Source organism: Pecten maximus, chromosome 1 (assembly GCF_902652985.1).
Source record: "Pecten maximus chromosome 1, xPecMax1.1, whole genome shotgun sequence".
Taxonomy (NCBI): domain Eukaryota; kingdom Metazoa; phylum Mollusca; class Bivalvia; order Pectinida; family Pectinidae; genus Pecten; species Pecten maximus.
The window spans coordinates 8403486-8467162 of NC_047015.1; the positions used below are offsets into that span (position 1 = coordinate 8403486).

General features: G+C 37.9%; 2 protein-coding genes across 5 annotated transcripts; both read left to right on the top strand.

Moving 5' to 3' along the window:
• Window positions 1–2320: 2320 nt before the first annotated feature.
• LOC117323889 lies at window positions 2321–58835 on the top strand. Of its 4 annotated transcripts, XM_033879424.1 has the most exons (8): window positions 2321–2385; window positions 8571–8617; window positions 27292–27730; window positions 28082–28214; window positions 33105–33116; window positions 52291–52462; window positions 57720–57802; window positions 58654–58835. In XM_033879424.1, exons 3-7 carry the CDS (start codon window positions 27322–27324, stop codon window positions 57795–57797), a joined length of 804 nt encoding a protein of 267 aa, XP_033735315.1. In that variant the 5' UTR covers window positions 2321–2385; window positions 8571–8617; window positions 27292–27321; the 3' UTR covers window positions 57798–57802; window positions 58654–58835. The 4 variants fall into 4 exon arrangements, with proteins under 4 accessions (XP_033735315.1, XP_033735290.1, XP_033735308.1 ...); XM_033879399.1 differs by having other exon boundaries at window positions 27292–28214; XM_033879417.1 differs by lacking the exon at window positions 33105–33116 and having other exon boundaries at window positions 27292–28214.
• Window positions 13144–20281, top strand: LOC117323908 (zinc finger protein ZFPM2-like). Its single transcript, XM_033879436.1, has 2 exons — window positions 13144–13399; window positions 19331–20281. Exon 2 carries the CDS (start codon window positions 19334–19336, stop codon window positions 20174–20176), a length of 843 nt encoding a protein of 280 aa, XP_033735327.1. The 5' UTR covers window positions 13144–13399; window positions 19331–19333; the 3' UTR covers window positions 20177–20281.
• Window positions 58836–63677: the final 4842 nt, after the last annotated feature.

Here is a 63677-nt window from a genome sequence, read left to right on the forward strand (position 1 = left end):
CTAATATTCTCGATATTTTTCTTCACTACGGTCTTGCATGTACCTCTCCAACAGTCTGTGTTTCCTCGTTATGATTGTCACAGTTTCCTTGTTGAGTGGAATGGAGCCCTTGGTGTTTCTTGGCTGGCTTTTAGGAACATGTCTCTCTCCTGTGCTGATAAGAGTTTTTCTAAGAATATATCCCACATTCTCAAGGTGTCAATTCCTTTAAACTCACTCATCACTCAATGTCTAACTCCTCCCGCATTGAATCATAGTCTTCTTTGTAGTAATTAAATATTTCCAGATTGCTAGTTTCATAGTTCAAAGAACAGTTGTATTTAAATTCAATGACACTGTGATCACTGGATCCTAGTGGATCTAGGTAGTCAGTCGTAACAACATTGTTAATGTCATTTACCGACAACAGATCTAATAATGACGACTCTTGCCCGTGTCTAGTGTGTCTAGTGTCTAGTGTCTAGTGTGTCTAGTGTCTAGTGTCTAGTGTGTCTAGTGTCTAGTGTCGTGTCTAGTGTCTAGTGTCTAGTGTGTCTAGTGTCTAGTGTGTCTAGTGTCTAGTGTCTAGTGTCTAGTGTGTCTAGTGTCTAGTGTCTAGTGTCGTGTCTAGTGTCTAGTGTCTAGTGTGTCTAGTGTCTAGTGTCTAGTGTGTCTAGTGTCTAGTGTCTAGTGTCTAGTGTCGTGTCTAGTGTCTAGTGTGTCTAGTGTCTAGTGTGTCTAGTGTCTAGTGTCTAGTGTCTAGTGTCTACTGTCTAGTGTCTAGTGTCTAGTGTCTACAGTCTAGTGTCTAGTGTCTAGTGTCTAGTGTCTAGTGTCTAGTGTCTAGTGTCTAGTGTCTAGTGTGTCTAGTGTCTAGTGTGTCTAGTGTCTAGTGTCTAGTGTGTCTAGTGTCTAGTGTCTAGTGTCTAGTGTGTCTAGTGTCTAGTGTCTAGTGTGTCTAGTGTCTAGTGTCTAGTGTGTCTAGTGTCTAGTGTCTAGTGTCTAGTGTGTCTAGTGTCTAGTGTCTAGTGTGTCTAGTGTCTAGTGTTGTTATTAACAGCTTGTTAGCACAGTTCACTTCCTTTGTACTCCATGCACTCCAATCTATGTCTGGGAAGTCCTCAGTTATAATTGTATGTGTAAAGCTGCAAGCACAAACTTTATTCATAAGCTCGTTCAGGGCTTCTAAATTCTGTTCATTTGATGAGGGGCTTTTGTAAACATAAACAAATAATAGTGTATCATCCTTGTTGAGACTTATTTTTATCTATACACTTTCTTGGAAATCGGTCTCAAATTGTATTTCTACTGCACACAGTTTTTTTGCAACATAAACAATTACGCCTCTTTTACCTTTACCTGGGACAGAGACCTATATTATTTTAGTATATAGGTCTCTGACCTGGGATAGCACTAGGAAATAAGTCATAATAAGGTAGTTCCAGTTCCGCTTTATTTAAGGTGTACCGCATATTCTTTGCTAGAACTTCTGTGACTGCAATTATATCTGGTTCATTTTCTGTTAAAAATCTCTTCTTAGTTCGTCCATCTTGTTTAAGAAACTGTCAGCCTCTGTGCTGATACTATGGCGCGGGAAGGATGTCATAATGAAATATTTTTGCCTAGGCAGAAATATTTCTGCTGTTCTGCCTAAGCAAAAATAATTTGGCCTAGGCAAATTTCGATTCCTGAAATATTTTTGCTTAAGCAATATTCAATTTTTGCCTAGGCAAAAATATTTAATTATGACATGCTTCCCGCGCCATATGATACAGTGTCAATTTTGTTTTCTGTCATTATTATTCCTTACCAATTTCCGGGATGAATTTTTATAATGAACTACAACATTATTTAAACTTAACACATTATCCAACATATCTACATTATGTACAGTACTTAACACGTACTTTATTTGGATGGAAGTACTTTCACCACTTTTCTTGCCCAATGTGGGCCCCGAACCCTGAACCTGACTTCCCCCGATGACTCTGTTTCCCTCTTCCTGGCTTCCTCTCTCAGCTGCCTCTCTTGATCTCTCTCAGCTTTAGTTACTAATGTCGATCATTGGAAATCCGTATGTTCCGAAACCCGTCTACTGTATTTAAATGCCTGATTTTCTTGAACAGCTCTGCTTTTATTTCATATTTGTTGAAAGATACCAGTAACATGTTCATCATTACATACTTTTTGTATCATTACTGCTTTCATCCCCAGTTATCTTTCTTTTTTAAATAAAATACACTGAGTGCCAAGCAATCTTCCTACATTAGTCATTTGTCCACATGCAAAATAACCAAGTTTTTTGTGGTATGAGACCTAAAAATCTAAGTAATCTGAGTTATGCCCCTTTTGTCTATAGGTGTCGTTTTGAAGCAAGCTGAACTGGAAATCATGATTGATCGGCGGGTGAGTAAGAAGTTGTCAAGGCTATTTAATCAATGTTCGGGACTTGTTTATATTGACATCTGACGTATCTATGATGTATATATAGTTAGGTTTTGTTCGTTGTATTAGAGAATTGGATACACACTTCAGCTGGCATGTTGAAAACTAACAACGCCAGAAAACGTAGTCCCCTACTTTCGGTTGTTTTAATGATAGGTGTAACATCATGTGTAAATTTATATTCGGTATGATTTCCGCCAATACATAGAGAACCAATTTCCTACTAAAACGATAGTAACATACTGCAGTATTTGTCAGAAGAGTAATTTCTGACTATCCAACTGGCCCCCAGCAGCAGCCCATTTGGGCAGATTCTACCTGTTCAATGACTTGTCCCTGGAACAAATAATTAACTTTCCAATGAGACTAAACAACACTCTTTAATTGTTTTAACAAAAATGCCATATTTAGTAAATATATATGAGTCCCTACAATTCTATGTTGTTAAAATGGCACAAATTGTTTGAAAACTCAAGTTGGATTATAAAATGAATGGACTGATCTGTTTATGTGTGGTGACATGCATATGCATAAGCTTAACGTCTGTATGTCGAAAAATGATCAATGTTCCGAGATATGTGTTTTCTTTCCACTCGTTTGTAACAGATTAGAGTGCATGATTAATTAAATTTAAATCACTGCCTCCGCTAGGGATCGAAACCGTGATCTCTGGCTTACTATAGTCTTACGCTCAACCAATCGAACTAAAGAGAATCGAAGATCTCTAGCCGAGCAGTATATTGCGGTTAGAATTTACCAAGGTTACATACTCCCCCTCCAGTATTCCCCCCCCCCACCCCCCCACCCCGCGAGTCCCCACATGGGCGCCAATGTAACAGAGCGCATGATTAATTAAATTTAGATCAATGCCTCCGCTAGGGATCGAACCCGGGATCTCTGGCTTACTAGTCTTACGCTCAACTGATCGAGCTAAAGAGAAGATCTCTCTAGCCGAGCGGTATATTTTATATTGCGGCTAGTATTTACCAGGGTTACACGTTGGTATTGAATCGTTGAAAACATACACTGAAGTGCTGACCCCAGGCCGGGTTTACTTATATATTTATAATCCTCCATTTTCATTATGACAGGAGTTCTGATGTAAGTCAGTCTATAAAGGCTGATAGTATCAGACTCCTTCAGATTAGAATAACTACCTTGTCATGAGAGTAAATAATGTACATATATATTTTCTAGAGAATTTTACAAATTGATCCTATGATGGCTAATGGAACAAAACCCATAAGGTAACAAAATATACTTAATACATGCATGTGTAAAATTCGGTCAGCATATATATGTATTACTACATACAGTACATGGTTGCTGAAATAACAATTCCTTAAAAAAAAAAAATTTAAAAAAAAAAATTTAAAAAATTTGCTAATCAAAAAAATCATTCCAACAAAAAGAAAATCAATATGCAATATTGATTGATGCTATCTCAAATACCATTTATGCTGCAACTGGCATTCGCATTGTCGGAATACACCCACGTACCACATATATTTTTACTGCATTTTGGCAGTGACAGAAAACAGCTGTATTTTAGAATCTTGCACTTGCGTCAATTCACAATTGACCTTCTTTCAAGTGAAACAATGTTTAAAAAATGAACATATTTGGAAATATTATTGATACTGTTTCAATTTAAAATGCTTATTTGTTATGGCTGTTGCATGATAAATAGAATATATTGTTAGCGCCTTGAAATATAAAAATATATTTTGATTAAGACACTGATCATTGTACTTCCAATTTTCCAGAAAAAAATGTAATGAGTAAGTTTTGGGGTTGAATGTTGAAAATAGGTACAGTACAAGTTAATTGAGTTAAGTATATACCTATATATATATATCATTATATATATTTTAGCTTATTGGAACACGAAATCCAAACGAAAACAAGTCATGTGCACCATTTTGCCACAAAAACAACAGTGGAAATTTTGGTAGGCAACTATTGATGAATGGTACAAATCATGTTATAGTAGTATGAAAGCAAAATGTAAAAAAAAATTTAATCTGCAAATGTACATGTATTCGCCCTGAAACACGGAAGTAGAAATGCATTTAGTTTCACAAAAGGTGGCTTGTTTATAAGATTTAATATTGTTTCATAGCAATAAATTCCATGATATTAGTACAAACAATGTCCTTTTTAAATTGATTATATTTTTGGTCGAATTCCAATAAAAGAGAAAATTGCGACAATTTTAAAAGAAACCGAAAGTTCTGGTTTTGAAAGAAAAAACAAACATAATGAAGTATAAGTTTATTCGTTTGCACATGCACTTAATAGATTGTTGATAAACAGTATTTTATTACATTGCCTAAAATCTTGTTTTTGTGATACCGCTGCGGCCATCTTGGATTGTTACCGGAAGTAGGGCATTTTGGCGATGGGTCCATATCTGAAATGTTTTGTTAGGTCATAAACAATGTTCAGGCAAAGTTTCATGCTTTTACCATAAAATGCAGTATTCCTCAGAAAATCCGCTAGTTAGCTGCTGTACTACAGGTGCTATTGACCACTTCAGCTCATGGCTATCTAGGAGAATAAAGGCTTCATTGGAGTTTGATCTGGGGAGTTCAGAACACCTTTGAAAATAGGAGAATACTATATATACCTGGTATTTTTTGCCATTTACACCCTTTGAAGATAGGGTGAATTTAAGATGAAGGGGAAAATTTCAACCTGAATTGAAGGATTTATAAACCATAAGACATGTACATGGGCCAAGTGTAGGAGGATCAAAAACATACCCTCTTACTTTTCAACTGCGTTTTATTCTGTATAATCACAAGCAACACATTTACATTTACACTTAATTTATGAAAAAATATACCGTATGCATGTGAAATATAATCAAGATCTAAATCTAGGCTTAGTACATTTGAAATATCGCATTGATTTAAATCAAGAATATGAGCTAAAATCACATACTAATAGGTATAGGCTTAGTATTTTCAATTGAAAACAATACATACTAAATATAAGTAATTTTTAAAATCCAGTCATTTTTTTAGCCCACCATCATCAGATGGTGGGCTATTCAAATCGCCCTGCGTCCGTGGTCCGTCGTCCGTCCGTCCGTCCGTAAACAATTCTTGTTATCACTATTTCTCAGAAAGTACTGAAGGGATCTTTCTGAAATTTCATATATAGGTTCCCCTTGGTGCCTAGTTATGCATATCGCATTTTGAGACCTATCGGAAAACAACATGGCCGACAGGCAGCCATCTTGGATTTTGACAATTGAAGTTTGTTATCGCTATTTCTGAGAAAGTACTGAAGGGATCTTTCTCAAATTTCATATGTAGGTTCCCCTCGATGCCTAGTTATGCATATCGCATTTTGAGACCTATCGGAAAACAACATGGCCGACAGGCAGCCATCTTTGATTTTGACAATTGAAGTTTGTTATCGCTATTTCACAGAAAGTGCTGAAGGGATCTTTCTCGAATTTCATATGTAGGTTCCCCATGGCACCTTGTTATGCATATCACATTTTGAGACCTATCGGAAAACAACATGGCCGACAGGCAGCCATCTTGGATTTTGACAATTGAAGTTTGTTATCGCTATTTCACAGAAAGTACTGAAGGGATCTTTCTCAAATGTCATATGTAGGCTCCCCTTGGTGCCTAGTTATGCATATCGCATTTTGAGACCAATAGCAAAACAACATGGCCGACAGGCAGCCATCTTGGATTTTGACAATTGAAGTTTGTTATCGCTATTTCACAGAAAGTACTGAAGGGATCTTTCTCAAATTTCATATGTAGGTTCCCCATGGTGCCTTGTTATGCATATCGCATTTTGAGACCTATCGGAAAACAACATGGCCGACTGGCAGCCATCTTGGATTTTGACAATTGAAGTTTGTTATCGCTATTTCACAGAAAGTACTGAAGGGATCTTTCTCAAATGTCATACGTAGGCTCCCCTTGGTGCCTAGTTATGCATATCGCATTTTGAGACCAATAGCAAAACAACATGGCCGACAGGCAGCCATCTTGAATTTTGACAATTGTAGTTTGTTATCGCTATTTCGGAGAAAACAATGAAGGGATCTTTCTCAAATTTCATATGTAGGTTCCCCTCGATGCCTAGTTATGCATATTACATATTGAGACCAATCGGAAAACAACATGGCCGACAGGCAGCCATCTTGGATTTTGACAATTGAAGTTTGTTATCGCTATTTCTGAGAAAGTACTGAAGGGATCTTTCTGAAATGTCATATGTAGGTTCCCCTTGGTGCCTTGTTATGCATATCGCATTTTGAGACCAATCTGAAAACAACATGGCCGACAGGCAACCATCTTGGATTTTGACAATTGAAGTTTGTTATCGCTATTTCACAGAAAGTACTGAAGGGATCTTTCTCAAATGTCATATGTAGGCTCCCCTTGGTGCCTAGTTATGCATATCGCATTTTGAGACCAATAGCAAAATAACATGGCCGACAGGCAGCCATCTTGAATTTTGACAATTGAAGTTTGTTATCGCTATTTCTGAGAAAACAATGAAGGGATCTTTCTCAAATTTCATATGTAGGTTCCCCTCGATGCCTTGTTATGCATATTACATATTGAGACCAATCGGAATACAAACATGGCCGACAGGCAGCCATCTTGGATTTTGACAATTGAAGTTTGTTATCGCTATTTCTGAGAAAGTGCTGAAGGGATCTTTCTCAAATGTCATATGTAGGCTCCCCTTGGTGCCTAGTTATGCATATCGCATTTTGAGACCAATAGCAAAACAACATGGCCGACAGGCAGCCATCTTGGATTTTGACAATTGAAGTTTGTTATCGCTATTTCTGAGAAAGCAATGAAGGGATCTTTCTCAAATTTCTTATGTAGGTTCCCCTCGATGCCTTGTTATGCATATTACATATTGAGACCAATCGGAAAACAACATGGCCGACAGGCAGCCATCTTGGATTTTGACAATTTAAGTTTGTTATCGCTATTTCTCAGAAAGTACTGAAGGGATCTTTCTCAAACTTTTTTGTAAGTTCCCCTTGGTCTGTTGTTCTGCATGTTGCATCTTGGGACCAATAGGAAAACAACATGGCCGACTGGCAGCCATCTTGGATTTTGACAATTGAAGTGTGTTATAGCTATTTATCAGAAATTGCTGAAGGGATCTTTCTGAAATTTCATTTGTAGTTTGCCCTCTGTGCCTAGTTATGCATATTGGATTTTGAGACCAGTCAGAAAACAACCTGGCTGACAGGCAGCCATCTTGGATTTTGACAATTGAAGTTTGTTATCGCTATTTTACAGAAAGTACTGAAGGGATCTTTCTCAAATTTCATATGTAGGTTCCCCTTGGTCCCTGGTGTTGCATTTTGGGACCAATCCGAAAACAACATGGCCAACAGACAGCCATTATCGCTAAATCTTAAATTTCATATATAGGTTCCCCTTGTTTGAAAAGTACTAGAGGGCTGTTTCTGAATTTACACAGATTAGTAAGACTTAGAGGAAGGGAAAAGTAGAGAAAAGATCAATCTGACATGGAACCTATAAAGATCATTCAATGGTGGGCGCCAAGATCCCTCTGGGATCTCTTGTTTTAAATTATGATGAAAATGAAGCAAAGGGTGACATCAAATTCCTGCCATGGAGAAGACTAATTTTAATGAGTTCACTGTTGTTTGTGGCTTCCATATGCTTTCATGTACATGTGAACTAGAGAAAACACCGGTCAGTCATAAGTCACAACATGGTGAACTTGCAATTGATTGTGCTTAAAATCACCTATGCATACCCGATGCTACTTGAATCTATAGAGGCTGATTAAAGAATATCTGAGCCCCAGCTGGTAAGACAATAGGGGAACTCGATAATCTCAAGTGTTCCGAGTGCAACTGTACTGAGAATTCCAAACAGAATTTTCGGAATTAATAAAAGAGAAAAAGGACATTTCTTAAAAACAGTTTGAGGCATATTTAAAATGGGGCGAATATGTTTTGTGTGACCCAAGAGGGGCAAAAATTACGAGGTATATAGTATATACTGTGGGGGATGAATTTACATGGGATACCTTCTACCTGGGAAGGATGAAACCAAAAGTTGCCGAGAAGATAGTGTGAAAGCATACTCTGCAAAAACCCCTTTTTTTTTCAGGGTGATGTTGCAGAGATTTTCAAGCTGAAAGAAAAAAATTGATAAAGGTTAGTAATGGTTACTGTATACCGTATTTGACCTAATAAAGGTACCCCTACCTTTTTTCAAGGAAATAAATCTTTGACCGAGTGTCAAAATGGTGTTCAAAAGTAATAATTCATGTGAAATGTTTTGCTACTTTATGTGTTCAATTTTCTTCAGGAAATTAAGTAACTTTAACACAAGTTTTCGCCACATTTTGTCTATTCCTACTGATGACATGTCAGTGCAAAGAGCACCCGAAACTAAACACACATACAAATAATAATAATATTTGAAGATAAAGTAAAAGACTTCATTCTTGTTGATAAATACCTTTTGTTCAGAACAGAAAGCTAGTAAAAGACATCGTAAATCAATTATTAGGTCAAAGAAAACGATGTCTGATATGATCTGGGCAAACACCTGTGTCTATAAATAGAACACAAAAGAGTTCCATTTGAACATAAATGGTGGAACACACGTTCTCAGGTCTAAGATCAGCTGGCATGGTTTACAAGTTTACAGGAATATTCAAGTGATGTTTAAGCTTAATACATATGATAATGAATAGATATCTTCATCTGGAACATTTTTATGACTGAATATTGTACCGTTTCCACAGCCTTGGGTATTCTGCTATAAGGTATAGTCTGTTTCATAAAACTTCAGAATAACTAATCCTTATAAGGGCGCCCCCACTGTCAATTACTCACGCATGTGCCCTTATTAGGTCAAATACGGTATGTACAGCATACTCTTATACATTAATGGATGAAAGGCCTTCAGTTTTCAGTCTCAGGTTCTGTGTAGTCAACAGAAAAGTCTAGAGGATGACTATAAACCAGTCTCATGCAGGTTCTGTGTAAACAACAGAAAAGCCTAGAGGCTGACTACAGACCAGTTTCAGGTTCTTTGTGTAGTCAAAAGAAAAGTCTGGAGACTGATTCATATACACCAGTCTCAGGTTCATGTAATGTAATTATAAATCTGTGTAGGCTTTTCAGGGCAGCTATATGGAGGATATGACCAGTGTGACACTATAACATCAGACTAAAGACACTTGCATGTAGACCTGTATACTGTAGTCATTGGTGTTACAAGCAGTACGTTATATTGTACCTGTACAAACAATGCATCAAAAGTTATTGATTTTGTCTGATTACCAACACAGATTACAGCTTGGTACTAGGTGTAATTTGTCTGATGGGTTTTACTATACTGTATCACTGAAGACAGAGGCTCATGATGAGATAGTTAGGGTTGTCCGGAAGCTGAGTAGCTATATAGTGTTAGGTATATATCTTAGATCTTGGTTAATATAGAGTTGTCGTGGAATTCAGAGGTTTGACATTGGGGATTCTATGGGAATAGCTATGATAGGTATTATCTAGATATTGTGGATTCTATGGGAATAGCTATGATAGGTATTACCTAGACATTGGGGATTCTATGGGAATAGCTATGATAGGTATTATCTAGATATTTTCGATTCCATGGGAATAGTATATGTGTTTTCTAGATATTGTGGATTCTATGGGAATAGTATATGATAGGTGTTGTCTAGACATTGTACATGTGGATTCCATGGGAATAGCTATGATAGATGTTGTCTATAGGTATTGTGGATTCCATGGGAATAGTATATGATAGGTGTTGTCTAGACATTGTGGATTCCATGGGAATAGTATATGATAGGTGTTTTCTAGATATTGTACATGTGGATTCCATGGGAATAGCTATGATAGGTGTTGTCTAGATATTGTGGATTCTATGGGAATAGTATATGATAGGTGTTTTCTAGACTTTGTTCATGTGGATTCCATGGGAATAGCTATGATAGGTGTTGTCTAGACATTGTGGATTCCATGGGAATAGTATATGATAGGTGTTGTCTAGACATTGTGGATTCCATGGGAATAGTATATGATAGGTGTTTTCTAGACTTTGTACATGTGGATTCCATGGGAATAGCTATGATAGGTGTTGTCTAGACATTGTGGATTCCATGGGAATAGTATATGATAGGTGTTGTCTAGACATTGTGGATTCCATGGGAATAGTATATGATAGGTGTTTTCTAGACTTTGTACATGTGGATTCCATGGGAATAGCTGTGATAGGTATTGTCTAGACATTGTGGATTCCATGGGAATAGTATATGATAGGTGTTGTCTAGACATTGTACATGTGGATTCCATGGGAATAGCTATGATAGGTGTTGTCTATAGGTATTGTGGATTCCATGGGAATAGCTGTGATAGGTATTGTCTAGACATTGTGGATTCCATGGGAATAGTATATGATAGGTGTTTTCTAGACATTAGAGATGCTAGGAAGTTGTCATATGGGATCCTTATGATGAGCATTAGAGATTCCATGGGAATTCTAAGTGTAGTTGTTCTAGAACCACTTAAAATGAGTTTTATGGGATACTGAGACCATAATAAGTGTAGATGTAAGAACCAAAGATGTTGAATGAGATACTGAGGCTGGGCATTAGATATTCCATGGAAATTGTGTAGATGTTCTGTGTTGTATGGGATACTGAGGCTGGGCATTAGATATTCCATGGAAATTGTGTAGATGTTCTGTGTTGTATGGGATACTGTGGCTGGGCATTAGATATTCCATGGAAATTGTGTAGATGTTCTGTGTTGTATGGGATACTGAGGCTGGGCATTAGATATTCCATGGAAATTGTGTAGATGTTCTGTGTTGTATGGGATACTGAGGCTGGGCATTAGATATTCCATGGATATTGTGTAGATGTTCTGTGTTGTATGGGATACTGAGGCTGGGCATTAGATATTCCATGGAAATTGTGTAGATGTTCTGTGTTGTATGGGATACTGAGGCTGGGCATTAGATATTCCATGGAAATTGTGTAGATGTTCTGTGTTGTATGGGATACTGAGGCTGGGCATTAGATATTCCATGGAAATTGTGTAGATGTTCTGTGTTGTATGGGATACTGAGGCTGGGCATTAGATATTCCATGGAAATTGTGTAGATGTTCTGTGTTGTATGGGATACTGAGGCTGGGCATTAGATATTCCATGGAAATTGTGTAGATGTTCTGTGTTGTATGGGATACTGAGGCTGGGCATTAGATATTCCATGGAAATTGTGTAGATGTTCTGTGTTGTATGGGATACTGTGGCTGGGCATTACATATTCCATGGAAATTGTGTAGATGTTCTGTGTTGTATGGGATACTGTGGCTGGGCATTACATATTCCATGGATATTGTGTAGATGTTCTGTGTTGTATGGGATACTGAGGCTGGGCATTAGATATTCCATGGAAATTGTGTAGATGTTCGGTGTTGTATGGGATACTGAGGCTGGGCATTAGATATTCCATGGAAATTGTGTAGATGTTCTGTGTTGTATGGGATACTGAGGCTGGGCATTAGATATTCCATGGAAATTGTGTAGATGTTCTGTGTTGTATGGGATACTGAGGCTGGGCATTAGATATTCCATGGAAATTGTGTAGATGTTCTGTGTTGTATGGGATACTGAGGCTGGGCATTAGATATTCCATGGATATTGTGTAAGTGTAGATGTTAGAGCCAAATGTGTTATATATATGGGATACTAAGGCTGGGCATTAAGCATTCTGTCCCAGTGGTAATAGTCTACACATTAGACACACTTGTAATTATGTAAGATACTGAGGCTACAAATTAGAAAAGATTGATTTATTAATGTTGCTCTGTGGCCCCTGGACACTATATAGGTAGAATGATATTCGTGTTTCACAGGGTACCAAGTGTGGACACTGTTTTCCTTACAGCAGTCTGTATTGATCAATGACCAGTTATTGATGGAATAATTAAACTGGAGACAAAGTGTAAAACAGTGTCTTTGTTCTTCAGTACTATATACAGGCTGTCCTGTGTACCTTACATCAATATATACTGATTGATGGTTAACTGGTACGGTACAATGTAATTCAGGGTACCCGGTATTATCCTGGAAATCACCAAACATATTAGTATTGTAAGTACATGTATTTCTCTGGATCATACGTATATGGCTTAGATTTACAAATAGAGAGTCTTACACATGAGTGGCTATGTCATGTGGAATTTATTAAACAGGTTCAGTAATTTTATATGCATTAAGGTGAGTGGCATATCATTTAATTATATGACTAAGTAATTCCATATGACCAGTATAGGATTCTGTTTATCATATTTTTGAGAATATAAGAGAAAAATATAAGATTATTTTGTATGTAAGACTATGTCAATACACACAATGTTTTATTATATTGATAACACAGGTGTATTATTTGATAAAACAGTCCAGTAATGTGATAATTGGTTATTTTGATTAGTCTATATCTGAATATTTGCTATCATGATTATTGTTCTTCATTTTAATGGAAAGGTTAGATCATGCTCAATATTAAGCATGTACAGCTGTCAGAAAAATATGATGAGGATGGAGTGAAGCCATAGGGATCTGAGATATGGGAAAATAGTAGTAGTCAGATCTACAAATTGTCCCTCTTATATTATCAATTATGATATTTATAGTGATGAATAGTGTAATGAAAATAGATAACACATACCGATCAGGCATCGTTGTGTATTGTTTACATGTGTTCATCCGGGTCCTGAACTATTCTCGTGCATTCTCCCGCACGCTTGATTATGTAATCCTACCCTTGCATGTAAAACACTTGAATGACTCAGATGGTCTATATCGGAGGGTATAAAAGCCGGCTCTGACAGAACACAAGGACTCTGATTTCGGCATCCAAACTGTACAGACAGAAGCGGAGAGACCCTAAGAAAGGTAGCTAGTTATGGAAAGATAGATGTGACCACGGTCTTCTCCTTGATCCATCAACTAATCGTTTTAACACCGAGTGTTTGGCAGAGGCTGATAGGTTAGCGACTACAATTTAGTTGGCGACTACAAGCAGGTAGTCGACGGTCAAGTCAGCAACTACAAGGTAGTCGGCGGGCATGTCAGCGACCATACTATAAGTAGTGTTGGTGGTCAGCAGCAAACACCAGGGGTTAGGTGGCCGATGAAAATACATAGGAACAGTCAGAGCGTATAATCATGTTCGATTACACATATTGCTAGTCACTGAATCCCCGTAGCCGTATAGTCAGCGGTCACACACAGACCGGCGACCAGTAATTATAACTAGCCGTTGTGAGTGGTACGGGACGAGTTATAGTATTAAGATTAAGTGTCAGCGGTCAGACAGACCACTGTATATATAAAACTTATATTTTATGTGTTATATGTTCTCGTTAAATGTTAAAGGCTACCAAATAGTAGTAATATTTGTATATATTTGCATCTGTAGACTAGTCACTAACCAGGATCTATTAGAGGTAGTGACGAACCCATTTGTAAACGTCACAAATTTTGGTGGCAGCGGCGGGATCCTGGTTATTTGACAACTTGTTTGTGACATTTTAGTAGTCTACAGTTTATAAACTGTTGTTGATGTAATAATAATAATAATAAAAAAAATGTTTGTTACTTATATTCTCTCTGTGATTTAATATGGCAGAAGGCTATACCAGTGACCAGTCTGACAGGGAATCAGATAATGGTCTTGACTTTAACAACACAAGTCATATTCATTTTGATTTCTCAACCCCTATCACACAACCCAATATACCGATGCGGAAGCACGCAGTTGTCGACTCTGGGTTTGGAACCAAAGAAAAAGATACTCGTCTAAAACCGGAGAAGTTCTCTCCAGACTATAGTCTTGGATTAAGGGACGAAAGTATACAAAAGTTTGAACAAGAGATTAAAGAGCTCGGAGAACAAATGAAACAGATGCAGGCTAGCAGTCACAATCTATTGCCTCGCACTAAACCAATGACATCTGTACCGTGTCCGCTGGGTGTGGATAATGATCACAGACTAGATGGTCACAAATATGACAATGTAACCACCAGAAAAAAAAGAATGAGTAGAGTTGCCAGCAGGAGGGATGCTGAAGAAACAGATGATGAAGTCAGGGACATGTCGACAAAATATAAAAGTAAAATGGTTACCGTGAAAGCGGCAACATATGACGGCACATCTCCATGGGTTGACTTCAAATCACATTTTGATGCTTGTTCTCGAATAAACCGTTGGACTAATAATGAGAAAGGTCTCCACTTAGCAGTAGCATTGCGGGGCCAAGCTCAAGGGATACTGGGTGACCTTGACATTCCTAAGCAGCAGGATTATGAGTCGCTAGTCAAAGCCTTGGAGGAGAGGTTTGCTCCCCCAAACCAGACTGAGCTTTATAGGGTTCAGTTAATGGAGAGGCGTCAAAAAGCATCGGAAAGTTTACCAGAACTGGGACAAGCGATTAGACGGCTTGTGAACTTGGCATATCGCACAGTGCCAAATGATGTTAGGGAGACATTGGCTATGCAACAGTTCATTGAAGCACTTGCAGACTCCGAGATGCGCATAAGAATCAAACAGTCGAGGCCTAAGAATTTGACTGAGGCCATACAACTATCGGTTGAATTAGAGGCATACAACCGCTGTGAGAAGAAATCAAAGGAAGGCCAATCATATCTTAGAAATACTAATACTGAAACATCTGAGGGGTCAGAGATGTTAAAACTGCTCCAGGACATGCAGAAAAAGCTAGAGTCTCTGGAAAAGGACGTTGGAAAGATGAAGTCTAGAAGTAGGTCTAATGTGGTCAGGAACAAGAACTGCTTTAACTGTGGTGAGGAGGGACATTTTCGTAGAAATTGTCCCAAGCCTGACAAAAAGAATGACCCTAATAAAAGTCAGAAACAACCAGGGGCCCAGCAGGTGAACACCCATCGTCGACAGAGACAAAAGAAACCAAGAGCTGGCATTGGGTTGTCTACAGCCGTGCAGGAAGCAGGCATGTATATAACTGCCGAAGTTCATGGAACTAAAGTAAACCTATTGGTTGACACAGGGGCAACAGTCACCATCATATCAGAGCGAGTGTTTGATAAAATTACAGAATCGGCTAAACCTCGCCTGAGTAGAGTTCACCAAGATGTTTTAACAGCTAGTGGTGAGAAACTTGAGGTCAAGGGCAAAGGGAGTTTTGTCATCCGGCTTAATAAGACAAAAGACATTTATGTGGAAGCAATTATTGCTAAGATTAATACCGATGGTATTCTGGGTCTAGACATAATGCAGGAGAGAAATGGGTCTCTTGATTTCAAGAAAGGTGTTCTCACACTTGATGATGTAACGGTACCGACATTCTACGAGGGTGCTATGGGTTGCTACCGACTTTCACTTACAGAGAAGGTAACCATTCCTGCCAACAGTGAGGTCGTGGTCCAAGGGAAGGTATGTTTACCAGAAGGTGTAACAGCCAGCAAACTACTTCTAGTTGAGAAACCAGCGACTTTTCTTAAGACAGAGAGAGCATTAGTCGCTAGGGCACTTGTGCAGTATGATACTACGGTGCCTGTAAGATTAATGAATCTGGGCAACGAGAGTCAACAATTTTACCCAGGGACAACGATTGCTCAGGTCAGCACTATTGATGGTGTAATGGGAACCGTCGACGAACCGACACCTAACAAAGTAGCTGGACTTAGGGCAGATATCCAAACATTGTTGAATGACTCCAAAAATAATCTTACAACAGATCAATACAACGCTGGGTATGAATTGCTGCTAAAACATCAGAACCTGTTTGCCGTTACTGACGACGATCTGGGTAGAACAGACTTGATTCAACATAAGATCAACACTGGGGGTGCCAAACCCATAAAACAGCCAGTAAGAAGAGTGCCAGGCAATCTTGGTCCCGAGATTGATAGACAAGTAAAGGATATGCTTGACAGAGGGATCATACAGAAATCCTCCAGTCCATGGAGTTCTGGGATCGTCCTCGTGAAAAAGAAGGACGGGAGCTTACGATTTTGCGTGGATTATCGACAGCTGAATGCTGTTAGCATTCCGGATGCGTATCCACTTCCACGTATTGACGAGGCTCTTGATCAAATGTCAGGTTGCTCGTGGTTCTCAACACTCGACCTAAACTCCGGTTATTGGCAGGTTGATTTGGCTCCTGAAGATCGCCAGAAGACTGCATTTGCGACAAGAACAGGTCTTTATGAGTTCACGGTCATGCCTTTTGGTCTAGCGTCAGCTCCTGCGACATTCGAGAGACTGATGGAAACGGTACTAGCAGGTTTACAGTGGCAGACCTGTTTAATTTACCTAGACGATATAATCGTGACCGGGAAGACATTTGAAGACATGATTGAGAATCTGCAACAAGTGTTCAAACGCTTACAAGAAGCTGGATTAAAGCTAAAGGCGAGAAAATGTTGTCTGTTTGCCAAAGAAGTCATTTACCTTGGCCACAAGATCTCGGAGGAAGGTATCTCCACCGACCCAGATAAGGTGAAGAAAGTTGCGGAGTGGCCAGTCCCAGTCAACATCAAACAACTGCGGTCATTCCTGGGGTTCTGTAGTTATTACAGAAAGTTTGTCAGGAACTTTTCTGTGATTGCGAAATGCCTACACAAGCTGACAGAAAAGGGACGGAAATTTGATTGGACACCTCAGTGTCAGGAAGCGTATGAGATTCTGAAAAGAGAATTGACAAGTGCAAAAACTCTGGCCCACCCTGATTTTAGTAAAGAGTTCATACTCGACACCGATGCGAGTCATGAAGCTATTGGGGCTGCACTATCACAGGAAATTGATGGCATAGAGAGACCCATAGCATTTGCAGGACGAACATTGACCAAGGCAGAGAGGAAGTATTGCGTAACGCGTAAAGAGTTACTGGCTGTCGTCAATTTCACAAAATACTTCCGGCATTATCTGTATGGCAGAAAGTTTACTGTCAGAACAGACCACAGTTCGCTCAGATGGTTGCTGAATTTCAAAGACCCAGAGGGCCAGATGGCAAGATGGCTTCAGGTGTTAAGCTCATATGACATGCACATCATTCATCGACCAGGGAAGCAACATCAGAATGCCGATGGACTGAGCAGGATCCCTTGTCGTCAATGCAACTTTGACCCAGACTGGGAACTGAAGGCAGACAATCGAGCAACTGAATCTACAGCTCAGATAGTGAGGAGCATAGACACTTGTAAATCTGATGAAAAAGAAAAACGTGAGAAAACCCTGAGCGAAAAACAAGAGGAAGATGATGACTTAGGTCTGGTTATTGACTGGGTCAAGAAAGGGGAAAGACCTGGGTATAAGTCCATAGGTGGCAGAAACAAAACAGTGAAATCCCTATGGTCACAGTTTGAAATACTGTCCATTCAAGATGATCTATTGGTGAGAAAAACACAAAAAGGAGTAGTTCATATCATAGTTCCTAGAAACGAACGTCGCACAATCCTTGGTCATGCCCATGATAACAAGACAGCTGCTCATCTGGGAACAAGAAAGACTCTTGCCAAGATCCGCCAACAGTATTACTGGCCTGGGATACAAGATGATATCAAACGATATGTCACTGGTTGCACGATGTGTGCTAAGAGCAAGAACATGACAAAAACCAAGAGAGCACCTATGCAGATAACTGAATCGGGATACCCAATGGAGCGCATAGCTATGGACATTCTGTGCGAATTGCCGGAGACCGATGATGGCAACAGGCACATCTTGGTTATCTCCGACTACTACACAAAGTGGACAGAAAGTTTTCCAATGCAAAACATGAACGCAGAGACCGTAGCACGCATACTGGTAGAAGAAGTCGTCTGTCGATTCGGAGTCCCCAGTATTATCCATTCAGATCAGGGCTCTCAGTTTGAGAGTGCATTGTTTCGGGAAATGTGTCGTATACTGCAAATTCAAAAGACCCGTACCACTCCCTACCACCCGCAGTCAGATGGTATGGTTGAGCGGTTCAATAAGACACTGGTTACCATGTTGAGGGCATTTGTGAATGAGCGACACACTGACTGGGACAGACACTTGCCATATGTCATGATGGCATATCGGTCAACCGAACATGAGACCACTTCCAATTCCCCAAACTTCATGATGCTTGGAAGAGAAACTTCTACTCCACTAGATCTACAATACTCAATGCCACGAAATCTGAAAGCATTACCACAGAATACATGGGCGTGGGAGCTACAGGAAAAGATGGAAGACGCACATCAGTTAGTCAGAGAAAGTGTAAAGGGACGAATGCTTAGACAGAAGAAGCTTCATGATCAGAAACTCTCCTGGCAACCATTCAAAGCTGGTGATGATGTATTCGTTTTCTTTCCCAACGTCAAGACAGGACAAAGTTCAAAGCTAGCCTGTCGCTGGAAGGGTCCATTCCGAGTGATATCAAAACTCACTGACGTCACATATCGCGTACGCTGTGGGCGAAAAGGGAAGCTACAAGTAATTCATGTAGACCGCATGAAGCCAAAAAAAGTTCAGATGCTCAGGAATGAGAATGCAGAGGATTTTGCAAAAGTTAAAGAGCAACAGACTCAGGTTGACGAGAGTTGTTTCGAGAGCAAGCAAGTTGATGACAGTAGAAGTGATTGGTGTGAGGAGAGTGCTACTTTCAAAGAGAGTGAAAACGAGTCTGGGAGAGACCTTAAGAATATTAGTTCTAAGAATATAGAAACTAACCCAAAACAGGGTCGCAGACATAGGAAAGCACCTGCCAAACACTCTGACTATATTTTGTACTAGTCTATGTCTTGAGATGTTTTATCATAAAATACCTGTATCACATGAAGAAGATATACCACTAATCAAAGCTTTTGGTACTTTCAGAGAATGGTAAACACAAAGACGACCCCAATGAAGGCATGTCCTATGTGCAAGTTCAGAACCGCTGGAACAGAAGAGCTCAGGGAGCATCTTGTGATGTGTGGTCTGAAACACTCTGAAAAGAATGCATTTGCCTGTACGCATTGTAACTTCACGACTACAAAGCAAGTATACCTTACTCGTCATGAGAAAAGACATATCGAAGAGAAGGGTATGGACAAAAACAGCCAACCTGAGACCGTCCATGTGTCTAATCTACCAGAGGATAAGCAGACCGCAGGATCCAGTGACAGCTCAAGCAGCTCCAGTAGTGATAGTGACGATGGGTCGGATGATGATTCCTATCCTTCGCCTAAGGAAACAGAAGATTGGCAAAAGCAGGACCCTGGGAGCTTACTGTCCGAGGAGTCGGAGAAAGAAACTACTGAGCCAGTTGTCCCATCTGACAACAGACCTTCAACCTCAGCTACAGCAGTGGCCACAAATCCTGTACCCCCGGATGATTCTTTGATGGGTCGGGTGATCAGGAAATCAACAAAACCTACACTGCCATTTCATAAGAAGAGAATAGCAGAACAAAGTGGTGAACCAGGCAAAAGGCTACGTGCCACAGATCTGCGACATGTCATCCCGAAACCAGTAACTCTGGATCATCCCACGAAGCGACATACGAGTACGGTTAGTCGACGTTTTGTTAGTGTTGGAGTCCAGACGGAGCCCGCCATGAACAAAACTAAGCGGACAGTCACGACCACTTGTCGATATCATGAGGCAGGCAAGCAAGTGAAACAAACCACGGTAGATGAAACCTACTTTTATTTGGATACCTTCACTGGAAATAGAGAATAGGCTAGATGCCCACAACATTTGGACGGACCTCACTTAAACGAAGTGTCCGTACACTAGTGTTTCAACACTGCTGGATTAATAAAGAAAGTTTATTTGTTTTGTAAATAATTGTTTTCCTTTGGTTCTTTGATTTCGTTCTAACATAATTAAGAAGCATGGAAGCTTCAACCTCGAAGGCGTGGGTAGTGTAATGAAAATAGATAACACATTCCGATCAGGCATCGTTGTGTATTGTTTACATGTGTTCATCCGGGTCCTGAACTATTCTCGTGCATTCTCCCGCACGCTTGATTATGTAATCCTACCCTTGCATGTAAAACACTTGAATGACTCAGATGGTCTATATCGGAGGGTATAAAAGCCGGCTCTGACAGAACACAAACACTCTGATTTCGGCATCCAAACTGTACAGACAGAAGCGGAGAGACCCTAAGAAAGGTAGCTAGTTATGGAAAGATAGATGTGACCACGGTCTTCTCCTTGATCCATCAACTAATCGTTTTAACACAGAGTGTTTGGCAGAGGCTGATAGGTTAGCGACTACAATTTAGTTGGCGACTACAAGCAGGTAGTCGACGGTCAAGTCAGCAACTACAAGGTAGTCGGCGGGCATGTCAGCGACCATACTATAAGTAGTGTTGGTGGTCAGCAGCAAACACCAGGGGTTAGGTGGCCGATGAAAATACATAGGAACAGTCAGAGCGTATAATCATGTTCGATTACACATATTGCTAGTCACTGAATCCCCGTAGCCGTATAGTCAGCGGTCACACACAGACCGGCGACCAGTAATTATAACTAGCCGTTACGTTGTGAGTGGTACGGGACGAGTTATAGTATTAAGATTAAGTGTCAGCGGTCAGACAGACCACTGTATATATAAAACTTATATTTTATGTGTTATATGTTCTCGTTAAATGTTAAAGGCTACCAAATAGTAGTAATATTTGTATATATTTGCATCTGTAGACTAGTCACTAACCAGGATCTATTAGAGGTAGTGACGAACCCATTTGTAAACGTCACAATAGACAGAGAGGGGGTGCAATATTTCATCATATTTATCTTGGTGGTTATCGAGATTTGGATTCTACAGTAACTTAAAGTATCAAGCAATTTTACTGGCTCCAGTTCATGCAAGAAGACCAATTGTTTAAAAAGTTCAATTGAATGGTTCTGAGCAGTATCGGATTACAATTTGTCTTAAGCACCCGCCTTTTGTTTGATGAGATGAGCCTAAGCTGTTTGACCTCAACACTGGACTACCTCCTCTGACCCACAACACATACACTGATTACACACTTTGTTCCTGGTCTTTTCCTTGTCTGTTTTCCTAACCAGTAAATCCCCGTGGGAATTCTATCTCACTGCAATACTGATAAGGAAGCTGTACATGTAGACCCCAGTAACAAGTTGAAGCTAGATGTAAAGGCCTTGGTAGTTGTGGAATCATTTTTTTGTATCTATATCAATAAGAGTATATTTTGGTAAAACATCAGATGTTGGGTTGAATACAGTGGAGAAACAGCTGTTGGGACGAGGAGCTGGATAGACTTGGGGATATTGATCTGGTGTGGGGATACATGTATAAACACAACAGTTATACACGACAGGCTGCTGAGCAACTTCTCAAACAACCAACTTCATCAGGGTAGTGATTAACGTGTCTGCTACTGGCAAATTTCGTTTCCTCATTGGACTAATTATGGCTGGGTAGATTAATTTCCCAAAAGCTAAGTAGCTTTTAAAGTTGATACAAAACAGATGTGTGGGAGCCCAGTACCTATAGTTTGTGGCACACATACACGTGTTAGCTGTGTTGTCTGTGGTGTCTTGGCATTGTCAGGCTGTCATATATATACCTACAAGGACAGTAATGGAACCTAACAACATGGTGTGGACATCTCATCAGGTACAGTCTACCACTGTTTATCTCTTGTATATGTGTGATGACTTATATTGTCACCCTGACGTACCCAATGTTGTACACATGTGATGACTTATATTGTCACCCTGACGTACCTGTACATGTTGTATACATGTGATGACTTTATAGTGTCACCCTGACGTACCTGTACATGTTGTATACATGTGATGACTTATATTGTCACCCTGACGTACCTGTACATGTTGTATACATGTGATGACTTTATAGTGTCACCCTGACGTACCTGTACATGTTGTATACAGGTGATGACTTATATTGTCACCCTGACGTACCTGTACATGTTGTATACATGTGATGACTTATATTGTCACCCTGACGTACCTGTACATGTTGTATACAGGTGATGACTTATATTGTCACCCTGACGTACCTGTACATGTTGTATACATGTGATGACTTATATTGTCACCCTGACGTACCTGTACATGTTGTATACATGTGATGACTTATATTGTCACCCTGACGTACCTGTACATGTTGTATACAGGTGATGACTTATATTGTCACCCTGACGTACCTGTACATGTTGTATACATGTATTGACTTATATTGTCACCCTGACGTACCTGTACATGTTGTACACATGTAATGACTTATATTGTCACCCTGACGTACCTGTACATGTTGTATACATGTGATGACTTATATTGTCACCCTGACGTACCTGTACATGTTGTACACATGTGATGACTTATATTGTCACCCTGACGTACCTGTACATGTTGTACACATGTGATGACTTATATTGTCACCCTGACGTACCTGTACATGTTGTATACAGGTGATGACTTATATTGTCACCCTGACGTACCTGTACATGTTGTACACATGTAATGACTTATATTGTCACCCTGACGTACAGTACGCGTCAGGTGGTATGGTCCCCAATCACCGCCACAGTTGCGAGGTCTAATCCCTTCCACTCTCTCGGTCGGTTGCATGTCGGTTGAAACACCGGTTGACACCGGCTCAAAACCCGAGTGGTCACCTGTTTACTGACACCGCGCGACACGGTGTGGAAGAGTGTTGGGGATTAGTGTAACAAAGGTCCTGATTCATGATTGACAGGTACACTGCCTGATACCGTAATGTGTTTGTTGGAACATACGTTGTCGTACAGTACAGGTACTCTGTAGCTGGACTTACATTTTGTACTTACAGTATCCAGAAACGTGATATATCTGATATACACGTCTCTGCAGTATCCCAGCCCGGTGTTGAGAAAACGGAGATATTTTTGTATGTAATGAAATCACGATCTATACTAGCGATACTACAGATGTATTGTGTTGTAAATGTACGGTACATATACACTCCAAATTAGGTACGTTTTTAGTTTTTAAATCCTAGCTAGATGAGTACCACAAATGTTTACCGGGAAATCGAGAAAACAAAACACTGTAACATTTAACGATATTTTGCCGCCTTGGTGTTTGTGTTATTTATAGCAATATTGTGATTGGAGCGCGAGCGAGTAAATCCCGCTCGGCTTTCGATTGACTTTGAAGTAAGTCTTGAATGATTAATATAATAATAACTTAACTAAAAAAAAAAAAAAAGCATCTGACACTTCTGTCTGTTTATGTCCCCATTGAACACTATACACCTGGCCTATCGTAACACTACCATCACAAAGAATCCTGGATCTCGTAACAACTAAACTAGTATCATGAAATCTGATACGTATATATCCTGATATACACAAGTCTCTGATGAAATGCAACTAAACAGTTTGAACATCCTTTCGTAATATTCCGAGGTGGCATATTGAACAGAAAATATGTTATCGGTACTAGTGTATCGAGTGTGCTGACTTCACGTACATGTACACTTATAATTATGTATAAGAGCCACGATATAATTATTACAATTTGACAGTTTGAGTATGAGTAGAGTTTTAAAGTAATTTTTTTCCGAATGTTAAATAAACAAAGAGTTGTCATGGTATCATTATGAAAACTTGATGAAGCCATATATGCTCATGACCGCATTTTTACTGCCGGACGCTAATTATATAATTAGTATATTAACCCATGAATCCAGACACGACCGCGGCTCTATCACACGCCTCGGTTACTTCAATGTACAGGCAGATACAATGTACGTATATTGTATATTTACATAGATTCATATTAATTTCTGGTAAACTAAAAAAAAATATTTGGACGCATTACCAGAAACGCGTATTAGGGATAAATAAAATCGCTATTTACCCGTACAACTGGTGCATGGCTACTTTTATTCGTGACCAGTCAAGCATATCCCTTATCGAGAAGGCCTTGTCCCCTATACACACCCGAGCACAGGTAAATCGGTCTTTGCTCATGAGGGTATCACTTCGGGGCAAATAGAGAGCTACTTATCTCTGTTATATATGTTTCTGGTTTTACAAATTGTAGCACCTTTTCATTAAAATTTTTGATTTGTTCACAAGTTAAGGGAAATGTGTGCAATTAAAAAAAATTAAGAACACAAACGATACATTTTTGTTAGCGCGGCATGCATCAATAACTAGTTAAATATCGTCAGTGATCAAATGTTTAAAACATAATTATGGTTACACAATTCAAATCAATACCATTTGCTCATCCTTGAATCGATATACAAATTCTTTATTACATTTACATGTACATGTGTATAAAGGATTAGAGTTTGTACTGCAAGACGAGGTTCGGGCGTTTTGTGTGGCGTGATGCGATGGAGACGGGTACGAAAACTCTATGAGTTAGTGCTTGTTTTGAAAACACAAGAAATATTTTGTCTAAATTGATAATCATCCCACGTACTGATGCCTTACCAGGTATACTTGTGATAATTGACGTCCGTGAGAGTAATAGCAGCTAGGACACAAGTTCGTTGCCAATTAATAAAAATTACGTATGACTTCATGATCATTCAGCCAATCTACGGCTATACCATATTTTACGTTTTCTCAAAATCCGATCGAAGGAGCATGTAAATGAATTGTTACATGGTAAAACAATCAGTACAGGTAAAGGTGAAAGGTCGCAAAACTCTGACCACGACCACGTCTCCAGCTGTGAGTCTTCACACCTTTTCCTACGATCTTAATCCCCAACACTCGCCAGGCCCCGGCCGGTGGTGGCCGGTGGAAACACCCGAGTTGAAACACGGGGCGTACTTAATCCCCTACACTCGAGTGACACTCGTAACCCTGAGGGTGGAAGAGAACCATAACACCTGACGCGTACTGTACCTGTACATGTTGTATACAGGTGATGACTTATATTGTCACCCTGACGTTCCTGTACATGTTGTACATACATGATGATATACAGTATTTCCCTGACAATTATACCTGTATATGACAACATCACCCTGACGTACCTGAACATGTTGTACATACGTGATGATATACAATATTGCCTGGACAATATACCTATATAAGACAAAATCACCCTAATATACCTGTACATGTTATTGTTCATGCCATGGTTTCAATACACCATGAATAATGCATACTTTATAACATGTTCAGAGCAGCACTCGTGTTTCTGTTTATCAGTAGTCTGTGACATGGCTGCTGAAATGACATATACTTTGACACTTTCAATAGATATCAAGTTTGAAAGATGTTTTCTTGCTATAAAATTATTTACAGAAAAAGGAATGAAAGCATATTTTGATTTTGTCAATATGCACACATTCAAGTCCTTGTTAGTAAATTGTTGAAATCTGGATACATGTATATATGATACATTTTACTGTATAAGGATGTCTGTTAGTGAAGTAAGTCATGCTGTATAATCTCCAACATGATCCTCACAACAGTGGGACATGATGATCAACATGACACTCAACATTACACTCTTGATTCGTGTATTTTACTTTAACACAGTTACAGTTTGATTGTCAGAATTCTGGCCCTTAATTGGCTACAACTGTCTCTGACACTTTAAACTACACATGGTTAAATGAAACACCTGTAAAACAAGTGGACATAAGGAAAAGAAAACAAGTAAAACTTTTCATTTTCCTAATCATACACATCATTTATACTCTCTGACATCTTGTTTATGATCACATATATATCAGACAACACCCACATCTTATAATGAGGTAAACATCGATTCTATTGTACATTTAATCTACCAGCCAGTCTCTTCTCTGGTCGTAATAAATCATTGTGATGTCACTACATGGAGAGTTATTTTTTCATATTGAAATTATCAGAAGTAATGGATTATAAGTAATGAAGTTATTATGAATAATGGCTCAATAGTATAAATCATACTTGTCATATTCTGTATTATAAATAATGGCTCAATATATAGTATAAATCAGACTGGTCATGTTCTGTATTATAAATAATGGCTCAATAGTATAAATCATACTTGTCATGTTCTGTATTATAAATAATGACTCAATAGTATATAAATCATACTGGTCATGTTCTGTATTATAAATAATGACTCAATAGTATAAATCATACTGGTCATGTTCTGTATTATAAATAATGACTCAATAGTATATAAATCATACTGGTCATGTTCTGTATTATAAATAATGGCTCAATAGTATAAATCATACTGGTCATGTTCTGTATTATAAATAATGACTCAATAGTATAAATCATACTGGTCATGTTCTGTATTATAAATAATGGCTCAATAGTATAAATCATACTGGTCATGTTCTGTATTATAAATAATGACTCAATAGTATAAATCATACTGGTCATGTTCTGTATTATAAATAATGACTCAATAGTATAAATCATACTGGTCATGTTCTGTATTATAAATAATGACTCAATAGTATAAATCATACTGGTCATGTTCTGTATTATAAATAATGACTCAATAGTATAAATCATACTGGTCATGTTCTGTACAATAGATAAGGGGTCTGCATAGTTATGAAATCTCTTTCTTTTCCTGGCAAGATATTTCAAATGTCTCCAAAGATACTGCAGGCAAAAATGAAATAACAGTGCAGGATGAATCATGGAGGACTTTTTATTGGTATACATGTTGTATCATAAAAAACTGTTTCTGTGGAATAGACAGCATCAGATAAGGAGCACACAGCTCTGATACATATATTATACAGCAGACTTGGGAGTTTTAATGATAGTGTGTATATTGATCAGGCTGGCATATAGAATTAGGAACAAACACTCGTACCTGTTGTTTGTCTTTTTCAGATATAGATGAAGCTACAAACATCATTTTAAATGGGGGCCTGCTACTCCAAGTCAGGCCATGATGCTTTGGAAACTCCAAACCAGAAGCACCCGCACCCACGGCACCACAAGAATGGTGTGGCAGTGAAGATAGAGTATTCCTTACCTGCTGGCCAGGCCGAGGACATTCTCCCAGACAAATCTAATGGCGGTGTCACTGAAAACAAAGAGGAGGAAACAGAGGGGAAAAAAGCCCTGGTGAATTCCGGTGTGGGTGTGGCCCCATCAGACAGTGGTATAGAGAGTCTGTCCCCCAGTGAAGGGGAGGAACGCCTGGGGAACCACACCCCTAGTAGTGAGAGTAAAGACTGTGGTGATACAGACTTCTGTGAGAGAGTGAACCTCACCCATTGTGCCTGTGATCCTCCACAGGCCTGGCACAACGTCCACACCAGACATGGTGAGTGTAGAACTAGTCCGTCCAAACTGGCCAATAGAAAATCTGATATTGTAATTCTCAAACCAAGTTTAAAAAAAAAAGGTGAAAAGTCTGATAAAAAGTATAGGTTATCATGGAAATCAACAGACAGTTTAGACTGGACAGGAACTTTATTGACAAGCCTCGACCGCTGTCAAAGTGAGGCCTCGGAGTTCGGTGGGGATGATCTGAGTATCCGTGCCCCCTTAGCAGAGTTTGATTCCATTGATTTCTTGGGGAGCACTGAATTACTATCCAATAAAAAGAGAACAAGCAGTTTTGTTGATTATAATTCCGAAACATTTCAATTTCAATTTGATTTTTCTGGATTAGAATCCAACAGGAAGTACAAATCTTGTGACTCCGCACCAGTGACTCCACAAAGTGAGGAGCCTCCAACAGTCATTGGTGCGGAACATGTCACTGTGGATCTACCACATTCCAAGCGGTCCTCCCGCGACCTCAGGTAAGCTTCGACAGGTATACTTTTGTTTTCCTCGGCTTGCTTGTCTGATGTGGTGTACGTTCCTGTGGTGGTGGCGGCAACTTACTTCCTTGTCACCTTAGTTTCTGTTCTACATTGTAGATTCCCAATTTTTCATGATAATTTTAGCGAATTCTCTTTTTGCTGATTCACATTTTTATATTTTTCCAGCTTTCTTGACAGGGAGCCAAATATTCTCCTTGAAGCTTTGATGTAATATTAAGTTCATTGCAATAATAGCTGATAATGAGACAGCGTTCTTATTTTCAAATTAAGTACACACAGCAGGCGGTGTACAGAATCAGCTTGGCCGCGCTGGATGTTGTACTCCTGTGCTAACTAGTCCATTATTATGTACTGATGTCATAATTCCTGTGTATGTGTTCATTGTGTTGTGTACCATACAGTGCATATAAGTATCTTCTGTAATAAGATGAATTAAAAACAGTGTGTATTTCCAATTTAAAGTGCTAATTTGATGTTTTTGCTTATACTGTTTTGCTGATTTCTCTTGTACTGAACTGGGAAGATACACTTGGTTTATGGTTTTGCCTGTAAGTGTTAATTTACAGTTGACTGTCAGGTACATATAATAGTAAGTACCAGCCATAGATTGTATATAATAGTAAGAACCAGCCATAGATTGTATATAATAGTAAGTACCAACCATAGATTGTATATAATAGTACCAGCCATAGATTGTATATAATAGTAAGTACCAGCCATAGATTGTATATAATAGTAAGTACCAGCCATAGATTGTTTATAATAGTAAGTACCAGCCATAGATTGTATATAATAGTAAGTACCAGCCATAGATTGTATATAATAGTAAGTACCAGCCATAGATTGTATATAATAGTAAGTACCAGCCATAGATTGTATATAATAGTACCAGCCATAGATTGTATATAATAGTAAGTACCAGCCATAGATTGTATATAATAGTAAGTACCAGCCATAGATTGTATATAATAGTAAGTACCAGCCATAGATTGTATATAATAGTAAGTACCAGCCATAGATTGTATATAATAGTACCAGCCATAGATTGTATATAATAGTACCAGCCATAGATTGTATATAATAGTAAGTACCAGCCATAGATTGTATATAATAGTACCAGCCATAGATTGTATATAATAGTACCAGCCATAGATTGTATAAATAGTAAGTACCAGCCATAGATTGTATATAATAGTAAGTACCAGCCATAGATTGTATATAATAGTAAGTACCAGCCATAGATTGTATATAATAGTACCAGCCATAGATTGTATATAATAGTAAGTACCAGCCATAGATTGTATATAATAGTAAGTACCAGCCATAGATTGTATATAATAGTACCAGCCATAGATTGTATATAATAGTACCAGCCATAGATTGTATAAATAGTAAGTACCAGCCATAGATTGTATATAATAGTAAGTACCAGCCATAGATTGTATATAATAGTAAGTACCAGCCATAGATTGTATATAATAGTACCAGCCATAGATTGTATATAATAGTAAGTACCAGCCATAGATTGTATATAATAGTAAGTACCAGCCATAGATTGTATATAATAGTAAGTACCAGCCATAGATTGTATATATAGTAAGAACCAGCCATAGATTGTATATAATAGTAAGTACCAGCCATAGATTGTATATAACAGTAAGTACCAGCCATAGATTGTATATAATAGTAAGTACCAGCCATAGATTGTATATATAGTAAGAACCAGCCATAGATTGTATATAATAGTAAGTACCAGCCATATATTGTATATAATAGTAAGTACCAGCCATAGATTGTATATAATAGTACCAGCCATAGAATGTACATGTTATCAAGTTAAAACGTAATTCTCAGTCAATTTTAGAACTTTGACTTTGTTTCATTATAAGCTTATGAAGGTTGACCATTATATGTTACACTACAAACCTATTAGCTAACAACTAGTGGGTACATTGGGTTTTATTTTAATATAGGAATTAATAACTTAATAAGACTGCTTATTATGCTTACTGGTTTATAAAGATGTGTGGTATAAAGTGTGATGTTTGGTGTGTAAATGTGACAGCTGTGATATTCAGTCAATAGACACTTTATTGTGAAGTAATGATTTGGTGTGTATATGAGTGTAGTGGCAGCTGTTCTGCGATTCTAACTTGTATTTATAACTTTATGTTATCAATATATATATATACTATGTAGTAAAAATGCAAAATGTTCTGTATTAATCAACTGTGTCTATTTCCATCTTTACCAGTTTTGTTTCTGCTACAGTAAAGAGATACATGTATAATGATAAAGACATAAATATCAAAAGAAATTTTTGCATTTCTTTAAAAAGGCACTCTTTGTGTCAAGATTTGTTTCACATTTTATGTAGATATAGTTGGTATGGAGAGAAAATGTTTTTTCTAGTTTGCAGTTTTATCCAGCTTTGCTGCTACAGTCCTTCTCTTTAGCTATCACCTGTCCACAGTGACCAACTTATATTCCACCTGTCCATAATAGCCACTTGTATATTGGTTACTTATATAGTAAAGATTCCACCTGTTCACAATGACCACCTATATATTCCACCTGCGAACATTTGCTACCTATGTATTAGATATTTCACCCGCCCACAGTGGCCACCTGTATATTAGATATTTCACCCGTCCACAGGGGGCACCTCGAGCTCTATATCAGATATTTCACCCGCCCACAGTGGTCACCTGTATATTAGATATATTTCACCTGCCCACAGTGACCACCTGTATATTAGATATTTCACCCGCCCACAGTGGCCACCTGTATATTAGATATTTCACCCGCCCACAGTGGCCACCTGTATATTAGATATTTCACCCGCCAACAGTGGCCACCTGTATATTAGATATTTCACCCGCCCACAGTGGCCACCTGTATATTGGATATTTCACCTGCCCACAGTGGCCAACTCTATATTAGATATTTCACCCGCCCACAGTGGCCACCTGTATATTAGATATTTCACCCGCCCACAGTGGCCACCTGTATATTGGATATTTCACCCGCCCACAGTGGCCAACTCTATATTAAATATTTCACCCGCCCACAGTGGCCACCTGTATATTAGATATTTTACCTGCCCACAGTGGCCACCTGTATATTAAATATTTCACCCGCCCACAGTGGTCTTTTTTATATTAAGATTCAACCTGCCAACATATATACAGTGGATGCCTGTCCCCAATGGCACCTGTATATATCAACATTCCACCTGTCCAGTTACCACTCTGTATTATATACCATCTGTATTAAGAAAGCACATGGGTAAATTGACTAACTGTAGTGGTATTACTAACAATTATCTGTAACTATTTTTTAATTGGAATTTGGTTTGTAAATTATGTTCTTTAATCAATGAAGTTAAATATTCATGCATAGATCCAGATAAAAATGACTGCATTTACACCTCATTCTGGTAAAAAGATTGAAAACAGTAGACTGAGAGAGTGCATGAGTAGTGGAACATTGATACATGTAATGTATAATGTCAAGTGGTTGAATTCTGCTTAAATTAACATTTACATTGTGTTGATACTTTCAAGGTAAATTGTGAGTAAACTACTGTGAATGTACTGTATTAGGGAAAGTGGAATGATTAGTGTTGATAAGTAATGTTATTATAACTTTGTGTTGGAGCTGAACCAACTACTTATCAAACATAACAGATGGCAGGGCAGTCGAGTATTGGGCAGTGTGCTGATAGCCTCTAATGTTCCTATCTATTGGGTGATGATGAGGCTGTTATGTACCTGCCTAGTATCCTGTGAACAGAGTGTAATACTTTCTCCATTAGATTAACCCCACCAATCTAGTCCAATCTGTGGTCTGTAGAATTTTTAATTTACCACAGCGAAGTGGAATCAATATAACGATTGTCTACTTAGCAGAAGGCTTACATACTTTGTCACACTGTAAACCTGTGCTTGATGATTTTTAATTTCTTAAATATTGCATTTACAAATACATGTACATTAACAAAAAACACCAAATGTAAAACCAATCACATTATTGTTTGAATAATTTTTAATTATCTCTCTTGGAAATCAGACCTGGCTAATTATTGATTGTGCCATAAAACAACAAGCATTTTTACATTGCGACACAGTTATAGAAAAGAAACTCAATCAACCAGTTTAAGATATTTCCTATCAAAATTTCGCTTTTGGATTTTTTGATGCAGTAACAATTTTATGATTTTTATGAACATTGTGTGTAAGATTGTTTTTCAATTGTTTGCTACAATGAGTTTTGTCAAAGGTCAGTGGGAGGTGTCATAATTAGTTTTGGTCCCAAATAGGAATAGTACATGATGGGAACATAGTATTACAAATATGATACACCTAATTAATGGCAATATGATACACCTAATTAATGGCAATATGATACACATAATTAATGGCAATATGATACACCTAATTAATGGCAATATGATACACCTAATTAATGGCAATATGATACACCTAATTAATGGCAATATGATACACCTAATTGATGGCAATATGATGCACCTAATTAATGGCAATATGATGCACCTAATTAATGGCAATATGATACACCTAATTAATGGCAATATGATACACCTAATTAATGGCAATATGATACACCTAATTAATGGCCAAGGCCTTATGCCAGTTCTCAGAATGTATCTAATTTGCTGTTTTGCTAAAAAGCTAAAGCAATTAATTATATAGAGCAAAAAAAAAAAGGTGGGGGGGGGGGGGGGGGGGGGGGGGGGGGGAGAGATATTCAGGCTCTTCAGCCTGTTTATCATGTAAGAGTGTTGATAGGTAATTATTTTTATACAGTATGTATATTATATAAATTATGTGATGTCTGACACAGGTCCCTGAGAGTGTAAGTACATTACATTATTACTGCTACTCCTGTATATGACCATGCCACTTGAGAATGCTCTTGTATACTGTAAATTTCTTAATTTTCAACAGTATCTCCTTTTTAACACATTCACATGGGCTCAAATTTGTAAAAGGGGCATTATGTGGTACACTGTGTGTCCACTTTATAAATAAAACAACAAAAATTCAGATAAATTTTATGGCCTTGTGAATGAATTTAAATTTTACCTCATAACATTGAAGGTGTTTACAGTATATAAGTGAGTATGTGTTGCTAACCTTCCTATGTCCTATTGGAATGCTAAATTATCCTCTGAAGTTTGTACATGTAGCCAGTTAGCTCCTGTTGGAATGGTCCGCTGATGCTTGGACCCTGTTGAACAAAAAGGTTGCTGATCTCTCATTATTCTTCTGTTGAATCTTGCTATGATGATTATAATTACACTAGCATAAGATACTACCATACTCGACTGTCAATAATCCCTGGCTCGGAGACCCCTCTCCTATATCAAGTCTAGGAATTCCTACAACTAGAAGCCTAACAGGCACCATAGATAGATATACATTATACCAATACTGTCAGCAATAGCCTTGTATATTTTAGGTTTTTCCCATTGGAACCAGGCCATCATTCGGATATAAACCCCCTCCCTTCAGATTCTCTTAATTTTCCTACTAGGGTTGGGGGGGGGGGGGGGACTAATTGCCAGTCGAGTTTGGTAGGTACACTTCCGTAAGTGTTTTGGTATGTCTGGACAAGCTTTGACCATTAAAAACAGTGTTGACCGAGTGAATTGCATACCTGCCAGCCCTTGCTGCACAGTTTGGAGGGAAACTCCCTCTGTATAGACGCACCTTATCAGTAAAATTTTCACATTATCCTTATTTTCACAACTCCAATTAGCTTTTACCGTCCATTGTGAAGAGAAGTTTATAGTTAAAACAATATTTGGTTTAAAGAAATGTATTAATATGTTTGAATGTGCTCTATCTCCCTGGGGGAAATTTCAAAGAGCTGGCAAGTATGAAGTTGACTTCTAATAGTGGAGTTTGACTTTATTTTACTTGACAGATGTGTCCAGAACTTTTGAAATATATTGCTTATGTGAAGAAATACTGTCTGTTTGGAGTATTCAATATAACTGCTTGCCACCCTTGCTAATTATGAGAACCTTCTAGTATTAGCATACTGCTTCTGTTCCCAGCTAATCCTGCAACCAGATTAAGATAATTTGTCATAGAAAGGAATATTGTAATTGAAAGTTTGCACATTTTCTTTTTCAAAATTTCTGGTTGCCTGTTAAATAGAATAAATAGTTATTCTGCTGTTTTAATTTTGAAAAAAAAAAAGAAAAAAAAGAGGTAAGATCACTTAAACCATTCTTGAGATGCCTGCTGTTGGTGACAGAAAATTAATAGTTGGAGAGTCGCTGGCAAAGAAATCCAAATCCTGGCAGTAATGTTGAACCCATGGCATGGTTTTGGGTATTATGATGTTATATTCTTGGTAAACCTTGTTGTTTGATATCATTATCATAAAATGTTGGCAGTCTAGGCTTTTGATGATCTTGGTCTTGCATATTTTTTGTCTTTTAAAGCCCTATTGGTAAGCCATGGTTTTGGACATTCTTAATGTCAAAGCCTTAGTATACTTTGGTTTAAGACATTCTTGATGTCAAAGCCTTGGTTAGCCTTGGTTTTGGACATTCCTGATGTCAAAGCCTTAGTAGACTTTGGTTTTGGACATTCTTGATGTCAAAGCCTTAGTATACTTTGGTTTAAGACATTCTTGATGTCAAAGCCTTGGTTAGCCTTGGTTTTGGACATTCTTGATGTCAAAGCCTTGGTAGACTGTGGTTTAAGACAATCTTGATGTCAAAGCCTTGGTAGACTGTGGTTTAAGACAATCTTGATGTCAAAGCCTTGGTAGACTGTGGTTTAAGACATTCTTGATGTCAAAACCTTGGTAGACTGTGGTTTAAGACATTCTTGATGTCAAAACCTTGGTAGACTTTGGTTGTAGACATTCTTGATGTCAAAGCCTTGGTAGACTTTGGTTTAAGACAATCTTGATGTCAAAGCCTTGGTAGACTGTGGTTTAAGACATTCTTGATGTCAAAGCCTTGGTAGACTTTGGTTGTAGACATTCTTGATGTCAAAGCCTTGGTAGACTTTGGTTTTGGACATTCTTGATGTCAAAGCCTTGGTAGACTTTGGTTTAGGACATGTTTTCTAATGTTAACTTTTGATAAACGATATGATAGTGTTAAGTATTATTTGTTGTACTCTCCAGACAGTATAGCTATATAGTATCAATACATTTCCACTGAAACTGTATTGATGACATATAATGGTATTTGTTATGCTGTACTGTGTATTCTGCTGATAGTCTTGCTGTGACTTGTTTTAGTGGATCTATTATATATTTTGTATTTTATTAATAGTGAATGATTTGATGCATTATTTGAGGACTTGACCAATTTGGTATGGAATGAGAGGATTTGAGGGACATTGTTTTGTGTTGTTAGAATTGTTATTCATTGCTAGCTAGATTATCACTTGTGGTCATACATAGCATGACATTCCTATGATTGCTTTGTCTGACACAGACAAACATTATCCACTTTGAAAAACGATCACAAGACATATCAACAAGGTCAAAAGACTGACCTCTAGCAGTGGTGCCATCAGAAAAATGGCTGTGAATGTGGATGGTCGATACAGGAATCCCTCAAAGCTGTCTGTGATGTGTTCCAAGTTCCTACTTGAGACACATAAACATTATAAGTTTGGTTATTTGTAATCTACAGTAAACAGTCTTATTTGTTATGTCTACACGTGCTTCCCATCACCAATACATTTTATAACCAACAGAAAGTTTTACAGGAGAAACAAAAATATCTACCACTGTACAATATCACTTTGTAATGCTATAATATGTAGTTATGGTAGTAATAAACAGAATGTAAATGATATGAGAGGCTGGTAGTTTATGACATCCATGAGGGACTGGTAGTTTATGACATGAGGGACTGGTAGTTTATGATACGAAGGACTGGTAGTTTATGATATGAGGGGCTGGTAGTTTATGACATCCATGAGGGACTGGTAGTTTATGATATGAGGGGCTGGTAGTTTATGATATAAGGGACTGGTAGTTTATGATATGAGGGGCTGGTAGTTTATGATATGAGAGGCTGGTAGTTTATGATATGAGGGACTGGTAGTTATGATATGAGGGACTGGTAGTTTATGACATGAGGGACTGGTAGTTTATGATATGAGGGACTGGTAGTTTATGGTATGAGGGACTGGTAGTTTATGATATGAGGGACTGGTAGTTTATGGTATGAAGGACTAGTAGTTTATGATATGAGGGACTGGTAGTTTATGATATGAGGGACTGGTAGTTTATGATATGAGGGACTGGTAGTTTATGATATGAGGGACTGGTAGTTTATGATATGAGGGACTGGTAGTTTATGACATGAGGGACTGGTAGTTTATGATATGAGGGACTGGTAGTTTATGGTATGAAGGACTGGTAGTTTATAGTATGAAGGACTAGTAGTTTATGATATGAGGGACTGGTAGTTTATAGTATGAGGGCCCGGGACTGGTAGTTGACATGTGTTTGTTTAACTGCATCATTATACTGCATGCTGAGTGCAACATAACACATGGCCAACTACCAGCACTGAAGGGCAAGTGTTTTACCATGGGAAGTCAACAGATAATAGTTTCATTAACAGAATTGTTATGTGTGTATTATATATAACAGTCTTTTATAAACATTTTACTTTGTAATATTGATATTACTTGCAATTTATGGTGTTCAGGAAATTTTTTGCCATTTTGTACGTTTTAAAATCCTGAATTAACGAATTTCTGTGAGGTTCTACTGAAATATTGAAATAAATATGCTCCAGGTAAGTTATAAAGATACACTGTCAACATTTTAAGTCAGAAATTGGTACACAAAAATAACATTTTCTGGAAAATTTGTGTAGAATATCAAACTATTCATAACTGTGGTATATGATTAAATCAAATACTTTATATGCATGTGCAACTTTGTGGGATTTCATGGAATACTGGGCTGAATTATTTAATATGTAATAGTATACAATGATGTTAGGTAGTGAAGTCTACAATATTAGCCATCCCCATACAGTGGAAGCTGACACACATTCAGTCCTGATGTCTAGGCATCATGAATTTGCCCTATGATGGTGTCCTGATGATTCAGTTAGGACCAGACCTTTGGTCAGGTACATCTAATATTAACTTAGATCTATCCATCATTACCTAGGAATCACGCCTGATTAACTTGTGAATTGAGCTCACCTTCCCAAGTACAGTAGTTCTAGACTGCTGTCCTCCACTGGGAAGCTTCAGCAGCTGACATCTGTGACTCACTTAACACATCCATCTGTCAGAGATAGGGTAGGAAGTGTAGTCATTCATCCATAACGGATAGGGAAGGAAGTGTAGTCATTCATCCATAACTGACACTGTCTTACTGGTTTAGATTGTATTACAGACACTGTCTTACTGGTGTAGATTGTATTACAGACACTGTCTTACTGGTGTAGATTGTATTACAGACACTGTCTTACTGGTGTAGATTGTATTACAGACACTGTCTTACTGGTGTAGATTGTTTGACAGACTGTCTTACTGGTGTATATTCACCGGGTGATACCGGAAGTTACGAATCCGACGGGGAGTATATACAAATCCGACTGGGAGTATCTACCCGAAGGGCGTAATGACATGGCTGGGGTATGTTTTATAGTGATACATAGCATTTTAACATACTATTCGAAATATGATGATACCCACGGAATTCTACGCTATTTCCTTTATACATATCAGTAATGAGTTAATCTCATAACCTTGCCGTGTTTGATTGATGCTCAATATTATCCGGCTGCCCTACTGTCAAACGACGAATTTGCTATGATTTTTGTCAAAAATACCCAATAATCGCGATCAACACACCATGGACAGAGTTTTGGCATTAAACATTGACTGCAATAAACTATTAGTAATCAGCAATTTGTTTGCATTACAGCTATAAAGTACCTTAATTGGCTAATTATAATGGCACGAAAAATTCCGACGGGGAAAATCTCTCTCCAATATCTGAATCCGACGGGGAATATCAGTACACAAAGTCGCGACTATGTGATACTTAAGCATTGAGCTTCTTTCATTTGGAAGTTATAGGCTGATGAATGCCAACTGGACAAAGGCAAATTTAATGAAGTACGCTAGCGCTTCATGCTGCCTTTGTCCAGTTGGCATTCATCAGCCCATAACTTCCAAATGAAAGCAGTTCAATGCTTATACTTACATTTGACAACGATTTTTAAAGACTATATCCAGGAATTTTGCTCCTACGATGAATGAACAAATTATTATTGTCAAAGACGGAACCACCTTTTCAACAGCCATCTTTCGTTATCGCCGACGTGACAATTATGACGTCACTATAGTAATGACGTTATGGACTCGTAACCTTCAAGTGAGCTTGGTAAAGTTATAAAGTGGGGCTGCAGTGTAAATGTAAATATATACATGTACAAGTATGTCAAGCATCGTACAGTGTGTGTATTGCGCTACACGCGTGTTCAGGGCTCAGTTATCAAAATGTAATAAGTCTAACTGAAAACTGTATGGGTCCTGTTGCTTTCGATCTTATGAAGCTCAATTCCACTTATGATAGTGTCCAGAATTAGCGAAACTGCTAACAAACTAAGAAAAAAGAAAGAAAAAAAACTGTATACAACGATTTGATGAATAAAGCTCCACGGAGCATGTGCATCTAACAGAAAATGTTCGTTAGATGCATTGTTGCGCTGTTCTACTCCCAGGAGCTACTGCCTCTCTCGGACGCTTAAATATCGTATTATAGATTGCAAAACAATTCACTGTTAGATATTCTGTGAAACTTTGATTCAATCCTGTATGTAACGTATTACTGATATGTATGTACACGTGAAAATGTCCAATTGATTAATATCATATAAATGATAACAGGAATTGTACACCTCTGAGAAGCCAGAATTTTCCTGTATTAAACTTTTTTTTCCCGTATCTATTTTTGGAAATCGAATGTCATGCCATAGCAGAAAATGGCGAAAAATCATATGACAATGTGCTCGTTTTCGAACTATTGTTGATCAAATATAGAATATCAATTTATGTAACCCCTTACCCATCGGATTCAAATATTGGAGAGAGATTTTCCCCGTCGGAATTTTTTCGTGTCATTATAATTAGCCAATTAAGGTACTTTATAGCTGTAATTCAAACAAATTGTTGATTACTAATAGTTTATTGTAGTCAATGTTTAATGCCAAAACTCTGTCCATCGTGTTTTGATCGCGATTATTGGGTATTTTTGACAAAAATCATAGCAAATTCGTCGTTTGACAGTAGGGCAGCCGGACAATATTGAGCATCAATCAAACACGGCAAGGTTATGAGATTAACGAATTACTTATATGTATAAAGGAGATAGCGTAGAATTCTGTGGGCATCATCATATTTCTGATAGTATGTTAAAATGCCATGTATCACTATAAAACATACCCCAGCCATGTCATTACGCCCTTCGGGTAGATACTCCCCGTCGGATTTGTATATACTCCCTGTCGGATTCGTAACTTCCGGTATCACCCGGTGATATTGTATTACACTGCCTTACTGGTGTAGGTTGTACCCCATACCAGTGGGACATCCTGACCCAATACTAGTGGGGTATCTTGACCCAATACTAGTGGGACATCCTGTCCCCATACCAGTGGGACATCCTGACACCATACCAGTGGGACATCCTGACACCATACCAATGGGACATCCTGTCCCCATACCAGTGGGACATCCTGACACCATACCAGTGGGACGTCCTGTCCCCATACCAGTGGGACATCCTGACACCATACAAGTGGGACGTCCTGTCCCCATACCAATGGGACATCCTGTCCCCATACCAGTGGGATGTCCTGTCCCCATACCAGTGGGACATCCTGACACCATACCAGTGGGACGTCCTGTCCCCATACCAGTGGGACGTCCTGACACCATACAAGTGGGACGTCCTGTCCCCATACCAATGGGACATCCTGACCCCATACCAATGGGACATCCTGACACCATACCAGTGGAACGTCCTGACACCATACCAGTGGGGCGTCCTGTCCCCATTCCAGTGGGACGTCCTGTCCCCATACCAGTGGGACGTCCTGTCCCCATACCAGTGGGACATCCTGACACCATACCAGTGGAACATCCTGACACCATACCAGTGGGACGTCCTGTCCCCATACCAGTGGGACATCCTGTCCCCATACCAGTGATCCATCCTGACCCCATACCAGTGGGACATCCTGACACCATACCAGTGGAATGTCCTGACACCATACCAGTGGGACGTCCTGTCCCCATTCCAGTGGGACGTCCTGTCCCCATACCAGTGGGACGTCCTGTCCCCATACCAGTGGGACATCCTGACACCATACCAGTGGAACATCCTGACACCATACCAGTGGGACGTCCTGTCCCCATACCAGTGGGACATCCTGACCCCATACCAGTGGGACATCCTGTCCCCATACCAGTGGGACATCCTGACACCATACAAGTGGGACGTCCTGACCCCATACCAGTGGGACGTCCTGTCCCCATACCAATGGGACATCCTGACCCCATACCAGTGGAATGTTCTGACACCATGCCAATGGTACAACACTATATCAGTCAATTGTCCCTTACACTATTCAAGTGATCTGTCTTTGACGCTTCACCAATGCGACTTCTCTGATATCATATCAATGACTTGTTACTCTCGCTATCCCAGTTGGATGTCCCTGATGCCATACCACTGAGATGTCCCTGATGCCATACCACTGAGATGTCCCTGATGTCTTACCAGTGGGACGTCCCTGATGCAATACCACTGGGACGTCCCTGATGCCATACCAGTAAGATGTCCCTGATGCCATACCACTGGGACGTCCCTGATGCCATACCACTGAGATGTCCCTGATGCCATACCACTGAGATGTCCCTGATGTCATACCAGTGGGACGTCTCTGATGCCATACCACTGAGATGTCCCTGATGCCATACCACTGGGACGTCCCTGATGCCATAACACTGAGATGTCCCTGATGCCATACCACTGAGATATCCCTGATGCCATACTACTGAGATGTCCCTGATGCCATACCAGTGGGACGTCTCTGATGCCATACCACTGAGATGTCCCTGATGCCATACCACTGAGATATCCCTGATGTCTTACCACTGAGATGTCCCTGATGTCATACCACTGAGATGTCCCTGATGCCATACCACTGAGATATCCCTGATGTCTTACCAGTGAGATGTCCCTGATGCCATACCACTGAGATGTCCCTGATGTCATTCCACTGAGATGTCCCTGATGCCATACCAGTGGGATGTCCATGATACCATACCACTGAGACGTCCCTGATGTCTTACCAGTGGGACGTCCCTGATGCCATACAAGTGGGATGTCCCTGATGCCATACCAGTGGGATGTCCATGATACCATACCACTGAGACATCCCTGATGCCATACCACTGGGACGTCCCTGATGCCATACCACTGAGATGTCCCTGATGCCATACCACTGAGATGTCCCTGATGTCATACCACTGAGATGTCCCTGATGTCTTACCAGTGGGACGTCCCTGATGTAATACCACTGGGACGTCCCTGATGCCATACCAGTAAGATGTCCCTGATGCCATACCACTGGGACGTCCCTGATGCCATACCACTGAGATGTTCCTGATGTCATACCACTGGGACGTCCCTGATGCCATACCACTAAGATGTCCCTGATGTCATACCACTGAGATGTCCCTGATGTCATACCACTGGGACATCACTGATGCTTTACCAGTGGGACGTCCCTGACACAACAGTGGGGCTTCCTTGACATAATACCAGTGAGTTGTCCTTCACACTACACCAGTGTGATACTATAGTGTTTACATTATGAACACAACTACATTGCTGTATCATACTTGATCAAATGCCAGCCTGCATCCTTCCTTAAAATAGTTGGATTAACCAATAAAATCCATGTACCAGAAATGTTTGATGTATACATTTGAAAAATATTGATTCAGTTATTATTACTGATTAAGATTTTCTAAGCGTGCAACAGATATTGGAACAAATTGCATCCTGGAAACTTGATTGATGAAAACAGTAAATTGTGAAGTAAATTTTTGATGAAAAGCATGCCTGGGTGTAGAGCGGTGTACATGTATAGAATGTGTGTACCTGTATGATCAATGATCACGTTATTGCAGGTTCTGACATCATGGTGCTTTTAAGCCAACTGGTTATGAGTAACCATGAGCTAATTTATGCCTAGTGGCAGTATGAAAACCTTAACAGTTTTGGGGGTAAGCTGAACACCCAACACCCTTCTAACTTGGAAACAGGTACATTTTTAGCCCACCATCATCAGATGGTGGGCTATTCAAATCGCCCTGCGTCCGTGGTCCGTCGTCCGTCCCTCCGTCCGTCCCTCCGTCCGTCCGTCCGTCCGTCCGTCCGTCCGTAAACAATTCTTGTTATCGCTATTTCTCAGAAAGTACTGAAGGGATCTTTCTCAAATTTCATATGTAGGTTCCCCTTGATGCCTAGTTATGCATATCGCATTTTGAGACCTATCGGAAAACAACATGGCCGACAGGCAGCCATCTTGGATTTTGACAATTGAAGTTTGTTATCGCTATTTCTGATAAAGTGCTGAAGGGATCTTTCTCAAATTTCATATGTAGGTTCCCCTTGGTGCCTAGTTATGCATATTGCGTTTTGAGACCAATCGCAAAACAACATGGCCGATAGGTAGCCATCTTGGATTTTGACAATTGAAGTTTGTTATCGCTATTTCTCAGAAAGTACTGAAGGGATCTTTCTGAAATTTCATAGGTAGGTTCCCCTTGGTGCCTAGTTATGCATATCGCATTTTGAGACCAATCGCAAAACAACATGGCCGACAGGCAGCCATCTTGGATTTTGACAATTGAAGTTTGTTATCGCTATTTCTGAGAAAGTACTGAAGGGATCTTTCTCAAATTTCATATGTAGGTTCCCCTTGGTGCCTAGTTATGCATATCGCATTTTGAGACCAATCACAAAACAACATGGCCGACAGGCAGCCATCTTGGATTTTGACAATTGAATTTTTTTATCGCTATTTCTCAGAAAGTACAGAAGGGATCTTTCTCAAATTTCATATATATGTTCCCCTTGGTGCCTAGTTATGCATATTGCATTTTGAGACCAATCGGAAAACAACATGGCCGACAGGCAGCCATCTTGGATTTCGACAATTGAAGTTTGTTATCGCTATTTCTCAGAAAGTAATGAAGTGATCTTTCTCAAATTTCATATGTAGGTTCCCCTCGGTGCCTAGTTATGCATATTGCATTTTGAGACCTATTGGAAAACAACATGGCCGACAGGCAGCCATCTTGGATTTTGACAATTGAAGTTTGTTATCGCTATTTCTCAGAAAGTACTGAAGGGATCTTTCTCAAATTTCATATGTAGGTTCCCCTTGGTGCCTAATTATGCATATTGCATTTTAAGACCAATCGCAAAACAACATGGCCGACAGGCAGCCATCTTGGATTTTGACAATTGAAGTTTGTTATTGCTATTTCTCAGAAAGTACTGAAGGGACCTTTATCAAATTTCATATGTAGATCCCCTCGGTGCCTAGTTATGCATATTGCATTTTGAGACCAATAGGAAAACAACATGGCCGACATCCAGCCATCTTGGATTTTGACAATTGAATTTTGTTATCACTATCGATCAGAAATGGCTGAAGGGATCTTTCTGAAATTTCATTTGTAGGTTGCCCTCTGTGCCTAGTTATGCATATTGGATTTTGAGACCAGTCAGAAAACAACCTGGCCGACAGGTAGCCATCTTGTATTTTGACAATTGAAGTTTGTTATCGCTATTTTACAGAAGGTACTGAAGGGATCTTTCTCAAATTTCATATGTAGGTTCCCCTTGGTCCCTGGTGTTGCATTTTGGGACCAATCCGAAAACAACATGGCCGACAGACAGCCATTATCGCTAAATCTTAAATTTTATATATAGGTTCCCCTTGTTTGAAAAGTACTAGAGGGCTGTTTCTGAATTTACACAGATTAGTAAGACTTAGAGGAAGGGAAAAGTAGAGAAAAGATCAATCTGACATGGAACCTATAAATATCATTCAATGGTGGGCGCCAAGATCCCTCTGGGATCTCTTGTTGTATATACATTCATTAGGGGTCTAGGAGTGATGTTACAGCAAAATTACGTGGAAATATTTTCTTTCTTTTTTTTTTCTCAAAGCTTTGGACTTCAATCTTTTTTGCCCACCATTATCAGATGATGTTGAGCTGTTCAAATCACCTTTCATCTGTGGTCTGTAAACAATCCTTGCCCAGTGGATCTTCCTCAAATTCCATGTATAGATTCGATCCTCTTGGTCCCTATAGCTAGTTGTGCATGTTGAATTTTGAGATTTTGAGATCAAAAGACAAATGGCCGACAGTTGAAGTTTGTTATCACTATTTCTCAGAAAGTATGAAATGGATCGTTCTCAATTTCATATGTATGTTCCCCTTAGTCCCTTTTTCTGCGCGTTAAATTTTGAGTCTGATTGGATTGCATAATGGCTGACAGGCAGCTGCTATCTAGGATTCTGATGGATGTGTATGTGAGAAGAATATTTAATAAGACACTTTTCTTTATAATGATTTTATTTGTACATACTTTGTTGTTGTCAGTGATCCTACACATGATTCGTTTATGTGTCATGACCATGGCACTAGTAGCCTCAGACCAAGGACTACTAGGGGATGTGGTACAGTAATATAGATACATGGAAAACCACATATTTCTTGATTGCCTGAAAACCATGTGAAGTGGAACAGCTACCAATACTGGCAGTTCCATTAACAAACATAATCAGTAGCTAGTGTCACAACAGTGTGTATATGTTTGGCATCAACTTTTCAGTCCATGATTTATTTCAAACTTTTAAGACTTTATAATTGTGATATGTTTTTTTCCCTTAGCATCACTTTGAAAACTTGGGTAGGATTTTTAGCATGTTAGTTAACAGTTTTCTTAGCAGCATTTCAATTTGATAAGTAATTCTCATTGTTCCATTTCCGTTTACGGATTATGATACAAGAATGTACATCAGTTTTGCATGGGACCTGCATATATTGTTCTGCCCGCATGCACAGTACTCTTGTGCATGTCTGTGATGATTTTGCAAGACCTTTCAGAGTAAGATGTTGATGTAACAGGAAATGTGTTTGTTTGTATAAAAATATTTCTAATTAATGGCTTGGAAGATGACCATAATTGTGTGTTGTTTATCACTACAGAGCCCTCATTACTATAGGTCTATGTTACAATCCAGATCTCTTCTCGGGACCTTACTGACTCAGAAACACCTGCCAATGTCATTTACCTGATATTGTAACTCTAGTGATGATAAAGTAGTGTTCCTACAAATAGCTTTTTAAAGATAAAATTTGGATTAAGTGACTTGCCTCCTTAATTAACTTTCATGCTTTATGACTGTTTTACCCAGGCCTATAACTTGCATGTCGTATATCTACAAAATAATTTAATCTGGTGTTCAAATTTACAAGTATGTATATATTGATATTAGAGAAGAGAGATACGTCATTTAAGTCCTGTATGAAATTTAATATCATGTAATTTTGTCCTATAAACTTTACTCAAGCTTGTGTATCTAGATTTTGTCCTGTAACGTATACCCAAGCTTGTATATCTAGATTTTGTCCTGTAAACTTTACTCAAGCTTGTATATCTAGATTTTGTCCTGTAAACTTTACTCAAGCTTGTATATCTAGATTTTGTCCTGTAAAGTATACCCAAGCTTGTATATCTAGATTTTGTCCTATAAACTTTACTCAAGCTTGTGTATCTAGATTTTGTCCTGTAAACTATACTCAAGCTTGTATATCTAGATTTTTGTCCTGTAAAGTATACTCAAGCTTGTATATCTAGATTTTGTCCTATAAACTTTACTCAAGCTTGTGTATCTAGATTTTGTCCTGTAAACTATACTCAAGCTTGTATATCTAGATTTTTGTCCTGTAAAGTATACTCAAGCTTGTATATCTAGATTTTGTCCTGTAAACTATACTCAAGCTTGTATATCTAGATTTTTAGCCCACCATCATCAGATGGTGGGCTATTCAAATCGCCCTGCGTCCGTGGTCCGTCGTCCGTCCCTCCGTCCCTCCGTCCGTCCGTCCGTCCGTAAACAATTCTTGTTATCGCTAATCCTCAGAGAGTACTGAAGGGATCTTTCCCAAATTTCATATGTGGGTTCCCCTTGGTGCCTAGTTATGCATATTGCATTTTGAGACCAATCGGAAAACAACATGGCCGACAGGCAGCCATCTTGGATTTTGACAATTGAAGTTTGTTATCGCTATTTCTGAGAAAGTACTGAAGGGATCTTTCTCAAATTTCATATGTAGGCTTCCCTTGGTGCCTAGTTATGCATATTGCATTTTGAGACCAATCGGAAAACAACATGGCCGACAGGCAGCCATCTTGGATTTTGATAATTGAAGTTTGTTATCGCTATTTCTGAGAAAGTACTGAAGGGATCTTTCTCAAATTTCATATGTAGACTCCCCTTGGTGCCTAGTTATGCATATTGCATTTTGAGACCAATCGGAAAACAACATGGCCGACAGGCAGCCATCTTGGATTTTGATAATTGAAGTTTGTTATCGCTATTTCTGAGAAAGGACTGAAGGGATCTTTCTCAAATTTCATATGTAGGTTCCCCTTGGTGCCTAGTTATGCATATTGCATTTTGAGACCAATCGGAAAACAACATGGCCGACAGGCAGCCATCTTGGATTTTGACAATTGAAGTTTGTTATCGCTATTTCTGAGAAAGTACTGAAGGGATCTTTCTCAAATTTCATATGTAGGTTCCCCTTGGTGCTTAGTTATGCATATTGCATTTTGAGACCAATCGGAAAACAACATGGCCGACAGGCAGCCATCTTGGATTTTGAAAATTGAAGTTTGTTATCGCTATTTCTGAGAAAGTACTGAAGGGATCTTTCTCAAATTTCATATGTAGATTCCCCTTGGTGCCTAGTTATGCATATTGCATTTTGAGACCAATCGGAAAACAACATGGCCGACAGGCAGCCATCTTGGATTTTGACAATTGAAGTTTGTTATCGCTATTTCTGAGAAAGTACTGAAGGGATCTTTCTCAAATTTCATATGTAGATTCCCCTTGGTGCCTAGTTATGCATATTGCATTTTGAGACCAATCGGAAAACAACATGGCCGACAGGCAGCCATCTTGGATTTTGACAATTGAAGTTTGTTATCGCTATTTCTCAGAAACTTATGAAGGGATCTTTCTGAAATTTCATATAAAGGTTCCTCTTGGTGCCTAGTTATGCATATTGCGTTTTGAGACCAATTGGAAAACAACATGGCCGACAGGCAGCCATCTTGGATTTTGACAATTGAAGTTTGTTATCGCTATTTCTCAGATACTTATGAAGGGATCTTTCTGAAATTTCATATGTAGGTTTCCCTCTGTGCCTAGTTATGCATATTGCATTTTGAGACTAATCTGAAAACAACATGGCCGACAGGCAGCCATCTTGGATTTTGACAATTGAAGTTTGTTATCGCTATTTCTCGGAAAGTACTAAAGGGATCTTTCTGAAATTTCATATGTAGGTTCCCCTCTGTGCCTAGTTATGCATATTGCATTTTGAGACTATTCGGAAAACAACATGGCCGACAGGCAGTCATCTTGGATTTTGACAATTGAAGTTTGTTATGGCTATTTCTCAGAAAGTACTGAAGGGATCTTTCTCAAATTTCATATGTAGGTTTCCCTCAGTGCGTAGTTATGCATATTGCATTTTGAGACCAATCGAAAAACAACATGGCCGACAGGCAGCCATCTTGGATTTTGACAATTGAAGATTGTTATCGCTATTTATCAGAAATTGCTGAAAGGATCTTTCTGAATTTCATTTGTAGGTTGCCCTCTGTGTCTAGTTATACCTATTGGATTTTGAGACCAGTCAGAAAACAACCTGGCTGACAGGCAGCCATCTTGTATTTTGAAAATTGAAGTTTGTTATCGCTATTGTACAGAAGGTACTGAAGGGATCTTTCTCAAATTTCATATGTAGGTTCCCCTTGGTCCCTGGTATTGCATTTTGGGACCAATCGGAAAACAACATGGCCGACAGACAGCCATTATCGCTAAATCTTAAATTTTATATATAGGTTCCCCTTGTTTGAAAAGTACTAGATCTAGAGGGCTGTTTCTGAATTTACACAGATTAGTAAGACTTAGAAGAAGGGAAAAGTAGAGAAAAGATCAATCTGACATAGAACCTATAAAGATCATTCAATGGTGGGCGCCAAGATCCCTCTGGGATCTCTTGTTGTCCTGTAAAGTATACCCAAGCTTGTATATCTAGATTTTGTCCTGTAAAGTATACTCAAGCTTGTATATCTAGATTTTTGTCCTGTAAAGTATACTCAAGCTTGTATATCTAGATTTTGTCCTGTAAAGTATACCCAAGCTTGTATATCTAGATTTTGTCCTGTAAACTATACTCAAGCTTGAATATCTAGATTTTGTCCTGTAAAGTATACTCAAGCTTGTATATCTAGATTTTGTCCTGTAAAGTATACTCAAGCTTGTATACATATACGTATATCTAGATTTTGTCCTGTAAAGTATACCCAAGCTTGTATATCTAGATTTTGTCCTGTAAAGTATACTCAAGCTTGAATATCTAGATTTTGTCCTGTAAAGTATACTCAAGCTTGTATATCTAGATTTTGTCCTGTAAAGTATACTCAAGCTTGTATACATATACGTATATCTAGATTTTGTCCTGTAAAGTATACCCAAGCTTGTATATCTAGATTTTGTCCTGTAAAGTATACCCAAGCTTGTATATCTAGATTTTGTCCTGTAAAGTATACTCAAGCTTGTATATCTAGATTTTTGTCCTGTAAAGTATACTCAAGCTTGTATATCTAGATTTTGTCCTGTAAAGTATACCCAAGCTTGTATATCTAGATTTTGTCCTATAAACTTTACTCAAGCTTGTGTATCTAGATTTTGTCCTGTAAACTATACTCAAGCTTGTATATCTAGATTTTTGTCCTGTAAAGTATACTCAAGCTTGTATATCTAGATTTTGTCCTGTAAACTATACTCAAGCTTGTATATCTAGATTTTTGTCCTGTAAAGTATACCCAAGCTTGTATATCTAGATTTTGTCCTGTAAAGTATACTCAAGCTTGTATATCTAGATTTTTGTCCTGTAAAGTATACTCAAGCTTGTATATCTAGATTTTGTCCTGTAAAGTATACCCAAGCTTGTATATCTAGATTTTGTCCTGTAAACTATACTCAAGCTTGAATATCTAGATTTTGTCCTGTAAAGTATACTCAAGCTTGTATATCTAGATTTTGTCCTGTAAAGTATACTCAAGCTTGTATACATATACGTATATCTAGATTTTGTCCTGTAAAGTATACCCAAGCTTGTATATCTAGATTTTGTCCTGTAAAGTATACTCAAGCTTGAATATCTAGATTTTGTCCTGTAAAGTATACCCAAGCTTGTATATCTAGATTTTGTCCTGTAAAGTATACCCAAGCTTGTATATCTAGATTTTGTCCTGTAAAGTATACTCAAGCTTGTATATCTAGATTTTTGTCCTGTAAAGTATACCCAAGCTTGTATATCTAGATTTTGTCCTATAAACTTTACTCAAGCTTGTATATCTAGATTTTGTCCTGTAAAGTATACTCAAGCTTGTATATCTAGATTTTGTCCTGTAAAGTATACTCAAGCTTGTATATCTAGATTTTGTCCTGTAAAGTATACTCAAGCTTGTATACATATACGTATATCTAGATTTTGTCCTGTAAAGTATACCCAAGCTTGTATATCTAGATTTTGTCCTATAAACTTTACTCAAGCTTGTATATCTAGATTTTGTCCTGTAAAGTATACTCAAGCTTGTATATCTAGATTTTGTCCTGTAAAGTATACTCAAGCTTGTATATCTAGATTTTGTCCTGTAAAGTATACTCAAGCTTGTATACATATACGTATATCTAGATTTTGTCCTGTAAAGTATACCCAAGCTTGTATATCTAGATTTTGTCCTGTAAAGTATACTCAAGCTTGTATATCTAGATTTTGTCCTGTAAAGTATACTCAAGCTTGTATATCTAGATTTTTGTCCTGTAAAGTATACTCAAGCTTGTATATCTAGATTTTGTCCTGTAAAGTATACCCAAGCTTGTATATCTAGATTTTGTCCTATAAACTTTACTCAAGCTTGTATATCTAGATTTTGTCCTGTAAAGTATACTCAAGCTTGTATATCTAGATTTTGTCCTGTAAAGTATACTCAAGCTTGTATATCTAGATTTTGTCCTGTAAAGTATACTCAAGCTTGTATACATATACGTATATCTAGATTTTGTCCTGTAAAGTATACCCAAGCTTGTATATCTAGATTTTGTCCTATAAACTTTACTCAAGCTTGTATATCTAGATTTTGTCCTGTAAAGTATACTCAAGCTTGTATATCTAGATTTTGTCCTGTAAAGTATACTCAAGCTTGTATATCTAGATTTTGTCCTGTAAAGTATACTCAAGCTTGTATACATATACGTATATCTAGATTTTGTCCTGTAAAGTATACCCAAGCTTGTATATCTAGATTTTGTCCTGTAAAGTATACTCAAGCTTGTATATCTAGATTTTTGTCCTGTAAAGTATACTCAAGCTTGTATATCTAGATTTTGTCCTGTAAAGTATACCCAAGCTTGTATATCTAGATTTTGTCCTATAAACTTTACTCAAGCTTGTATATCTAGATTTTGTCCTGTAAAGTATACTCAAGCTTGTATATCTAGATTTTTGTCCTGTAAAGTATACTCAAGCTTGTATATCTAGATTTTGTCCTGTAAAGTATACCCAAGCTTGTATATCTAGATTTTGTCCTGTAAAGTATACTCAAGCTTGTATATCTAGATTTTGTCCTGTAAAGTATACCCAAGCTTGTATATCTAGATTTTGTCCTATAAACTTTACTCAAGCTTGTATATCTAGATTTTGTCCTGTAAAGTATACTCAAGCTTGTATATCTAGATTTTGTCCTGTAAAGTATACTCAAGCTTGTATATCTAGATTTTGTCCTGTAAACTATACTCAAGCTTGTATATCTAGATTTTGTCCTATAAACTTTACTCAAGCTTGTATATCTAGATTTTGTCCTGTAAAGTATACCCAAGCTTGTATATCTAGATTTTGTCCTATAAACTTTACTCAAGCTTGTATATCTAGATTTTGTCCTGTAAAGTATACCCAAGCTTGTATATCTAGATTTTGTCCTATAAACTTTACTCAAGCTTGTATATCTAGATTTTGTCCTGTAAAGTATACCCAAGCTTGTATATCTAGATTTTGTCCTGTAAAGTATACCCAAGCTTGTATATCTAGATTTTGTCCTGTAAAGTATACTCAAGCTTGTATATCTAGATTTTTGTCCTGTAAAGTATACTCAAGCTTGTATATCTAGATTTTGTCCTGTAAAGTATACCCAAGCTTGTATATCTAGATTTTGTCCTATAAACTTTACTCAAGCTTGTATATCTAGATTTTGTCCTGTAAAGTATACCCAAGCTTGTATATCTAGATTTTGTCCTGTAAAGTATACCCAAGCTTGTATATCTAGATTTTGTCCTATAAACTTTACTCAAGCTTGTATATCTAGATTTTGTCCTGTAAAGTATACCCAAGCTTGTATATCTAGATTTTGTCCTATAAACTTTACTCAAGCTTGTATATCTAGATTTTGTCCTGTAAAGTATACCCAAGCTTGTATATCTAGATTTTGTCCTGTAAAGTATACTCAAGCTTGTATATCTAGATTTTGTCCTGTAAAGTATACTCAAGCTTGTATATCTAGATTTTGTCCTGTAAACTGTACTTAATGATCTTGATGCACATGCCTGTCCTCATCATTACAGACATTTTGATTCTGAGCCATCCCTGACAATGTACCCCAGCCTCCAGGATGTAAAAACCATGCAGATGGATGGTAAGGAGGTGGTTGTTATAGATGCCAACACTTATGGACAGATCATGGAGGAACTTGCCACTCTCAAATTGGCACTCAGTCAGCTCACTGATCTCATGCAGGTAACTTATACTCAAACTGGCATTGAGTCAACTCAGTGATATAGTGGTAAAAATTATACTCAAACTGGCATTGAGTCAAATCACTGATCTTGTGCAGGTAAAGTGTACTCAAACTGGCATTGAGTCAAATCACTGATCTTGTGCAGGTAAAGTGTACTCAAACTGGCATTGAGTCAAATCACTGATATAGTGGTAAAAATTATACTCAAACTGGCATTGAGTCAAATCACTGATCTTGTGCAGGTAAAGTGTACTCAAACTGGCATTGAGTCAAATCACTGATATAGTGGTAAAAATTATACTCAAACTGGCATTGAGTCAAATCACTGATCTTGTGCAGGTAAAGTGTACTCAAACTGGCATTGAGTCAACTCAGTTATATAGTGGTAAAAATTGTACTCAAACTGGCATTGAGTCAAATCACTGATCTTGTGCAGGTAAAGTGTACTTAAACTGGCATTGAGTCAACTCAGTTATATAGTGGTAAAAATTGTACTCAAACTGGCATTGAGTCAAATCACTGATCTTGTGCAGGTAAAGTGTACTCAAACTGGCATTGAGTCAAATCACTGATCTTGTGCAGGTAAAGTGTACTCAAACTGGCATTGAGTCAAATCACTGATATAGTGGTAAAAATTATACTCAAACTGGCATTGAGTCAAATCACTGATCTTGTGCAGGTAAAGTGTACTCAAACTGGCATTGAGTCAAATCACTGATATAGTGGTAAAAATTATACTCAAACTGGCATTGAGTCAAATCACTGATCTTGTGCAGGTAAAGTATACTCAAACTGGCATTGAGACAAATCACTGATCTTGTGCAGGTAAAGTATACTCAAACTGGCATTGAGACAAATCACTGATCTTGTGCAGGTAAAGTATACTCAAATGGCACTCAGTCAACTCACTGATCTCATGCAGGTAAATTATACTCAAATTGGCATGTGATCTGTCAACTCACTGATCTCATACGGGTAAATTATACTTAAATCGACATTGAGTCAACTCACTGCTCTCATGCAGGTATACTCAAATGGCACTGTCAACTCACTGATCTGAGGATCTCATGGTAAAATTATACTCAAACTGGCATTGAATCAGCTCACTGATCTTATATGTATACGGGTAAATTATACTCGGAGGCACTGCGTCAACTCACTGATCTCGTGCAGGTTAATATTACTAGAACTGGCATTGAGTGAACTCACTGATTTCCTGCAGACAAATTATTTTCAAACTGGAATTGAGCCAACTCACTAATCTCATGAAAGGAAATTATACTCACTGTCAAACTGAGTAAAGTAACTGATATTATGTAGTTAAATGATATTCAAACAGGTCCTGAGTAATCTCCTTGATCTCTTGCAGATAAATTACTCTCAAACTTGCACTGGCAATTGCCAATGTTGCTGATCATTCTTTGAAGTAATCTCTGTATTGATCACTTATTCCATCGGGAGGCTGTAACCATATATACATGTACACACATCAGCTGTTTGTTTGTTAATACAAAGTACACATATCAGCTATTAGACAAAGTATATAATCAGTTTTAAGACAAAGTACACACATCAGTTGTTTGACAAAGTACATTGTTAGACAAAGTACATTCATCAGCTGTTAGACAAAGTACACTGTTAGACAAAGTACATTGTTAGACAAAGTACACACATCAGCTGTTAGACAAAGTACATACATCAGCTGTTAGACAAAGTACAAACATCAGCTGTTTGACAAAGTACACTGTTAGACAAAGTACATTCATCAGCTTTTAGACAAAATACACTGTTAGACAAAGTACACTGTAAGACAAAGTACACACATCAGCTGTTAGACAAAGTACACACATCAGCTGTTAGACAAAGTACACACATCGGCTGTTAGACAAAGTACATACATTAGCTGTTAGACAAAGCACATACATCAGTTGTTAGACAAAGTACACTGTTAGACAAAATATACTGTTAGACAAAGTACACTGTTAGACAAAGTACACTCATCAGCTGTTAGACAAAACACACACATCAGCTGTTAGACAAAGTACACTGTTAGACAAAGTACATTCATCAGCTGTTAGACAAAGTGCAAACATCAGCTGTTTGAGAAAGTACACTGTTAGACAAAGTACACTCATCAGCTGTGAGACAAAGTACACTGTTAGACAAAGTACATTCATCAGCTGTTAGACAAAGTACAAACATCAGCTGTTAGACAAAGTACACACATCAGCTGTTAGACAAAGTACACACATTAGCTGTTAGACAAAGTACACACATTAGCTGTTAGACAAAGTACACACATTAGCTGTTAGACAAAGTACACACATTAGCTGTTAGACAAAGTACACTGTTAGACAAAGTACACACATCAGCTGTTAGACAAAGTACACTGTTAGACAAAGTACACACATTAGCTGTTAGACAAAGTACACTGTTAGACAAAGTACACACATTAGCTGTTAGACAAAGTACACTCATCAGCTGTTAGACAAAGTACACACATTAGCTGTTAGACAAAGTACACTGTTAGACAAAGTACACACATTAGCTGTTAGACAAAGTACTCACATCAGCTGTTAGACATAGTACACACATCAGCTGTTAGACAAAGTACACTGTTAGACAAAGTACACTGTAAGACAAAGTACAAACATTAGCTGTTTGACAAAGTACACACATCAGCTGTTAGACATAGTACACACATCAGCTGTTAGACATAGTACACACATCAGCTGTTAGACAAAGTACACTGTTAGACAAAGTACACTGTTAGACAAAGTACACACATTAGCTGTTAGACAAAGTACACTGTTAGACAAAGTACACACATTAGCTGTTAGACATAGTACACACATCAGCTGTTAGACAAAGTACACTGTTAGACAAAGTACACTGTTAGACAAAGTACACTGTTAGACAAAGTACACACATTAGCTGTTAGACATAGTACACACATCAGCTGTTAGACAAAGTACACTGTTAGACAAAGTACACTGTTAGACAAAGTACACACATCAGCTGTTAGACAAAGTACACTGTTAGACAAAGTATACTGTTAGACAAAGTACACTGTTAGACAAAGTACACACATCAGCTGTTAGACAAAGTACACTGTTAGACAAAGTACAAACATTAGCTGTTTGACAAAGTACAATGTTAGACAAAGTACACTCATCAGCTGTTAGACAAAGTACAAACATCAGCTGTTAGACAAAGTACACACATTAGCTGTTAGACAAAGTACACTGTTAGACAAAGTACACTGTTAGACAAAGTACAAACATTAGCTGTTTGACAAAGTACAATGTTAGACAAAGTACACTCATCAGCTGTTAGACAAAGTACATTCATCAGCTGTTAGACAAAGTACACTGTTAGACAAAGTACATTCATCAGCTGTTAGACAAAGTACACACATCAGCTGTTAGACAAAGTACACTCATCAGCTGTTAGACAAAGTACACACATCAGCTGTTAGACAAAGTACACTGTTAGACAAAGTACACTGTTAGACAAAGTACATTCATCAGCTGTTAGACAAAGTACACTGTTAGACAAAGTACACTCATCAGCTGTTAGACAAAGTACACACATCAGCTGTTAGACAAAGTACACTCATCAGCTGTTAGACAAAGTACACACATCAGCTGTTAGACAAAGTACACTGTTAGACAAAGTACACTGTTAGACAAAGTACACTCATCAGCTGTTAGACAAAGTACACACATTAGCTGTTAGACAAAGTACATTGTTAGACATAGTACACTGTTAGACAAAGTAAACACATCAGCTGTTAGACAAAGTACACTGTTAGACAAAGTACAAACATTAGCTGTTAGACAAAGTACACATATCAGCTGTTAGACAAAGTACACATATCAGCTGTTAGACAAAGTACAAACATCAGCTGTTTGACAAAGTACACTGTTAGACAAAGTACAAACATTAGCTGTTTGACAAAGTACAATGTTAGACAAAGTACACTCATCAGCTGTTAGACAAAGTACACTGTTAGACAAAGTATACTATTAGACAAAGTACACACATCAACTGTTAGACAAAGTACACACACCAGTTGTTACACTATGATTTATCAGACAAGTCTGGTGTAATGTATGTCGTCTGTGGGCCACACTTTGATTCATCAGACAAGTCTGGTGTAATGTATGTCCTCTGTGGGCCACACTTTGATTGATAAGACAAGTTAGGTGTAATGTATGTCGTCTGTGGGCCACACTTTGATTCATCAGACAAGTCTGGTGTAATGTATGTCGTCTGTGGGCCACACTTTGATTCATCAGACAAGTCTGGTATAATGTATGTCCTCTGTGGGCCACACTTTGATTCATCAGACAAGTCTGGTGTAATGTATGTCGTCTGTGGGCCACACTTTGATTCATCAGACAAGTCTGGTGTAATGTATGTCGTCTGTGGGCCACACTTTGATTCATCAGACAAGTCTGGTGTAATGTATGCCCTCTGTGGGCCACACTTTGATTTATCAGACAAGTCTGGTATAATGTATGTCGTCTGTGGGCCACACTTTGATTCATCAGACAAGTCTGGTGTAATGTATGTCCTCTGTGGGCCACACTTTGATTCATCAGATAAGTCTGGTGTAATGTATGTCGTCTGTGGGCCACATTTTGATTCATCAGATAAGTCTGGTGTAATGTATGCCCTCTGTGGGCCACACTTTGATTTATCAGACAAGTCTGGTGTAATGTATGTCCTCTGTGGGCCACACTTTGATTTATCAGACAAGTCTGGTGTAATGTATGTCGTCTGTGGGCCACACTTTGATTCATCAGACAAGTCTGGTGTAATGTATGTCGTCTGTGGGCCACACTTTGATTTATCAGACAAGTCTGGTGTAATGTATGTCCTCTGTGGGCCACACTTTGATTCATCAGACAAGTCAGGTGTAATGTATGTCGTCTGTGGGCCACACTTTGATTGATCAGACAAGTCAGGTGTAATGTATGTCGTCTGTGGGCCACACTTTGATTCATCAGACAAGTCTGGTGTAATGTATGTCCTCTGTGGGCCACACTTTGATTTATCAGACAAGTCTGGTGTAATTTATGTCGTCTGTGGGCCACACTTTGATTTATCAGACAAGTCTGGTGTAATGTATGTCGTCTGTGGGCCACACTTTGATTTATCAGACAAGTCTGGTGTAATGTATGTCCTCTGTGGCCCACACTTTGATTCATCAGACAAGTCCGGTATAATGTATATCCTTATTTTCCACAGCTGCAAGAATTAGAACAAGGAGGAACCATATCTGATGACGTTTGTGGCAAACTGGAGTTCCCCAGCAGTCCATCCTGATGGGGGTAAGTTTTGATGGGCTGATTGATGGTTTGTGGAATATTTGTAATTCAACAGTCCACATTTGATAATTAAACAGTCCATATTCTGTAATTAAACAGTCCACATTTGATAATTAAACAGTCCATATTCTGTAATTAAACAGTCCATATTCTGTAATTAAACAGTCCACATTCTGTAATTAAACAGTCCATATTCTGTAATTAAACAGTCCACATTTGATAATTAAACAGTCCATATTCTGTAATTAAACAGTCCATATTCTGTAATTAAACAATCCATATTCTGTAATTAAACAGTCCACATTCTGTAATTAAACAATCCATATTCTGTAATTAAACAGTCCACATTTGATAATTAAACAGTCCATATTCTGTAATTAAACAGTCCATATTCTGTAATTAAACAGTCCACATTCTGTAATTAAACAGTCCATATTCTGTAATTAAACAGTCCACATTTGATAATTAAAGTCCATATTCTGTAATTAAACAGTCCATATTCTGTAATTAAACAGTCCACATTCTGTAATTAAACAGTCCATATTCTGTAATTAAACAGTCCACATTTGATAATTAAACAGTCCATATTCTGTAATTAAACAGTCCATATTCTGTAATTAAACAATCCATATTCTGTAATTAAACAGTCCACATTCTGTAATTAAACAATCCATATTCTGTAATTAAACAGTCCACATTTGATAATTAAACAGTCCATATTCTGGTGATGTGAGGAGGATAGTTTTATTACTTTTATACAAATGTATACTTAAAGCCTGTTTCTATTTTACAGACTTTACATTTTGCTCCTATATGAGGAAAACAGTATATTGACGTGTGGTGTTTATTTACAGGAGGATCCCGGGAGGAACTGGTCAAGGAGTAACGGCCCACATATCACAGTGTGTAACATAACACTGGTTACCTGGTACAGCATATATAAACATAACACTGGTTACCTGGTACAGTGTATATAAACATAACACTGGTTACCTGGTACAGCATATATAAACATAACACTGGTTACCTGGTACAGTGTATATAAACCTAACACTCGTTACCTGGTACAGTGTATATAAACATAACACTGGTTACCTGGTACAGTGTATATAAACATAACACTGGTTACCTGGTACAGCATATATAAACATAACACTGGTTACCTGGTACAGTGTATATAAACATAACACTGGTTACCTGGTACAGCATATATAAACATAACACTGGTTACCTGGTACAGTGTATATAAACATAACACTCGTTACCTGGTACAGTGTATATAAACATAACACTCGTTACCTGGTACAGTGTATATAAACATAACACTCGTTACCTGGTACAGTGTATATAAACATAACACTCGTTACCTGGTACAGCATATATAAACATAACACTCGTTACCTGGTACAGTGTATATAAACATAACACTCGTTACCTGGTACAGCATATATAAACATAACACTGGTTACCTGGTACAGTGTATATAAACATAACACTGGTTACCTGGTACAGTGTATATAAACATAACACTGGTTACCTGGTACAGTGTATATAAACATAACACTGGTTACCTGGTACAGTGTATATAAACATAACACTGGTTACCTGGTACAGCATATATAAACATAACACTGGTTACCTGGTACAGTGTATATAAACATAACACTGGTTACCTGGTACAGCATATATAAACATAACACTGGTTACCTGGTACAGTGTATATAAACATAACACTGGTTACCTGGTACAGTGTATATAAACATAACACTGGTTACCTGGTACAGTGTATATAAACATAACACTGGTTACCTGGTACAGCATATATAAACATAACACTGGTTACCTGGTACAGTGTATATAAACATAACACTGGTTACCTGGTACAGCATATATAAACATAACACTGGTTACCTGGTACAGTGTATATAAACATAACACTGGTTACCTGGTACAGCATATATAAACATAACACTGGTTACCTGGTACAGTGTATATAAACATAACACTGGTTACCTGGTACAGTGTATATAAACATAACACTGGTTACCTGGTACAGTGTATATAAACATAACACTCGTTACCTGGTACAGTGTATATAAACATAACACTCGTTACCTGGTACAGCATATATAAACATAACACTGGTTACCTGGTACAGTGTATATAAACATAACACTCGTTACCTGGTACAGTGTATATAAACATAACACTGGTTACCTGGTACAGTGTATATAAACATAACACTGGTTACCTGGTACAGTGTATATAAACATAACACTCGTTACCTGGTACAGTGTATATAAACATAACACTCGTTACCTGGTACGGCGTATATAAACATAACACTCGTTACCTGGTACAGTGTAAACATAACACTCGTTACCTGGTACAGTGTATATAAACATAACACTCGTTACCTGGTACGGTGTATATAAACATAACACTCGTTACCTGGTACAGTGTATACAAACATAACACTCGTTACCTGGTACAGTGTATATAAACATAACACTCGTTACCTGGTACACAGGGGTAGGGACCATTACCATGGTGTTTTGTCAGTTATCATCGCTCAACTTTTCCTTTAAAAGGCTACTTGTTTAGAGTGATCAAGTGGAATTTTTATAATTTTATCCTGAGTGTGGTAAATTGGAGGGCAAACAGGTCTGATCTAACTTTGTAAACAGAAGTTGTATTCCACTCATTTCAAGCGTCAGTGTTTCCGTTTCTAAGTGATGTAGTGGTTCTCAAAATAAAAATGAAGGTGGGCCCACAGGTAAACCATATGTCCAGGACTAAAGATCTGTCCAAAATCACTAATTTGATGAAATATTTTGATATATGTAGCTGTACCATATTTTTCATGCTTCAAATTTGAGGAATAATTTTGGTGAGCTTTGAAGTCCTGGGTTTCTTGTTTAATGAATCTGTATTTAACATTGTATTACTATGTGATTTGGTTGTATTAACATGTTATTATCATTACAAACATACCATGGTTATTTACTACAGCTTCCGTTATTATTTACAACGTCTGTGATTCCTACTTGCTCATATCAAGCTTTTGTATTTCACAATCTTGAACCAATTGTTTGAAAATAGATACAATTAGCAACAGCTTGTCATGCTTAAACTGTTTTGTTGAAGAATAAGAGTTTGAGGTAAGGGAGATAACTTAAGTATTTGGACATTTGTCTCAAATCATATACAGTAAACCGGTATAAAACTAAGGCACACATCACTTAAACCATGATTTCTTCAAACTGGGAACCAGCTGTCAAAACAAAACAGGAATGAACAAGTACACATCTCTAGTGCCAGTATAAAATTACACCGGGCACCAATTTGGACATTTCCAAAGCATAATATATTCTCTGTAACTGTGAAAAGGTAACATCATCTGGTGTGATGTGTAGGTAACTGTTAAAGGATAACACCATCTGGTGTGATCTGTAGGTAACTGTGAAAGGGTAACACCATCTGGTGTGATCTGTACATAACTGTGAAAGGATAACACCATCTGGTGTGATGTGTAGGTAACTGTGAAATGATAACACCATCTGGTGTGATGTGTAGGTAACTGTTAAAGGATAACACCATCTGGTGTGATCTGTAGGTAACTGTGAAAGGGTAACACCATCTGGTGTGATCTGTACATAACTGTGAAAGGATAACACCATCTGGTGTGATGTGTAGGTAACTGTGAAATGATAACACCATCTGGTGTGATCTGTACATAACTGTAAAAGGATAACACCATCTGGTGTGATCTGTAGGTAACTGTGAAAGGATAACACCATCTGGTGTGATCTGTAGGTAACTGTGAAAGGGTAACATCATCTGGTGTGAGCTGTAGGTAACTGTGAAAGGATAACATCATCTGGTGGGATGTGGTATACAGTATATAATCGGGTTTAAATCAAAACTCACTCGGACATATAGATCAGATAACAAAACCCTTGGCTGTGATTAAACTTTGGTCAACAAACTGATTTTGTTTTTAATAAGGCTTTGTTTTAAGATGTGTTTATCTTTTTCCATTATAATGTCACTTTGGTTAGTGAACCTTTATATGACAGGTTGTTTAGTGTGAAATTGTTTATGATTACTGTCCACAAGCACACACGGAAGGTGTTACTTTTAACTATACAACGTAATTATAATCATTTGATTGGTCCAAGATAAGAACTTTTTCAACCATGTCCTAATGCTGTTTGACATGTGATGGTTATCTTACTCGATAAAAGTGAAAATATAAGCATCAATTTATGTTGAACTTAAGTTGTAAATGTTAAAATGTCCATATTTGATGGAGATAATAATCTGTACCATTTATGTATATTAGCTCATCTTTATTTAACCCTAGTCAGAGGCTTCAGCTATGATGCATTTATACAGTGGGTATACCCACGATCTAGTCAGTTTATACCTACGGCCAACTATAGTCAGTTTATACCTACGGCCAACTATCTATGGCCGAACATGTTCTGGATTCAACAATACATGTAGCTACAATAACTCGAAGTGTCATAACCTTTTAGAGATAAGATAACTTTTCACACACTAACACCTTGTATCTTTCCCAGTTAGACAAGATAGACATTTCACACACACATATCTGTTACAATATTTCACACACACACATTTGAGGCCATGTTTCACACATACACACCAACACTTTTAAACTAAAGCCATACATGTCAACTCCTGTAAGACCTGATGAGATGTTTTTCACAGAGTTGAAATAATGACTATTGAAATAACATTATTACTATAAAGTGCTTTTTTTCTAAGATATTTTTTGTGTTTTGTCTAATTGATGCGTTTCCTAGAGGAACATGTAACTTATTGTATGGACATTATTTTGTAGATATTTTTTTAGGAACTATGTAATATTGAATTCTACGTTTTATATTGGTGTGTTAGGACCAGTACTGTTGTTTTGGTTGCTGGTATGTCTATACAGAATGAAGTTTTATATATATAATGGACTACATTAGTCATGATGTATTATAGAAAGGAGGGATAATCTCTAAGGAGTTTATAAAACAGAAATCAGGATTTTACTATTTTGAAATTTTCTCTAAAATCAACTCAAAATTCAACAATTTGTTATAGTTTTGACCATTTCATTCCCAGACAACAGTACAAATTGTTCTTATGTTAACAAATTAGCAGTATATGTATTTTTGGCAAAATACATTTTGTTAAAATATCAGTATATTGCAATATTGAATCCAGTTGATGAACTTCCCCCTTAATTCTAGTTTAACATAGTGATATACAATGTGATGTGAGCTGTGTACCAGTACTTTTGTCAACATTTGCTGTACATCTTGTATGAAAAGACGAGCAATAAAACAAAAGTGTATGCAGGAATACATTTGCCAGTAAATCATTCAAAAAAAATTCTAGTTGTAACTTGTAATGTCTGACTAACTTCAGACAATAGTTGTATCATGTAATATCAGACTAACTTCAGACAACAGTTGTATCTTGTAATGTCAGACTTATTTCAGACAACAGTTGTATCTTGTAATGTCAGACTTATTTCAGACAACAGTTATATCTTGTAATGTCACAGACTAAATAACTCCATTATACTTTTGATTGTAAGCAGTTAATGTTAACTACATTCCAAATTTTGATATGATAGCACCAACTTGTCCATACAAGACAATAGCGGTTTGAAAAAAACAAACCAATTAATGTCACATAAATTGTTCATATGTCATCTACACGTAAATAATTGTGAATAGTTGGCATAAATACAACCGAGGGTATATTTATTGAGTTGGTATAACATATAGTATATGAATGTAAAGTATCAGTATTATTTCATCTATATTTAATCAACAGAAAAATGTCCTATATTTGT

Bases quoted from the DNA above. Each gene is read 5' to 3' on its own strand.
- LOC117323889 (XM_033879399.1), top strand. From the start codon at position 27,322: ATGGGGGCCTGCTACTCCAAGTCAGGCCATGATGCTTTGGAAACTCCA. The intron at 52,463-57,719 runs GTAACTTATACT...TATTTTCCACAG, and splicing joins AGCTCACTGATCTCATGCAG to CTGCAAGAATTAGAACAAGG.
- LOC117323908 (XM_033879436.1), top strand. From the start codon at position 19,334: ATGGTAAACACAAAGACGACCCCAATGAAGGCATGTCCTATGTGCAAG.